The 72089-nt window shown below is 40.1% G+C and overlaps 2 protein-coding genes across 2 annotated transcripts in view; one reads left to right on the top strand and one right to left on the bottom strand.

The window, feature by feature from the left end:
- Window positions 1–31012: 31012 nt before the first annotated feature.
- Window positions 31013–62744, top strand: mospd1 (motile sperm domain containing 1). The gene is made up of 6 exons (XM_028815777.2): window positions 31013–31153; window positions 40087–40364; window positions 50547–50622; window positions 55173–55402; window positions 59860–60027; window positions 62345–62744. Exons 2-6 carry the CDS (start codon window positions 40211–40213, stop codon window positions 62374–62376), a joined length of 660 nt encoding a protein of 219 aa, XP_028671610.2. The 5' UTR covers window positions 31013–31153; window positions 40087–40210; the 3' UTR covers window positions 62377–62744.
- A 1860-nt stretch (window positions 62745–64604) lies between these two features.
- Window positions 64605–72089, bottom strand: part of LOC114661512 (protein FAM124A-like) — a 16264-nt gene continuing 8779 nt past the window's right edge. Inside the window, exon 3 of the mRNA XM_051935180.1 lies at window positions 64605–65426. Within this exon, the coding sequence (XP_051791140.1) occupies window positions 64971–65426 (456 nt within the window). The 3' untranslated portion in view covers window positions 64605–64970. The remainder of the gene's footprint in view (window positions 65427–72089) is intronic.

The raw sequence follows: 72089 nt of genomic DNA, 5'->3' as shown, positions 1-72089 counted from the left end.
GTCTCCCAGCACAGTCTCAAGGGCTTGGAGGAGATTCCAGGAGACAGGCAGTTACTCTAGGAGAGCAGGACAGGGCCGTAGAAGGTCCGTAACCAATCAGCAGGACTGGTATCTACTCCTTTGGACAAGGAGGAACAGGGTGAGCACTATCTGAAGCCCTACTGACCTTCAGCAGGCCACTGGTGTGAATGTCTCTGACCAAACAATCAGAAAACAGACTTCATGAGGGTGGCCTGAGGGCCTGACGTCCTCTAATGGGCCCTGTGCTCATTGCCCAGCACAGTGGAGCTCGATTGGCATTTGCCATAGAATACTAGAATTGGCAAGTCCACCACTGGCACCCTGTGCTTTACACAGATGAGAGCAGGTTCACCCAGAGCACATGTGACAGACATGAGAGGGTCTGGAAAAGCCGTGAAAAGTGTTATGCTGCCTGTAACATAGTTCCGCATGACTGGTTTGGTGGTGGGTCAGTGATGGTCTGGGGAGGCATATCCATGGAGGGACGCACACACCTCTACAAGGTAGACAATGGCACCTTGACTGCCATTAGGTATCGGGATGAAATCTTTGGACCCATTGTCAGACCCTAAGCTGGTGCAGTGGGCCTGGGTTCATCCTGGTGCACAACAATGTGGCGAGAGTATACAGGCAATTCCTGGAGGATGAAGGAATTGATACCATTGACTGGCCACAATGCTCGCCTGACCTAAATCCAATAGAACACCTCTGAGACATTATTGTACAATCCATTCTACGCCGCCAGGTTGCACCTCAGACTGTCGAGGAGCTCAGTGATGCCCTGGTCCAGATCTGGGAGGAGATCCCCCAGGAATCATCTGTGGTCTCATTAGGAGCATGCCCAGACGTTGTCAGGCATGTATACAAGCACATGGGGGCTATACAAACTACTGAGTACGATTTTGAGTTGCTGCAATGAAAACACATTACCCAGTCCATAACAGTATAGATATCTAACATGATTTTTTCCCATTGAGATCTGATGTGTTTTCAAAGTGTTCCTTTAATTTTTTTTGAACAGTTTATATATATTTGGTATTTGATACACAGTATTAATCCTAGAGAGGAAATTGCCTTTTTGCATGATGTTTTGAGGTCAGAGCACGCAGGGTCAGCCACTGTGTGTGTGTGTGTATATATATATATATATATATATATATATATATATATATATATATATACCATATATGTATGTAGGAAGACAGAGAGACACATGGGGATGAAGAATTTAGTACTGCTTCCTCACAGCTGTAGAATTTTCGATTTAAATCCTGTCCTGGTTGCTGTCTTTTGGGTTTTCGCTAGGTATTAAGTGTCTCTTTCACATTGTGTAGATATATTAGTTGTTTGGCAGCTTTAAACTAACTTTGTATGAGAGTGCCCTGAAACAATGGACTGGCACACAGAGTTGCTGGAAAAGCTGTCACCAACAACATTACTGTGTACACACACACAAACATATAATACAGTACAATATACTGTATATTTGAAAATAAAGCAAAATGTTTAGTTCCTTCTTTTCTCTCTGAACTAAATACTCATATTCAAATAAAATAATAAATGTCTTCAATGAAAAATAATTATATAAAGTTCAGATTTAGTTATTTATTTACCCATAAATGAACAGTAGGTGATCCATTTTTACAAAGGCTTCAGTATTCTACTGCCTGATAGTAGAAGGCATCGGTTTTTTAAAATGAACTGAACAGGCACAGAGCAGTGACTTTGAGCCAGAGCATGTCCCAGTGGACACTGGCGCAAGAAGGAATTACACATCATGGGCATTGTGCCAGTTTAGAACAGGGCATGTCTAGAATATAATTTAGTCTCTAATCAACTTAACATCAGATTTTTGACAGAAAAAGAAGACTAGTGCACCATAAAAAAACAATAACTCTGAGAAAAAAGGCAATCTGCATTCTACTACTATAGACTTTTTCAAATTTGGTGCTGAAAAGGCGTAAGTCTCTAGAATTATTCAGAACACTACTAGCACCAGACTTCAAAATAAACTTGTGAGTTCATTTTCTCCATGGTTACATCATGCATTATAATCTAACATGTTTAAGGCTAGTAATTAAACACTTTCTAAGGCATTAAAGACCTTTCCCTGATGACCTCAGTATCCTGTGCAGTTCATTTCAGTAGGAATCCAGCTCCTCTCCCTCCCAGTTTGTGAGCCTGTGAATTGAATACCAGGGTTATAACTAAAATGGATGAGTGAAACCAACCACCAGTATGCCTGAGTGCCAGAATTGAAAATGCCTCCTCTGAATATCAGAAGTCTAGGCTGTTCTGGAGTTATTTTCAAATGCAAGAGATTTTACAAAATCCTGAACTGGAAAAGCAGTAGATGATTATGTTGCCACTGACCTAGAGCAACTGGTCACTGTGAGCTTACTTAATGAGGTATTAGACACTCTGAGTGGGCATTGGACTAAAACAAGCTGGTGGTTCATTCTTTCCATGTTTTAAGTGGCTTGTTGATTCCATAGCTAGCCTCCACTGTTTTACTTTAGACTGTCTCTTTTGACCTGGAGTTTGATCCAAAATGTATGTCAGGGTCCATTAATAGCATGTTAATGAACTGGAAAGTCCATTGCATTTCAAGAATCCAACAGACAAAAAAGTAAAAACCGGTCAAATCAGTTATTAACTAATCACATGAGCTTGACAGACTGAATGATTACCTTTTTGAACTTTATGTTTTTTGTCTAGTACGTTAGCTTTTCTTTCTTAGATCTTATACTGTATACTGGATTTCATGCTTGCCTTATACCATACAAAATTGTTTATGAAACAATAAGAAAATTTAGCATTGACAAAGGATACATTTTTACTGCACCAGTACAGGGTCTTAGAAAACTGGAATGTATCCAAGAACATTGGCCTCAAGGACAAAACAAGATCTGGATGAGATGGCAATTCATCACAAGGCACCCTCACATACAAATTCACATTTACTCATACTAGACCAATTTTAGATTTGCCAACTGTTATCTGTAGTATGTGGGATGACCCATTACCAAACAGAGGGAGTTTATATACTAAAATCTTGTTTATCTCTCATAGTGTGGCCAGGTGCAGCTCCAACTCAATCATTAAATTTGCTGATGATGCCACCATCATTACCAACGGTGATTAGACAGCTTACAGTAAAGAATTTTACAAGCTAACAAAATCGTGCCAGGACAAGAGCCTCACTCTTAATATCAGCAAAGTCAGGGAACTAATCTTTGGCTTCAGGAAGGAGAAGACAGATCACAATTTCATCTAAAATAGAGGGGATGCTGTGACAAAGATGAACAGATTTTAAAATTCTTGGAGTGACAGTCACTGAGGAACAGATTTTGTCTATTGTCATGAATGCTCACCAATGCCTCTACTTCCACAGATGTGCAGATTTCTCCATCTGTTCTTCAAAACTTTTACAGTTGGACAGTACAGTCCATTCTCACTGGCTGTACCACATCCCGATATGGCAATCTCTCAACTCAGGATGATAAAACACTGGGGAGGATGGGAGGTGAAGGCAGCACAAAATATTACTAGCACCCAGATATTTTCTGTGCAGGACCTATAAAACACTTGCTGATTTAAAAAGGCAAACATGGTTATTAAAGGCCAGTTTTTCTGACTGTAACATTCTAGCAAATGGTATAAAGCCATTGGCACTCACATTTCTACCCACAAGACAGAAGGTTACTGAACAGCCAATTATTCTAACAAATGTTGTAACAAATACTGTAAAATATAAAACACTGTATATGTATACAGCATATATACTGCTCAAAAAATTAAAGGAACCCTTTTCAATCCGAGTATAGCATCAAGTCAATTAAACTTCTGGGCTATTCATCTGGTCAGTTAAATAGCAGAGGGGGTTGTTACTCAGTTTCAGCTGCTTTGGTGTTAATGAAATTAACAACAGGTGTACTAGAGGGGCAACTATGAGATGACCCCCAAAACAGGAATGGTTTAATGGGTGGAGGCCACTGACATTTTTCCCTCCTCATCTTTTCTGACTGTTTTTTCACTAGTTTTGCATTTGGCTATGGTCAGTGTCACTACTGGTAGCATGAGGCGATACTTGGACCCTACAGAGGTTGCACAGGTAGTTCAACTTCTCCAGGACGGCACATCAATATGTGCCATTGCCAGAAGGTTAACTGTGTCTCCCAGCACAGTCTCAAGGTCATGGAGGAGATTCCAGGAGACAGGCAGCTACTCTAGGAGAGCTGGACAGGGTTGTAAAAGGTCCTTAACCCATCAGCAGGATCAGTATCTGCTCCTTTGGGCAAGGAGGAACAGGATGAGCACTGCCAGAGCCCTACAAAATGACCTCCAGCAGGCCACTGGTGTGAATGTCTCTGACCAAACAATCAGAAACAGATTTCATGAGGGTGGCCTGAACGCCTGATGCCCTCTAGTGAGCCCTGTGCTCACTGCCCAGCACCGTGGAGCTCAATTGGCATTTACCATAGAATACCAGAATTGGCAGGTCCACCACTGGCGCCCTGTGCTTTTCACAGATGAGAGCAGGTTCGCCCTGAGCACATGTGGCAGATGTGAAAGGGTCTGGAGAAGCCGTGGAGAACGTTATGCTGCCTGTAACATAGTTCAGCATGACCGGTTTGGTGGTGTGTCAGTGATGATCTGGGAGGCACATCCATGGATGGACGCACAGACCTTTTCAGGCTAGACAACGGCACCTTGACTGCCATTAGGTATCGGGATGAAATCCTTGGACCCATTGTCAGACCCTATGCTGGTGCAGTGGGTCTTGGGTTTCTCCTGATGCTCAACAATGACCAGCCTCCTGTGGCGAGAGTATGCAGGCAGTTCCTGGAGGATGAAGGAATTGGTACCATTGACTCGTCCCCATGCTCACCTGACCTAAATCCAATAGAACACCTCTGGGATATTATGTTTCGGTCCATCCAACGCTGCCAGGTTGCACCTCAGAGTGTCCAGGAGCTCAGTGATGCCCTGGACCAGATCTGAGAGGAGATCCCACAGGACGCCATCCACCATCTCATTTGGAGCATGCCCTGACATTGTCAGTCATGCATGCAAGCACATCAGGGCCATACAAAATACTGAGTACGATTTTGAGTTGCTGCAATGAAATTTCAGCAAAGTGGACAAGCCTGCCACATCATTTTTTCACTTTGATTTTCGGGGTGTCTTTGAATTCAGCCCTCTGTAGGTTGATAATTTTCATTTCCATTAAATGACATGGCATCCTTTCGTTCCTAACACATTACCCAGTCCATATCAGTATAGATATCCAGCAAGAGATCTGGTGTGTTTTCAAAGTGTTCCTTTAATTTTTTTGAGCAGTATATATGTTTTATATGTATATATAGATAAATAGACAGATACTTGAAAATATGCACTGTATATACTGTATATATATTGGATTTAGAAACTATTCAGACCACTTCACTTTTTGCACACTTTATTGTGTCCATCCATCCATCCATTTTCCAACCCGATGAATCCGAACACAGGGTCACGGGGGTCTGCTGGAGCCAATCCCAGCCAACACAGGGCACAAGGCAGGAACCAATCCCGGGCAGGGTGCCAACCCACCGCAGGACACACACAAACACACCCACACACCAAGCACACACTAGGGCCAATTTAGAATTGCCAATCCACCTAACCTGCATGTCTTTGGATTGTGGGAGGAAACCGGAGTGCCCGGAGGAAACCCACGCAGACACGGGGAGAACATGCAAACTCCACGCAGGGAGGACCCGGGAAGCGAACCCGGGTCCCCAGGTCTCCCAACTGCAAGGCAGCATCAAAGAGTAAATGTTTTCAGAAAGGTTTGTAAATTAATTAAAAAATCAAATAATGAAATTTCACATTTATACAAGTATTCAGACCCTTAATTCAGTATTTTGTAGAAGTTCCTCAGGACGCAATTACAGTTTTGATTCTTCGTGGGTAAGTCTCTACAAGCTTTGCACCTTTGGATTTGGGCAGTTTATGTCATTCTTCCTTACTGATCCTCTCAAGATCCCTTAGACTGGATGCTAAGCGTCTGTGAAATTCCATCTCTAGGCTTCTCCATAGATGTTCCATAGGTTTTAAGTGTGGTCTTTGGCTTGGCCACTCAAGGACAATCAGAGGTTTGTCCCGAAGCCATTCCATTGTTGTTGTGGCAGTATGCTTTAGGTTTTTGGCATGGTGAAAGGTGAGCCATCACCCCAGTCTGAGGTTGCATGCAGTCTGGAGTAGGACCTCTCTGTATTTGGCTGCATTCTCCCTTTAATCAATTATGGCCAGTCTGCCCATCTCTGCCGCAGAGAAGTACACCCATAGCATGATGTTGTCACCACCATGTTTCACCACAGGCATGGTATTAGGCAGGTGATGGACAGTGACTGGTCTTTGCCAGACATAGTGCTTGGAGTTCTGCCCAAAGAGTTCTGTATGTATTCTCATACCAGAGAATCTCCTCCTCATGCTTTCAGAGTCCTTTAAACTGTCATATGCCTTTTACTCAAGAATGGCTTCTGTCTAGTCATTCTACCATAAACATCTGACTAATGGAGTGCTACTGAGATGGTCACCTTTCTGACAGGTTTTCCCATTTCAGCAAAGGAGTTCTGAAACTCTGTTAGAGTGGCCATTGGGTTCTTGGTTATCTCCATGACCTTCTTGCTCAGTTACTCAATTTGGCTGTATGACCTAATCTAGGAAGAGTCCTGGTTGTTCCAAACTTCTTCAACTTCACAATTATTGAGGCCATGGTGCTCCTAGAAACACTCAGAGTTTAAGAAATGTTTCTATATCCTTTACCCGATCTCTGCCTCATCACAATTTTATCACAGAGGTCTACTGAGAGTTCCTTGGACTTCATGGCTTGGTTTTTGTTCTGACATGCAATGTGAATTGTTTGATCTTCTATATGCAGGTGTTTGCCTTTTTATATAAACTCCAATGAATTCAATTTGCCACAGGAGGACTCTAGTCAAGTCTAGACACATGAAGGTTAACTAAAGCAAACACGCTGCACCTGATCACATTTTGGAGTGCCACAACAAAAGGCCTGAATACTTATATAAATTAGATTTTAAATAAAAATTAGGCTTTAATAAATTTGCAAACCTTTCTAAAAATGTTTTCACTTTGTTATTATGGTTAATTGAGTGTTGATTGATAGGCAAAAATGGCAATATTATCCATTCAAAATTAAATCTACAGCACATTAAAGTGTGGCGAAAGCAAAAGGATCTGAATACTGCATACTTTTTTTGTGTGTGCGTGTCTTTGGCTGGTGTTGTATTATTGTCACTGTTCTGTGGAAACATGCAAATATGAATTCTATAGGACTTAATGTACATGACTATCAACTCAAACTTGACTTAAGAAGGTTAATTTCTCATAAGATCTTGAGCCATTCAAGCTTTTCCCATTGTACACTATTGCTAGCCATGCAGTTATATGCTCATCAATGCTCTGAGTTTCATAATCACATTTTCATTGCACTTAGGACACCGGGGGATTTTTAAGAATTCAACCATTCATTTCCACATCTAATGCCAAAATATTATTACCACACTTTATCACCTCTAGATTAGAATGCTAAAATTCACTTTTCAGTAGTCCTCATATGCAAAATACTAAAAACACAATACTGCTGTCAGATTGCTGGCATGAATCAAGCCATATCCCTGGTTAGTTTTCATTTCCAATTGATTTATATCAATGTGCCAGACACCTGAGATCCTCTGATGCTGGCCTTCTTATAATTCTAAAAGTGCATCTCTATAATTTGGCATTTTCTTCCCCTGTTTAGAAATCACTAGCATTACCTTAGGAGGTTGAGGAGGTAGCAATTAGGTGTTATCAGAAAGTGAAGTTTTATTTGCTATTTTAAAGTCTGGTCAATGACCACTTTTTTTGTGTGTTTTCTTTTTTTCCAGTACTTGGTGGTGGCCACCTGGCCAAGCATGTTGCATTCACCTGCAATTCTGGGGAGATGAAGAAAGCCCCACAAGAGTATCCTGTTACTGGTGACACATTTATGTACTGTAGAATGCCCAGAGGATGCTGGGAAGTACTTAGATCTGGGAACTCCTAAAGGTTTATTTTTTCCAGCATCCGGCCGGCTGTAATTTTTGTTTTCCTATCCACCCAGGCTATTTGAGTATAGTGCTTGTTATGATATATCATGTTTTATGTAACCTTTTATCAATTGCTGTTCTTTAGTGTTTCATTATTCTTTGTTTATTTCTACTTTAGTTTTGTAACTCTGTTTAATTATCACTATTGTAAAGCACTTTGAGGCACCTTCATGTATGAAAGTGTGCTGTAGAAATAAATGTTGCTGCTATTCTATAGACTTCTCTTGGCGAATGCTCAGTTAACTCTGTGTCTCCTGCTTCTTGGGACTCGCCCCAGGTTGGCTCATAAAGATCCGTCAACAGTCACATTCACACCATGCTAGAAGCTCACCTTTGTGTTTTAATCAGTTATAAAGTGCATAAGAAATAATTAGTTTCTCACTGTAATTTATGCTATAATTTGCACAGATGCAGTGGCTGATCTACTATGAAACTAATGAAGCTTAAACTTCAGAGCCCCTAAAACCAGAGGAGCCCCAGAAGCCACTTTAGTCCAGAATTTTGGGCATCTACTGCTTGAAAAGAGTTCTTTTTTAAATAATAATAATAAAATAGTCTAATTCAATACAAAATAAGAGTTCAAATAAAAATACAATGGTAATTAAAGCTAGCCATAAATGAAAAAACATTCAAATTAAGGATATTTCATTTGAAATATATTTAATATACAATAATTATGCATAATTTAAAACACTATTAACATTTATGACAGAAATTAAAGTTTTTATTAAAGCATATTTCATTGCTTGCGATTATTGCAAAGGACACGTGTTGGTAACTTTAATTTATTTCTCATAGGTGTTAAAAATAAAAGATTATTTTGACTGTAACCATTTCTATGTTTTAGTTCATTTTATCATTCTATGATTCATGTACATAACATTCTCCTAATTTTCATCCCCTGTAATTTAAAAACTATAAGGCATGGGAAATTTTTATTCACACCAGTGACTTTCACATTTGAGATAATCCAGTACAGCAATTTTAATCAGAATATGAAATAAAGTGGTTAAATTTTTTTGAGGTGAATTGTCATGGAATAACCCCATTGAAGAAGATAACAGTGGTTACCCAGACCTCATTGCTGATTGTGAAGGGGCCCTCATAACAGTTCAAGCTTGTATGTGATTTTTGCTGTATTTGCATATTTAAACATAGATTTAATATGCTTTTATAGGTTTATGGGGTCATTATTCTCACATATTCAGAGTAGGGTGAAATTCTCACTCAAATTAACTAATCAACATGCAATTATGTCACCACTCTGTCTGCGATTAGTAATTATAACAACTTTACCTCATGACTTCTGTCTTTCTTACCAGAAAAAATTCAAAGCAATGTCAGCATTATTGGAGAGAATTCCAAAATGGTTTGAATGTGCAGAATGAGATTTGTTTTGTTGGGGGGTGGTAAAACAAAATTTCATTCTGATAGGACTATCAATTCAGAATGTCCAGTAAAAGTAAAGTTATATTCAATTTCATTGTTACATTTCGTTTTACGTATTGTTTAGTAGCCATTTATGACAGTTTGCAGAGTTTAAAATTACAGAAAAAAAGAAAATTTCTTCACTGATCCCCAAGGCTGAGTCTTCAGTCAGCAGCCATAACACTTGCACAGATCATTCACCTGAAGCTAAGCATGCTGTGGCCCGGACACAACACTTGATTGGGAGACCATCTATAAAAAGTGTGGATTGTGCTTACCCTGTGGTTTCAATGTAGAATCCCAATGTCCAGTGCAGTGAGTGTGCTGTAAAAATGGAGCTGTCCTTCACCTAAGAAGTAAAACTGAGGTCCTGACTATCTGTGGTCCTTAAAGATCCCTGGACATTCTTCGTAAACAGCAGAGTGTATCCCGATGTCCTGGCTAAATTGCCCACCGCAGCCTAGTCATTTTGGTCCCCTAATCACCCACTGTCTCTAACTGACCACCTCCCTCACCATTTCACCACCTAACAGCTAATATGTAGTGAGTGAAAAAATGGCTGCCATCACATCACCCAGGAGGATACTACACATTAGTGGTGGCTGAAGTGGCTTAGTCCCCACTCACTAAAGCACATTGAGTAGAGACAAAATCACTATATAAATGTAAATAATTATTATTATCTTGTTATCATCCAAATTATCAGTTCTTTCAGTAGCATCTCCTACCATTTTTATGCCAACAATATCCAACTTTATTGTTCTTTTAAGCCGAAACAATTACACAAGTTGTCTTCTTGGGTCCACTGTCTGAAGGAGGTCAATAATTGGCTCCAAGACAACTACTTAAAGTTTAATCTTTGACCCCCCCCCCCCATCCAGCCAATCTGCATCTGGCAGTTACTCAAAAATTTTGTACTATATTCACTTCTACTCATGCGTCCCTACAAAATTTAGGTGTCATATTTGATCAACCTCTGAGTTTTGATGCACGTCAGGTGTCTCACTCATTGTTGTTTTATACTTTCATTTAAGAAGTTGAGATCTGTTGTTAAGGTTGAGATGGAAATGCTTATCCATGGTTTCATCTCATCACGTCTGGTTTATTGCAATTCACCCTTTACCTGCCTAAGTAAAGCTGCTTTGTTTCGCCTTTTAAAATGTTCACACAAATGGACCTACATCTCCCCAGTTTTACACAATTTGCATAGTGGAATTTAGGATCCAGTTCAAAATTCTGATATTTACTTACAGAGCTCTGCATAGTCAAGCTCCCCAATATATCAGAAACCCCCTTCAGCACCACACCTCAGGCTGTTCTCTGAGATCTGCTCAGTTAGTCCTCCACCCACCCCAGCAGCCATCTGTTCATTAAATTGCCATCACTGAGGAGTTACAGGTCTATTGCGACCCAAACTACATTCCATTTCCACGGCTTCTTTCCTCAAAGTATTCAGATCCTAAATAAACTTACATATGGTATTACTCCTGTTCTTTGCAACATATTACTGGTAAAAAAATTGTCTATTTGTAAATACTTCATACTTGCTCAACTTGTACTATTTGATATCTACAGTATATTATTTTGTATAGTTTTTTCTGTTTATTTGAGGGGACTATTGAAGCTTGTAAAAACACAGAACAAGATGCAGAGGACAGAAAGATATGGAAGAAGATGATCTGCTGCGGCAACCCCTAACGGGAGCAGCCGAAAGAAGAAGACTGAAGTTTGTAAAGGTCTTTGTTCAAGAAGCTGTTGTATTTGTGTAGTGGTTTGCACAGTCAGGTTAATGGTGGACTGAAATTGCGTTGTCTTGAGTTGGTAATGTCTTGTATTCCATGTTTTGCACCTAACCAAACTGAATTCAGTGATGTTTCACATGCTAGCAATAAATTGATTCTGATTCTGATTCTTTTGGTTCCTTGTACCAGACTAAAGACACATGGGGATCGTGCATTTCAGGCCATTGCTCCAAGGTATGGAACAAACAGTTTTCTATTAAATTGTTCAAGTGTCAACTTAAGACGCATCTGTTCAGATAGGCATTTGGGTAGCACTGCCATCTGTGGGTGTCTTTTATATGGTCCTTGTTTTGTATGTTGCTTTGATATTTCATTTTATTCTGTTTTATTGTTCAGCGCTTCCTGACTTTTGTCTGTGACAGGTGCATTATAAATACATTTCTATTTACTTTTTTCTAAATATACACACATGCAAGTATTTCACTTGCATTGTAGATGTTATGAGGGCTTCCAAGACAAGGTTATTTTTGAGTATAAAAATTGTAGCCTGGAGAGGGCACTCTTGAGCTTTCCCCAAACTCAGACAGAAAAAAGAAAATCAAAAAGGTACAATTCTCTTATTTGTTAGTGCACTTAGAGTTCGAGTTAGCAACATGCAACATCTCGGCTGAAGGCTGCGATTGTTTGCCATTGAGTGGAAAGAGCTTGGAGGCAGAGTATATATTTTTTGATGGACTGTGTTAACCAAAACCTTTTATTATAGATTTTTACATAAAAATATATTTGTTTATGTGTCATCAGAAACTCTAGCCTATGTTTACAATGCAACTGTAGAAAATATATAAGCCTAATCATTGGAAACCTGAGGTTTACAGATGACATTATATATTTCATGATGTTTTAAACAGAAACATTTGTACTTTGCTGTGGTCTAAGATTCCAAACCATGCAGACACATTTGCTGTCAAATTGCTTCTTCAGACTATGAGTTCCATGAAGTGGAGTCCTGCTCTTTACACTTTGTGTGTATGGTTGTACAAGTAATAGTGTGATGTATGGTTAAGGCTTTCAACTTTGGGTTCCAATTCCGCTACTGATATTGTTCAATTCTGCTCTGGACTTGTAATATTTCTATTGCACTATTATATTGTACAAGGGGGCTCCGCCCCCTGCTCGCTTCGCTCACCTACCCCCAGTGTTGGGTAACCCGAAATACATTGATAAATGTATGAGATATATTGGAGTGTAAAGGTGTAGATGACGAACAAAGGAAGTATATTTATTAATCCTAATGAATGTTCACTAATAGTGGACTCATTACAGAACGCGTGCCTGCTTTGTTTCCGCAGTTTCAGACACGCGTTGTAGGCGCCTGCGTTCATTGATTTTATCCAGGCGGGCTCGTTTTTGTATCTCCGTCAGTCGAGCACTGTCGTTTTGAAACCGTGCCTGCTTTGCTTCCGCGGTTTGAGAAGCGCATTGTAGGCGTCTACGTTCATTGTATCTGTCCATGCGGGCTCGTGTTTGTAGCTCCGTTAGTCGAGCTGTTTGGTTTTGGAGCCGAGACAGTTTTGCTTCCGCGGTTTCAGACACGCGTTGTAGGCGCCGACGTCTATTGTTTTTGTCCATGCGGGCTCGTTGTTGTAGCTCCGTTAGTGGAGCTGTATAGTTTTGGAGCCGTGATCGTGACTCCATTAGTTCTCCGTTGTTTACGTTTAGTAATATGACTAATTGCACTTACTGTTAATATGGAGCGTTGTCTGTGGTTGTACTGTTAATAATGCATCACTGTAATGTGATTCACTTATGCTGTATAGTTTGGACGTGTGAGGATGACATATATTCAATACAGTTTGATTGTGGGGCGGGACGCCGAAGCTTGTTGTGTTTGTTTTGTCTGTGAGTACAGTGATCCCTCGCTATATCGCGCTTCGCCTTTTGCGGCTTCACTCCATCGCGGATTTTATATGTAAGCATATTTAAATATATATCGCGGATTTTTTGCTGGTTCGCGGATTTCTGCGGACAATGGGTCTTTTAATTTCTGGTACATGCTTCCTCAGTTGGTTTGCCCAGTTGATTTCATACAAGGAACGCTATTGGCAGATGGCTGAGAAGCTACCCAACTTACTTTTCTCTCTCTCTCTCTCTCTCTTGCGCTGACTTTTTCTGATCCTGACGTAGGGGGATTGAGCAGGGGGGCTGTTCGCACACCTAGACGATACGGACGCTCGTCTAAAAATGCTGAAAGATTATCTTCACGTTGGCTACCTTCTGTGCAGCTGCTTCGTGAAGTGACATGCAGCACGGTGCTTCACATACTTAAAAGCACGAAGGGCACGTATTGATTTTTTTATCTGTCTCTCTCTCTCTCTCTCTGCTCCTGACGGAGGGGGTGTGAGCTGCCGCCTTCAACAGCTTTGTGCCGCGGTGCTTCGCATACTTAAAAGCAAACAGCCCTATTGATTTGTTTGCTCCTTTGAAGAGGAAGATATGTTTGCATTCTTTTAATTGTGAGACTGAACTGTCATCTCTGTCTTGTCATGGAGCACAGTTTAAACTTTTGAAAAAGAGACAAATGTTTGTTTGCAGTGTTTGAATAACGTTCCTGTCTCTCTACAACCTCCTGTGTTTCTGCGCAAATCTGTGACCCAAGCATGACAATATAAAAATAACCATATAAACATATGGTTTCTACTTCGCGGATTTTCTTATTTCGCGGGTGGCTCTGGAACGCAACCCACGCGATGGAGGAGGGATTACTGTACTCATATTATTGTATTACTGTAATGTGATTCACATATGCTGTGGAGTCCGTATCTCTGGGGCTTCTGTACCATCTCGGGGGTCTGCCTGCGGTGTGTTAGACGCGTGTTGTAGGCGCACGCACCTTCCGTACTATGTCGGGTTTGACTATGCTGTGTAGTGTGGACGTTGTGTGTGCTCGTTGCTTTATTTCGTTTTTCCGTTAGTTGAGCTCTTTCGGTTTTGGTGGTGTATCAGAATTCGCTTGCGGTGGTGAGCTATGGTTCAGAAACGCGTTGTAGGCGCCTGCGCTTTCCGTACTATCTCGGGTTTGATTATGCTGTGTGTTGTGGACCTTTGTGGACTCCGTAGTATTTCCTGTTTCACTCTGGGGCAGTGGGCTGAATCCTCTTTATTGTGTGGCTGTGTGGTTACCTATGGGCACGTTGCCTCATTTCTTATTTACGTTAGTTGAGCTCCTTCATTATTGAGCTGTGACTCCTTCGTTCTCGGTGGATCAGACTTCGCTCACTGTCGGCGCCTGCGCACTATGTCTCCTGCCTCCATGGGCATGCCATGTACCTGCGTCCATATCCGGTTTACAATTCTCGGTTAGTAATATGGATTGAGGATTACTTGTGTTCTGTTCTGTGTATTGTATTATATAAACCCCTTTTTTGACACCCACTGCATGCCCATCCTACCTGGAAAGGGGTCTCTCTTTGAACTGCCTTTCCCAAGGTTTCTTCCAATTTTTTTTTTCCCTACAATGGTTTTTTGGGAGTTCTTCCTTGTCTTCTTAGAGAGTCAAGGCTGGGGTGCTATCAAAAGGCAGGGCCTGTTAAAGCCCATTGCTACACTTCTTGTGTGATTTTGGGCTATACAAAAATAAATTGTATTGTATTGTATTGTGTATTGTGTAACCATGAGCAAGACACTTGACCTGCCTGTGCTCCAATTGGAAAACCAAAAGAAATGTATCATAAATGTTGTATGTCACCTTGGATAAAGGTATTATTCAAATAATTAAATGTAATAACTAATTATATAATTTTAGTAGTATTATGCACAAAGCAGAAATCAACTTTGCACAGGATTCCAATCAATCATGAGGCCCAATTATATACTTGTCCATACTCACTCTTGCAAAAACAAATTTAGAATCTGTCTGCATGTCTTGAGATGTGGGTCCAGAGAAAAGTCCACTTGATATAAAATGAACATGCAGATTCCACAAAGACACATTGATGGAGATGAAATTTAAAACCAGTGCACTTGAACTATTCTCTGGTGGCATTAACCACTAAGAAGATGTGCGATATTAAGCAATTTATTGTAATTACGTCTTAGGCATTGTAACACATGTGTGTAGGGGACATCTTCAGGGCTCCTGGAATCCCAATGATAGCACCCCACACAGAGAGGGAGTGCTGTCCTTTATTGTCCCTTCTTTTTTGCCCGCAGTTCCAAAGCTCTGTCACAGGACAAGCAATAATCCAATTCTGCCTCTGCCCTGTAACTCCACCCCTTATGGCCCACCAATATATAACCAGATGCTCAACAAGAAGTATGGAACCAACCTTGAAAGACAACAGAACAAAAACCTCTGACTTCTCGTTTGTGCACTCATGTGCTATTTTTTAACTTCTGTTGATTTCCATTAAACAGGGTTTTCCATCTGGAACCCCAGCCCTCTGTATGCCTTACGTCTCTTCTTTTGAAGCCTCCCTAACATTTTTGCTTCCCTTTCATATAAAACATGGACTGATGAAAAATTTTGTGAAAGTGATGTATAGGGAAGTTGAAGAATTTAGATGTCTGAGACAGATTTTTCCACAAATAACCGAGGCCAAGATTAAAGAAGGCATTGTTGTTGGTCCACAAATCAGACATGTCATCAATGACAAGCAGTTTGGAGAGCTGCTAGTGGGGACAGAGGAAACTACATGAAAGTCATCCCTGGCAATTATTGAGCACTAAACTCTATCCACCTGATGAACAACCTGCTCAAGCATATAAAACCATGAAGTGCAACATGTCCTTTTCTGCATTCACACATGGGCTTCTTCCCTGCTAATCTTGGTGTAGTCAGTGATTGACATGGTGAAAGGTTTCGCCAGGACATTGAAATGATAGAAAAGAAATCCAGCAGTGCTGGCTGACTATTGGTGGACACTGAAGCGAGAAGTGTCAAATGTCGAGTACAAACTAAATATCAGCAGCCAAACATTTTGCTCTCAATCGAACTGATGCAATGTGTCACCATCATTAGGTGATTAAACGTGCTAAATTCAAGAAAACCTAATTTCTTGTTTTTCCAAATTCTTACATAATCAAGTCAATCTAAAATTATATCTATGTTCAGTTGAAGTAGTCTTTCATATTCATAAAAAAATCAGGAAAACCTTTGAAAAAAATGTGTTGTCCAGTGAATTGTTAAACTGTGACTCCTTCTACATGTTAACGTTTCCAGTTATAATTGGGAGAGACAGAAGTAAAAACAACACCAGTTCACTGAAAGCTGTTTTATTTGGATAGTCACATTATCTTATAGTTATAGTCAGCAAGAATTGCTCTGTATTCTTCAGGGCAAAGTGCTTGGTGATTCAGGGTGAAATTGTATCAATTACTACTGAGATATTGCCTTTCATGAAATAGTTGCTGTGTTTAACTATACACTGTAGTTCTTATTTTACTTTCCTTTCTTTAGTATTCCAGTTTAGAAAAACACAACTGTAATGCTGGAAATGGGGTAAAATGCTACAGACCTTTAAATGTTTCTTTCTGCAAAATGTGTCCATCAGTAAGTATCAGTTAAGCCTCATACCCTAAGTGACAGTTTTATATTGCAAACAACAAAAAACAGTTATAGTATTATGGTACACAAAATGTCCTGGCTTTGATGAAAAGGGAAAACAGAAAAGGAGAATCATCTTAAAAAGTGCTAACATTAATCTTTATTTTTAAACAAACATGAACGTTATGAATTATGTACATTGACCAATGCACAACACCTTAGGCATTTGATTAAGGCATTTTAGCAAAGAATAAGAAGTATATAATCATTCTCTACCACATTGCTAGGCAACAAAATAATCCAATTGCTAAAAAGGGGATATTACTGAACAAAACTGGCACAGAGCAGAGCAGTACTCTCTTTTTTTTTTTTGTTTAGGAGATGTTAACAGGTTCAACTTTAACGTGATAGAAGTGTAAACTGCCAAAGTAAATCGCAATAATTCTTAAACACTACAGGTCCACACTGTTCAATGTTGGAGCTGTTTTGTGCATTATGTTCCCTTTTCAAGAGGCTAAAGAATAAAAATTATCCTGGTTTATTCCTTTCAAAAATAGCTACTATGATGTTTGCTGATGACATTGTGATCTGTAGCGATAGTAGGGAGCAGGTTGAGGAGACCCTGGAGAGGTGGAGATATGCTCTAGAGAGGAGAGGAATGAAGGTCAGTAGGACCAAGACAGAATACATGTGTGTAAATGAGAGGGAGGTCAGTGGAATGGTAAGGATGCAGGGAGAAGAGCTGTAACAGTACAGAGTAACGGGTATTGTGGAAGAGAGGTGAAAAAGAGAGTGCAGGCAGGGTAGAATGGGTGGAGAAGAGTGTCAGGAGTAATTTGTGACAGACGGGTATCAGCAAGAGTGAAAGGGAAGGTCTACAGGACGGTAGTGAGACCAGCTGTGTTATATGGGTTGGAGACGGTGGCACTGACCAGAAAGCAGGAGACAGAGCCAGAGGTGGCAGAGTTAAAGATGCTAAGATTTGCACTGGGTGTGACGAGGATGGATAGGATTAGAAATGAGAACATTAGAAGGTCAGCTCAAGTTGGATGGGTGGGAGACAAAGTCAGAGAAGTGAGATTGCATTTTTTTGGTCATGTGCAGAGGAGAGATGCTGGGTATATTGGAAGAAGGATGCTAAGGATAGAGCTGCCAGGGAAGAGGAAAAGAGGAAGGCCTAAGAGAAGATTTATGGATGTGGTGAAAGAGGACATGAAGGTGATGGGTATAACAGAACAAGATGCAGAGGACAGAAAGATATGGAAGAAGACGATCTGCTGTGGCAACCCCTAACGGGAGCAGCTGAAAGAAGAAGAAGATTCCTTTCAAAAATAGCTGATTAACAGCAGCATTAATAGGCTGACATTTTGCTACTAATGAAGCCAAGAGAACTAGGAGAGAGTGAGACGTCAGGTACATTGTTCAGCACTCAGCAATATAGTTTGCCAAAACCAGTTGGTTTTCTATCAAGTACCCCTGACATACTCTATTATATTGCAAAATAATAATGCTCAAGAAAGCCCACCATCATGAATTCCAATTGCACAAAACATTATCACAGGTACATAAAACTGGAGTTGTGTGTTTGACGGTAACAATACACCCGATATTACAAGTGCGGAGGTATCGCTTCATAACACAACAGAGGAAGAAATCAGACTATGCCATCTGTCAGGATGCTGAGGTGACAGACAAACATGCCTTTCCTCTAAGGGTTTCTCTAACAAGTAAATTAAGACAAAGCCATTGGGAAACTTGAAAAGGAAAGTCAGTATGAAATGTTTCTGTATGTCTCTTGAAAGTCCAACCATTCAACTATGGAAACAACTAAAATGAAGAAAGTTAATTCATCCATAACATTTTTCAAACAGCTCTTTATATAATATATATGCCCAAGAGTTTTGCTTCCATATTGCAAAAGTCAAGTGAATACTCTGCCACCAATATAGTAAGCTGCTAAAATTAAACAGCTGAAACAAGGACAGATCCAGAGTCAAGAAGACACTATACAGGATTATTGGAACATATTTTTAAACAAAACAGGTCTCTGTCTTAACCAGGTTTGGCCAGCTATGGTAATGACAGCTCAGAAAATGCATGGGAAATTTTGGAGTGCCAACTGGTTCGTCCCATTTTTTGTCTGGAGATAGTAATTCAAACTAATGAAAACAAACAAAAAAAAGACACTTGCAATCATTACCCTTCAGCAGGGATGTTAGAAAAACAAATGATTCTAGCGGAGCTCCATCTCATGGTTGCTGTAGTCCAGGGTGGGCAATGTCAGTCCTGGAGAGACGGAGTGGCTGCAGGTTTTTGTTCCAGCCCAGTTTCTTAATGAGAAGTCAATTACTGCTGCTGATGCACTTATTGCTCAAGTGACATTTTGATGCTTCACTTTAATGGTCTTGCTTGTTAAGGTTCCCCACCCTCGATTGCTTATTTCAATCTAAACCTGCTGCATTCAGTGTTTTAATGGCTCCTTATTAGCAATAAAATGTAAAAGACAAAGCAGCCAGCAGTTCTCCATCCAGTTTGTTTTTATTTACATCTGTGTGTGTTCATCATGCACTGTTTGATTTAATAAAACATGTAATAGAAAATATGACAGACTGAAAATTATCTGTTTCAGGCTTCAAATCATTTGGATGATATCCTTGGAAAGGAAAAAATCTACAATATAAGAACCTTACAGTGTGCATACTAACAAGCCATAAAATTAAATAAAGTCTGAGACTGGCAAGGATTGGTTTCTAATTAAGCAGTTGAGTTGGAATGAAAACCTGCAGCCACTGTGGCTCTCCAGGATCGACATTGCCCACCCCTGCTCTAACCAGTCAATGATGCCTCCTTCCTGGATGCCCGAGATTTTATGGCAGCTGGACCGGAAGGGGTGGGCTTAACTGCCTTCCTCGAGTGGCTTCTTGGTGCTGTGGGGAAAGAAAGAGACAGCATCGCTAGCGGCAGTGCCCCCTCTCATCCTGGCGGGTTATGGCATATCTCAAATGAGCCTGTGAGGAGGTCCTCTGACATGCATGCGTGACACAGGTTACTTACCTTTTCCGGTTTTGTGTTTGTATGTAACCACACTCAGTTTAAACAATGACAAAAAGACTACAGCTTTGTTCAGTATAGACCCAATGTGGCATGTAGACTGATCCAAGAAAGCCGAAATAAAGTCTAACAGGAATTAATCAGTAAATAGAAAATAGGGGATTACTATCAACAGCTGACTGGAAACAGCACAAAATAAAAAAATATAGGACGCAATACAGAGTATAAAACATCAAGCTATTTAGAAAATAAAGGTTTCTTTCTGAGCCATGAACAAAAATTTCAAACATGGCTTAAGTGGTTAGGAGGATGCGCTGATACAGTGCATTGCCGCACCCACCACATTCCAAACCAATTTAGGATCCCAGATTAAGACCTAAGTGCAGCCAAGCAACGGGTGACACCTCAGCACCACATAAGTTCAGATGGAATGGAACCAGTGTTAAGTTTTTATTTTTAGGGTGGCTGGAGTGCCAACCAACCCCCAAGTTTTTCCCTACAGGTTGGAGGGCCTACATGCAGGGCTGGATGCAAATTAATGTCATACCCAGGATGGATTAAATATGTGTCAAAATACTAGAAAATAACTTGTATAATCCTGCTACATTTTGAAGCCAGTTTTTTTATTTAAAAATGGGGTTGTTTAGCAAGGCTTTGCTCACACTGAATCAACACCCAGTGGTCTGCACTCACGGTTAGGCCCTCATGGAGGAAGGGCCATTCCAGATCACAGACATCTGAGAGTGGGTTGACCAATGGTGTTTCAGCTTCAAGGGCCAGTCGATGTTGTCAAAATACATAATAAGCTTCCATCGGTCAAGGGACTAGGTCTATAAACCCAGCAGTGGTTTTTTTTTTTTACAATTTTTATCGATTTTATTTGAAACAAATAACATTCCATACAATCAAGTCAAACTTAACAAGCCAAAATTCAACCCCCGGCCAAGAACAGTGATCGTAGTTTACCCTGGATGTATCTGCACGAGCAATTTCAACTTTTCAGTTCAGCAATGTATCTTGAAGGCTAGAACCCCTTATTTCTGGCAATTTTTCTTAGTGTGAATTTTTATTTCCAGTTAGCTTGTCTCCTGTCAAGGTTATGCAGCATATGCTTTCTACCACCATTTGCTCCCTCAAAGGTAGTGTGGAAGAAATAAATTGGAAAGACATTGAAGAAAGAAATCTTTTCCTCAACTAGGACCTCTTTTAGTCAGGAACCAGGCAGGAGGAACCTTGTTCATTATGTCTTTAATTTTCTCTTCTGCAAATGCTTGAAGGGGGAGCATTCCTGTTATGGAATTTTCTACTAAGGGACAGTGCTCTGGCAAATGGTCACAGAACTACTGCAATCTTTCTTCTCTCATGGAGGACCAAGACAAAGCCTCTCACACTCCTTCATCTCTGTGTTTTTAATCTGCGAGAATACAGACACAGAGCTATATTTATAGATAACTTAATTTGCATAATAGTGCTGATTTAAATGCTTACATATTCATCTGACATTTACTCTGATTGGTTCAAAACACATGAGGTATTTTGTCAGGGAGCATAACCAGCTCACATACCCCAAAATAAAAGTCTAATTTCTACTACACTCTTGTTCTTCAATATGTCTTACATTCAGTTCTTACTCTTTTATGGAAAACTGTGTCAAGTCTTATTGGGTACGTGATAGTCAGCCAACTTCTTGAACCATTACCCAAAACGTTCTCGTTTGTTGTCATTCACTTGACCTTTATCTGGTATCCTGGTAAGTTTGAACATTTATTAACCCTTTTATACTGCTTCTAAGATATATGCTATATTTTAATGTGGAAAGCATACAAAAACACTTTATGTGCTAATGACTATGTGACCCCTAAATTTAAATTTTCTTCCACAGTAGCCACAGTAATTTAAAAAAATATATAGAGCTAATCAACATCAGGAATACGTCAAGCAGAAGACATACTGCTGAACATTAGTCTAGGGCTGATGGGAATCCTGATCTTCACCCACCATTGAAGAGGGCTGCGTAATGGCGTTAAGTTTGAAAAACCCACCAAGGATGGTTTATGGGTGCTTCTCACACTTTGTAGAAAAGAAGACAAGAGTATAATTCTCATGTTTCAAAAACCACAGAGTCCTGGTTCACAAAGTATAAGTATGTAGAAAATTGTTTTTTCAGTTGTTTGCCAGCTTCATAAAATTCAGCAAACATCTGACCGCACGGGGATTGATGTTGCTACCACGCAGACCTGAGTGTTCTTTTTGTGTTATTGTGGCTTGTTTTTTCCACTTCAAAGCTGCATAATTGTAAACTTGAGATGTTATCTGTTTCAGTTTTTGTTGTTTAAGTTAGCTATTCATGTGTTAGCTATTCATCTTGTCCTAATTTCTGGACATAAAAACTAATGTCCTAATTTCTGGATATAAAAAACAAATCTCTGTGAAATACTTAATGATTTGAAATTCCTAGCCTTTAGATCTTTTTAGCAAGAATAACAACTTTGATTTGTGTTGTGTGTATTGGGCTTTAGTTGACAGATTGTTTTGGTTTATATTGGTTTTGACCTCTGCCCTCTCTCATCTTCTGGTCCTTGAACCATACCTTTTTATTTCTGTCATCTCTCATTTGGTGTTAGAACAATCCATGGATTGTTGTTAGTTTAGTTGCCACTACTAACTCACTGTGTAACCCAGAATATGACAGTTGCCCTGCTTGTACTGTGCAATAGAAACACAAACATGATGAAAAGGGTGAAAAGCCTCCAAAATGATCCATAAACCAGACCACTGGGGAGCCTAAAGATAGCAGATAGCCTTATACCAAACTTAACAGGCAGGATTTGGCCTACACAAGCCCAAAATGGTGGATTGGCTTTTAAAGTTCAAAATTATAAATGTTTCAAATACACAAAAATGCCCTTCAAGAGACAGGAAGATCTTAATCCTCTGACTTGATATATGCAAGTAACCAAAGAATCTTAATAAATAAATTATATAAGCAAAAATCCAAAGCATAATACTCACTAGAAATGCACTCTGTGACATCAAAGAACCTCTGCTGGAACCATCACCTTCACCTGAATATAAAGGCTGAGGTTGGTCTCAGCAACAAATGAAGTTACGGCAGGTTTGCCTCCTGGGGTTCCTGCCACAAAATACGAGGAATGTAAGTTAAAGGCACACATGCACAAAACATAATTACTAAATAATATTTAAATAAAACAAGAATAACAACATTTGCATAATAACCAAAACACAATAAAAATAATAATTCAAAATTAACAGAAATGACAAAAACATATATAAGCCTGGAAATGGGTGGGATGGGTGGCAGAGCTTTCAGTGTGATAGCCCCTAAAATTTGGAATGCTCTTCCTCTTAGCCTTTGTGAGGAAAAATCTGTTATTCATTTCAAAATCCTGTTAAAAAACATATCTCTTCAATGAGTATTATTCATTTACTTGTATGTAATTTCTATTGTCTTGTTAATGTGTTTATTGAATTGTAAAGTGTCCTTGAGTGTATGGAAGGTGCTACATAAATAAAACTTATTATTATTATTATTAAATGAAAGCTAGTTGACAAATAACAGCCTGTCATCGTAACTCTGCACTTGGGATGGTGTTTAGAACACTGAAAAAGTGCCACATACAATAAATGCTATTAGTTTGTATAGACATTTATATTTCTGACATTTCCTTGGATCAGCCCACTTGTGTTTTTCTGAATCATCTGAAAATAGAAGAATTTATTAAGCAAGTGTTTAAACCAACAAAACTACAGCCACCATATTCCTCTTCAAACAGGACTAACAGACCCTAGTGTATGCTGTATCATGTAAAAGATAAGGCACATCATGGACAGAGATTCAGGGCATCTGATGGGGTTCCATCATAAATTGAAGAGGATGATGAAAAAGGTTTTCTAAATTGACAAAGGCAGCGTCATCTTTTCAGACACAAGTCCATGAACGTGACTGCTGCTCTGTGGTAGTCATGGCCGTTATAATGGTTTTTGCCTGGAATGTGTGGGGCTTCTTGCAGAAGTGGACATGTCTTCATGGCTCATAGAGTCTCAGATCCTCTGGTCTGCTGATGAAAGAGGAGAAGATGTGAATGGCAGCACCACACCTCGACATTATCTGGATTACAATCACTACACAAGCCCTGAGAATGCATCATTGACCAGTAAATGAAGTTTACATGTAAAGTTTTGAAAAAGTCCTGTTGTCATTTTACATCACAAAATGAAAAGAAAATGTAACTTTTTCATTTAACTTCACAATCTTCAGGATTTGCATAATAAACAATAAAAACTTGTTACTAGGTATCTAAAAATATTTTTCTAATATATTAACAGTCAAAATGGAAATGCAGTTTTTGCATAAAACAATAAAAAATTATGTTGAAATAAATATAGATATTTAAAAATATTTTTCTTACATATTAATGGACAAAATGGAAATAAAGTTTTTGCATAAAATAACAAACAAAATGTTCAAATAATCAACCAATAACCCACATTAAGATTTAAAGAATGTAGCTTTAAAGCATTTATCAAATTAATTTTCTATCTTTATTTAAATACAGGTTCATGAAATATGTTTTCTATTCTGATGTATTTACATCAGAATAGAAAATCACTCATAAAGTCAAAAAATACAACCCAGTCTCGACAGTGTAAACCTCTCTTGGTAAGAGTTTAATGCTGAATTTGTTTACTTGTGTAAAAGTGAAATTATGTACAGTACTTACTCATTCATAAAATTGAACTTGTCACACATGTGCGCCCAGGGGTGATCAACCTGACTCTGTTGAGGTAAGCAGCACCACCCTATGACAAGAGGGTGCACTGTCACTAAAAATGTTTACTTTGTCTTCTGCTGTTCCGACAGGCACCCGCCTTCAGCCCTGAGATGACCCCCAGCCCTTCCGGTCTGGACACAATAAAAGTGGGCCACCCTCAGAGGACAGCGGCTCATCCTGAAACCAAACGGCAAATGAGACGATGCTCCCTTTAACACAATGTGTCATCTGCTTTCTTAAGTTGGCCAATCTGGCTTTGATTTCACTACTGCTTGTGAGTGTAAAAACGCTAAATGAAACTTTTGTTTATTTTTCTGTGACTCAAACGCTAACTATTAAACCAGGGTAGCCCGGCATGTGCTCTAGCTATTCTTGCTGGTTTTCTGACCATCTTTCCACTGGTCACAAACAGCAGGGCTGATAAATCAAAAGATCCCTACAGTGTTACGTTTTTGTTTAATGATGAATAGATTGTTTGTAGTTAATTTGAAAATTTCACTAACAACAACTTTTTTCATCGTCAGTTCCAGTAACACCATAATAGCACAAATTAGAGAGGTATCAGTTTGTGTAACTGTGCAGATAATTCAGTGTTTGAAAAGCTAGTAACATGAACTCTGTTGATTGTACCATCTTTATATGGTGCCAGTTTGCATCTTGCATGTGACTGCGCATTGTTTTATAAAACTCTTTGTGAAGGTGCACCGATGAAAGAGAAAGAGGTTGGAGCCGATGAAAGGTGCAATATAAAATAATATTTATTCATTTACAGCTAAACTCCTAGTGTATCATGGCCATATAGCTACATTTATTCATGAATGTGTAATGTGCAATGGAAAGAAAAATCTACATTCTTACATAAAAAAGAATTGAATATTAGTATTTTTGTGTTTTCCTTGTTTTCCAATGTATTTTACAAACATATATTGTATATTACCTTTTAAAATGTTTTTTAAATATAATCAAATACAAATAACATAAAGCAAATCTGTAATGCTAATATATAATGATGACCTCATTAAAGACCTATATCTACCTGAGGCCTTCAGCAAGATTATTCTCAGAAATGTATTATGGCTGTCAGAAGATGTAAAGAAAAAGCAGAAATTCATTATTCTGATTTAAAAATCAGCCTCATTTATATGAGTTATGTCTTTCTTGATAGCCAGGAAATGTGTGTGTTGTCCAAGAAAATGCATGACTTGCAGATCTTAGAATGAAGAACAAATGAGTTTATTTCTGAACTGTCAGAAAGCATTCATGCCATTGATCTTTAAAGAATTTTAGTTGTGTTTGTTAAAATGGGGAAAAATAATATCTAGGGTAAAATGAAAAGAATGGTTCAGGATAAATATTGTAATCTTGTAGCCAAGGTTATCTAAATCCTTTAAGGCAATACATTTAACATCAGGAGAAAGATAAATTGGTTACTATTGGCCCCCGAAAGAATTGCTATACGCAAAAACAAATTATTATTGGGAAATACTGTCCTTACCCAACTGCTTTAAGTTGACTTTACTCAAAATGAACAGGTTTAAAGCATTATGCATCCATTTCTAATACAAGTGACATTAATCATTTGTGTGTCACATGAACAAGATTTCATTTCTTTAATCAAAGGGATTTGGTGTTGAAAACCCAAATGAAAAAGGCAGCATCCTTTCTAAAGAGACTGTAGCCATTTTTCGAGCCCTGTAATATTTTATTAATATATAAGGGTCACATAGTTGTCTCTCAATTCTAAAGCAGTATCATTTATAACTACAGTAGTAATGCTTTTAAAATAAGCTATGATTTTGACTTAAACACTTCCAGTGCCTTGTGACCAGTCCAAAGGTAAGCACAAAGGATAAATAGATATTTTGATTTGACCTGGTCTTTGTGTGCCCCGCATGAATACGCATCTAGACTACGATTCATTTCAGCTCCATGACCAATGTTCCTGAGATGGTCTCTGGATTCCTATGGCCATGAATGGAAAAAGAGGAATCTACTCTATGTATAGAAGGATGGATAATTTTAAAGGTTGAAAAATGCCATTCCTCTGTCATTAACACTGATTGGGCTTCAGTCTGTCCTGAAGAAACTGAACACAAGGAAGAAATCAGTCCTAGTATGGTGCCATTGCATCGGTGGGCACACTCATGCTCAGGGCCACACACATTCATACATACTTTTTTTTTTGCATTTCACAATTTCTTTAAAAGACTGAAATCTATGTCACATTAGTGTAAAATACATAATCTTCGAATGATAGTGTTAACAAATGTTGCTTAGGGTGGCTCTCTATTTAACCAGTCGGACTACCAGGCAGCTTACAGTGATGGTGACCGCACAATTACAATTGTTTTTTTCCTTTTTTACTTTCTCATATACAAAATATAGGGAGAGTATTATAATCGTCCAAAGATTTGATGTCGAGATTTTAATGAATCTTAATGTTTTAGACCTCCCTGACTTTCTCATATATCTGAAGTATAGGGAAAGTATTGGAGTCCTCCAAAAATTCCATATCGACATTATAGACCATTTTGGGAATTATGTCTGTGTGTCTGTCTGTGTGTTTGTGTGTGTGTGTATAGACACAATAAGTCTATCAACTTTCGGGCTATTTCCGTTAACCGGAAGTGGTACTTTACCTTTTATACATGCAGCTGCAGAGTTCGATTTATTTAACTTTACTTTTACAATAATTGTTTAATATACAGTATTATTAATTTGGTTTGTTGTTGATGGTTCTTTAATGTACATAATATAAAAATATAATCAATGTCTTGCAATTTACTCCTCAGATATCCATCCCCATATCTGAGTATACGAGAAAGTCTAGGGTAGACCACGCACGATTTTTTGTTTTTACATTGCAGCCCTATTAACAATCACCATATAAATTACATTTGGGCAGATAAAATAAACTGACTAGCATAACATAATCACAAAAATGAAATGAAATCAACATTTAATGATTCATGTTATTTGTACCCTACCTAATTTATGCAAAGAATGCAATATCACTGTCCTATCAATGAACAGCATCAGTTTAACAAGAGAGACTGTGTCTGTGGAGAACTTTTTGAGTATAGGATATAATCATCAAGTCAATGATGGTGGTGAACAACAGCGGACAGCATTTGTGGAATTTTAATGCATTTTTTGATGTAAGCCCATTAAATAAGTCTTCAGTGATGCATTTAAAGTCTATAGTTGCTCTCCTGTTGCCTGAGTATTTTTAATATTGTTGCTGGATTATTATCTGTGTTATAGCTTATATTTTTTGCCCCTTCCCTTCAATGCGTATGAGCTTTAGCTTGGTGCTTACTGCATTGTATATACAGTTGATGCAAAAAGTATTCAGACGCCTTCACTTTCTATGCACTTTATTGTGTTGTAGATTTAATTTTAGAAGGAAATTTGGCATTTTTGCTCATCAATCCATGCAAAAATAAACCATAACGACAAAATGGAAACACGCTTTCAGAGAATGAACATGTCTGTCACTTTGGAAATGTCACGCTTTAATCAGCAAGTATGTACCTTTATAAACCATATAGCACAGAGCATGTCATAAGGTACTGTACAAATCGTAAAGGACTGAATTATAAACCAACCAGTGTAAGATTTCCAATGGCACCTACCTAAAATGACTAACTCTATTTGTTTCTACTATTTGTCTGGGAATGTTCATGAGTGTGGAAGGCAAATATCATTTGTGTTGTCATTAAAACTATTTTGTATTATCAACAGTATGAAATTCAAAGAGGACTAATCCTTTTGTACCTGTATTGCCCAGGAAGTGAGACCATGGACTGGTAAAACATTTTTTCTTTGTCTTTGTCTTACATGTTCTGAATGTGCTGTACTGGAGCTGTGCAAGTACCAAGTGCCTCATGAAGGTATTTCCCATAGAAACTGTTTATTTATTACGCATTTAAATATATCATTAAGATAGATGTGCAGAAGACACAAGAGAGGGAAGTGCTGCTTCTTAGCATCTACAGATCTGGAATGTTGATGACAAGGATGACTCAGTGTGTAACCCTGAGCAAGTCCCCAAACATGGACACTTAAACAGAAATTAACACAAAAACAATTGCACTGTGGCTCTGTAAATGACAAGTTTCATCCCTCCATTCAACATGCTTTCAGAAAAATGTTTGTAAATTCATTAAAAATCCAAAATTGAAACCTCATTGATATTAAGTATTCTGACTCTTTGCTGTGGCACTTCAAATTGTGGTCAGGTACGTTCTTTTTGCTTTAATTATCCTTGAGATGTGTCTAGAAGTTGATTGGAGTTTGCTTTGGCAAACTGAATTGATGGGATATCGTTTAGAAAGGCACAAACCTGTGTACTATATATGAGGTCCCACAATTCACACTGCATGTCTGGGCAAAAACCAAGCCATGGAGTAAAAGGAACCCTCATTAGATCTGTAGATCTGGACAAGGGTACAAAACGATATCTAAAGCTTTGAGTGATAAACAGACCAAATCAATGTCTGCAAAGCTTGTAGAGACTTACCCAAAAGAAACTCAAAGCTGTAATTGCTGCCATAGGGGTTTCTATAAAGTACTGAATTAAGCAATTGAAAGCTTATATGAATGAGAAATTTAGGTGTATGATTTTTCTTAAATCTGCAATACTTTCTGAAAACATATTTTTACTTTCTCAGTATGGGTTATCGAGTGTAAGACTGATGGGCAAAAATGACAAATTATCCATTTCAAATTAAAACGGCAACACAATCAAGTGTGCAGAAAGTGAAAGGGTCTGAATAATTTTTTAATTGAACGTATACTGATTATGTCATCTTCTAAAATGTTAATTTCTTGAACCCATTTAAAGTGTTATTCACAATGTCTGTCAAAAGTTCATTTTGTTTAGTAAAAAGAGGGCAGCACAAAATCTGAAACAGCCAAGGTAATTTAGTGTGCAGGAGGAGCAATACAGCCAACTTTAAATTTTGCATTCAGTTTAATATTATACAATTATGTTGTTTTTATACCTATTTTGTGTTTTATTATATTAAAGATAATTTTTGCTTTGCGTCTTTCCCCACCATAACATTTTAGGGTCCCCTGATTTCAAAAACATCGATATCTCAATGATGGGTGTGTGTCTGTGTGTGTGTGTCACAGTTTGTTGAGGACAGTCTAGAGCCAAAACAGCTGGATGGAAAAATACCAAACTTGAAACTTTCGCCTGTTATGAGATGACAATGTGCTGATTAGTTTTTGAGCCAAGTCGTTCAAGAGAAAGAGGCACTCTAGAGAAACCCTCAAATGAATTTTTGATAATATCTCGAGAATTATGGCAAATACTGTCATTCTGCAATTAATTATGAATTATTTTTGTCAATTGCTATCATATGGCCTATTTTATGATCAGAAAGATCAGCCTCAGAGTGATAAATAATTACTGAAATGTTATAGAATAATTCTGGTAACTTGGTTCCTAGGGCGCAAAGCCTACTGATGCTCACGTCTGAATTTCTTTACCTTGTTACATATTTTTTCCCTAAAATATTTTTTTTCCTCCATGTTGAGAGGATGTAGTATATTACAAAGCCTATATAGCAATATGTATTGTATAGTATGTGAACAAACGGTATGGTCTCAAGCCTAATTAGAATAAACGTGGCGGGGGAGTGGTAATCTGCAAAGGATGGAGGGGTATGGGCGGCAAAAAGAATGCGCTTTGCCTCAGGCCACATTATTTATAATGCCGGCAATGGTTGTAGTTAATGCTTTTCTCTTGGCTGATGACACCATGGAGATGACATTAAGATGCTTTAAGTGCTAGTTTTTTAAATCAAATTTGCATTAGACACATTAATTCTATATAAACGAGAAACATGGGTTATTTTTGTCTGCTCTCTTTGTTTTATTGGTTTTAATTGTTTTGAGCTACACTTTCCTGATTCTACAAAATGGAGGCATAAGTTAATGACTGTGCACTACGCAAAGGAAAAAGTAGTTAGAGCAGCGTTCTGGCTTTTCTTGTTAGCGATTAACACCATTATACCTAGCCGACTTAAGGATGTCAACTGAACCTGGGCTCCTAACTTGCGCCAGAGTTCAGCCTCCACTAAACGGATATTGCGAAGATATATATACATTCACAAAACGCCCTGAACTACGAAGATAAACGCTTCACCCCTTGCCAGCTACATTAAGATCCGCTTTCCTACTCTTTCCAAGCACAGACTGCTGAGTGGATCAGACAAAAATGCATTTTGGCTTTATTCTGTGAAGGCTCTCGGGGGCTGGTCTGCCCTCCGGTGACGTCAACCCCGACGCTTGCGGAATTCCCTGCGCCCTCCGCTATCCCAGCATTCCTAGGCCGAACTGCAGCAGATTGACAAAGGAAAGGGGGAAAAACACAAAGAGAGAAAACAACAGGGTGGGATTTGGAAAACAATACCAGCAAAAAGGGTAAGACTGCTTCTATTCATGATAAACCATACTCATTAGGCTGCGGGATACGTTAAGGTGTGTTTTTTTGATGGGGGTGGGCAACGTAACCCCCTGCCTTATGGAGACAATTATGCAGATTTCACTACCAGAAACAGTATGTTCTTTCACTGTTATATCAGGTACGATCGATTTGTACTCGTTATTGAAAAAAAGGCCCTTTTACGTTAACGAGACCCCGTTGTTTTACTGCGCTTGACAGCGAAACGTGTCGTAATTCTGTGTCCGTTCAAGAAGCGCCGTTCAGTGACCATGGACCGATCGGTTCATTACTCAGACACCGTTCCCCCGTTAAGCTGTGGACAAATGTCAGAGTGACTGTTGAGCCGTGCTTGGCCAGGATCGCTTTGTTGTGACAGTCGCAGCAGCTGCAGCAACGAGACGCACAGTATGGACAGAGCCTTTTTCCAAGCAGATCTGAGCGCCTGCAACGATTTGATTCACTCACCACTTCAGTATGTGAAGCCGTTTTAGCAGCGTAAATTAACGGAGTCAGGAGGTGCCGGTTGTACTGCTAATTTACCGGAGCCACTCGTTACCGCGGGAGGGTGCCTTCCATATCCACTAGGAATGTAGGAAAAATAGTCCTGGATGCTTTTGAAAATCGATGGCATCACTTTTTTCGGTATATTTATTTCTTGTTACTTCCTTGAAGAATGTGTCCATATATTTGTCCTTCTGCATTTTCTTCATGGAATAAAGCAGATTTGGGTGCTCCCTGATACTTCAGTAGGGTGACGTCAGCTGCAATCGACTCTTGAACTGCCTGTAAACAGAGTCACGTGACTAGCCACGTGGAGTTTGGGGGAGGGGCGCCGGCTCAGTCTTAGTTTGACAGGCAAAGCTTCTCTTTGATTTATTGGCGGACTGAGCGGGCCTGTCACTTTGACAGCGTCACAGTTTAATCTGCAAGTATGTCTTTTTATAAACCACAGGGCACCCCATAAGGTACCGTAACAAATCGTTAAGGAGTGAATTCTAAACTAACCAGTGCAAGATTTTGCAAAGGCATCTAACTATAATAGAGTAAATCATTCTTTATTGACCAAAGACTATGACATTTGTTTCTATTGAGATATGTCTAGGAATGTTCATGACTGTTTAAGGCAATTATAACTGTCAGGTCAAGAAAACTATTTTATATTATTAACAATATGAAATTAAAAGAGTACTAATCATTTTGTTTCTGTATTGCCCAGGAACTGAGACTATGGACTGATAAAACATTTTTCTTTCTCTTTTCCTACATGTGCTGAATGTGCTGTACTGGAGCAGCTGTGTAATTACAAATGGTATCGACCCTAGAAATGTACTATATAAAAATGTTTATTATCTATTAAAATATGTTGCTGTGGTAGGTGTGCGGAAGGTACAGGAGAAGGAAGTGCTGCTTCTTGGCACCTAAAGATCTGGATTGCTGACAAGGATGTGTAGCCCTGAGGAAGCCACCAAACATGCACACATAAAACAGAAACCAACACGAAAACAATTGCACTGTGGCTTTGTAAATGAAAAGAGCCTTGGGATGGTGGACTAGTTTCAGTTTCCTTAATTCATTAACTTAACACTAACATTAACATTATTAAGTAACATTAACTGCTTACCCTGTTCAGGATCTTGGGAAACCTTTGCCTATCCACAAAGCAGTGGGCATAAGGGGCTCGCCATCTCTGGAATCATTTCTACATGGCTAATTCAGAGTTGTCATATAACATAACACATAGGGTGTTGGGATGTGGGAGGAAAATTGGTATATAGTCACAAAAATTAGGTTTTCAAGCAGATGATATTCTAATCAGGGAGTCCTTCTGGCAGAAAGTAAACACGCGGTATTATTATTATTATCTCCATTTATATTAATATTGGAGTGTGTTTTGCAGAAACAAACTTAGGTAACATCTCTTTTAATTATGTAACACACTGTCTGCACACAAATCACATACATACAAGAGAAATAGGATATTGATTTACAGTATTGTGTAAAACATAGAACTCCACTACAAGATCATGTAAAGAGATAAAAAAATCAGCATACACATTTTTTCATATTACTTTTCAATAAGATGCAGCAGTCCTCCTACTAGTATTCAACATGTCATTTAATAAAACAAATGTGTAATGTGTGCCTTAAGGGTATATAAGATTTGACTACAAGCACCACAAAGTAAAAACAATTATAAAACATTACTTGTAATGAAGTTGTGTTCAATATGAGAACCCATTTTGTGTGGCACCCTGTCCAGGGCTGTTCTCACCTTGTGCCCAGTGCTTCTAGGATGGGTACCTGAGTCCAGCAGAGAGCGTTCGGTTCAGTGTTGGGAATGCACTGTAGAAAGGTGATTAAAGTGTCACCTCAGATTGCCTGAGGACACAAAATAGCCAGAACAACGACAACAGAAGCCAGTCACAACACAAATAGTGTGATTGTATCACGTTGCACATACACTCCATGAATTCAGTTGCAGCTGAGAGTGCACTTGCTCTCTCTTTCTGGGTTACCTGAGGTGTCCTTCATGCCCCAGTCATTGTCTTTGTCTGGGGCTGTTGGATTATACTAAGTTTGGAGAGTGAAAGGTTAAGGAGGGCTGCAATTCAGAAGTCCAGCAGGCCTAGGGTTACGCTGTGGGGGATTCTGTAGTGCCAGAGTGTGATAACACTTTTTTATTGTTTCAGTACAAGAAACCAGTTGGTGTTTAACCAGGAAATTTACCTCCCCTTTTTCTGGACTCCTCTGGAAAGGAAGAACATTCTCAGGGATTTTCCTGCAAGAGCCCAGAAAATCCTTTTTGCAGACTGATATGTCATAATAGTGAAAACAAAAAGAAAGAATGCATAATAAAAAGGAAAGTGAGAAAATTAGTCATAGAAAAAAGATATATATTATACATGAAAGAATAATATTTCATAAGCAGACTGCATATGAGTGTAAATCTTACTGAATATGCAGATCACAGGGAAGTATTAAATACTGATTGAACGTCACTGAGAGAGGGGGAGGTTGGGAGCATACACTGATAGAGCACATTGCCGCACCCACCACACGACGGACCACCTCAGAATGGCTCTATAGCATTCTGCACTGTGGTAACAGTAATAATAATAATAAGTAGCAATAAAAATGGGTATCTTACTTGAAATAGCTCCCAGTAGTCTTAGATATGTTAATAGCACAGTTCTCCAAATAACATTCATTTCTGGTATGAGGTCCACCACTAACTCCACTGAACATGGTAGAACATTTTTTGATCAGTGTTGTCTGAGGTTTTGACCTTTTTATTTTTAAGAACTAACCATATTTAACATTACTTATGTCTAAGGTTGATTCCTACCTTGTGACCAGTGTGGAAAGGCTATGCAGAAGATACGCCAGCTAGGAACTGAACGTGTATCTAAGAAGTGCAAGGCAACAGTGCTGCCTCTGAGCCTCTGTGTTGCTCCACTTAAATACTGCTCTTATTGTGTATTGTGCTCTACAGTAGGGGTGCATAACAATAGGCTTCTTTTTAAAAATGTAAATACATATTTATTACACAGCATTCAGAACAATATTCCCTGCCTTTAACGTCACCTTTGATGTAGAGGAAGTGTTACCTTGGAACCCGTGACGCCACTCAACCACTTTAACCATTTATGTTTTCTCCTTATTAATAGTATTTTGTTGTGATGCTGTAGATTAGGCAAAACAAGTGAAGTGCTTTGCGCAATAAGAATATGTAGTGCAGTATGCAAACAAGTGAATAAATATGTTTGCTTTTTTGAAGTTCGTCATTTTATTGGTACACTTATGCTAATGTAAGATGAAGAACAGGTGTAAGACAGGTGACGTGTTTATGTTCAGATAATGAGAAAGATTCTAATCTTTGAAACTGTGACCTTGGATGTTTTATTTACCCATCCACTTGTTGGGCTTTATGAGAGACCTAAGATTATCCAAAAATATGTCCTGTCAAAAGGGGGCAAATAGTTTTCTTTTCTAAAGTAAATAAACCAACCTGTTTAGTAATTTAAGTGCACCGATTCCATGTTGCAACACACTTGTAATCTTTTTGCAGCTGCAGTAATTTCACCATATGCTGCTGGCACAAAGCTGGAAACCTGAGTAGAAAGAACTGTAGTTTTACTGTTTGATCATCAGAATCATCACATGCTCAGCTCAAAACCTAAAAATAATCACTATATTTTATAGACATATATAAATATATAGAATACAAGTCCCCTTCCTCTGTTTATATATTATATATAGCACATACCGTGTGTATGTGTGTGTATAATCTATAAATATATATATATATATATATATATACACTTTATATACACAATATATGTACTATATATAAACAGAAAAGGGAAGCTTGTGTTTATAATATATGTGTATGTATGTATATATAATAAACAAATCCACATTGTGTCCATTTACCGACAGTATATAAAACACGCATGCATTTATTGTTGAGACATGACCCGAGTTCCATTCTGGCCTGGTCACTCCTTAACTCTATATACTGTGACTGGTCAGAGATGCTCTGACAACCTAAATATCACATTCAGTATACATTTCACAATTCCACCTATGCTGGTATTTTTTTTTCTCTTGTAAGTAAGTCGTGTTCACCTCAACCATTAACAATTTTTAGGGCAGAATATGATATTCTTGATTAGAATTGGAAGTTGTTCTTTTAAAAGACAACAGCCAAGTTTGTCAGTCTCACAAAAAGAGAGGCTAAATCCACTTCCTGCTGTCAAAATGGAAGATGGAACTATTGCTGAAAGTAAAAAAGCAAAGAAAGTGAACTGAGTTCAGTCTGGGGCGTTCTGTCATTTATGGTGAATCACAGTGAACTCCCTGGCTTCATCTTCAGTACTTTTTGCTGGTTTTTGTTTTTTTATTACAATCAAATACAGAGCAACAGCATGAAAATATAGTAGGGAACACAACTACAACCATAACGGTGACACATCGCATTTCAACTGAAACCACCAGGTCCTGCTTGTAGAACAGCCAGTCCTCAGAAGAAAAGGTGAGAATAAAGGAAGTGCACTACAAGGATGAAAAAGGCCCACTGAAGGACTGCTTAATCGTGGAGCTGAGGAAGTCCAGTTTTCAGTTGATTTCTTGGCTTCCCTGTTACTCTGTGATGCAGGCAATTCAAGGTGAATCTCATTAACAAACTCGTTGGAGAAAGCAGTAAGTAGCTTGGTCGCCAGATTAGTGAGACAGAGTAATGTACATCAGTGAGAGTCAGGAGGTGGTTCTCTGTCCTTCTTCTATTCTGAATCACTTGACCAGGTGAGGTGGGTCTCATGGCTTCCCTTTGTACCTTCAAGTTTGCTTCTGGCCTCCTCCAGGGTGTGTCCATTGCAAGATCTCTGTGCTATCCAAAAAGAGCACAGCAAGCTCTGTGGCATCTGGTGTTTTCAAATAACTTAAAAATGGATTTCCTTGTACTCCCTAAACATTTTATTAAACGAGTGAACCACAACAATATATTAGAGAAAGAGAAATAAAGAGCACATGTGCACGATATGGCCAAAGGTATGTGGAGACTCCTCGAGATAATTACGGTCAGGTGTTTCAGCCGCACCTATTGTTAACAGGCGCAGACAATCACGCACACAGCCCTGCCATCTCCATCAACACACACCTCTATTGTGGACTGCACTTCAAAAGGCTTCCAAGTGTGTTTCTTGTATCTTTGATTGATTACAGGATTTTAAGGCCATAACTCTGGACAGGTTCTCACCAAAACGATTTTGGTTCTGAGAGATTTTGCTGACTTTGATCCTATGTACCTTTTGACATTTTTGATTTTTTGCCCTTACACGTCTCCTGGTCCTTTTAAAAGAACACCCTGTCTGTGTAACATGTGCACAGTTAAAACATTCACAAAGAGAAACTTGAAATATAAACTGAATTACAACGTTACACAAAAATAGCAGTGCTAAATATGAAACAACAAGGTTCTCAAAGGACGCATATTAACTAAAGTGCAGTAAAACTTTCAAGCAAAAAAAAAAAATACAGAAATTAATAACACATTAGACCAAAATGACAACTTCACTACTTAAACACTAAGCTTTGTTGTCCAAGGGGTTACTGTGACAGTGAAAAAGATTAACAAAGAAAAAACGAGTAGCACGTAGAAGTAAAAGCAACCACCTAAAAGAACTTCACAAAATGGTGACTTCTGACCCTATTAGTTGTTTAAAAAATAATGTTCTCTTAAAATTCGTTTAAACTACCACTGATGTTCTTGAACAGCATCAAGCATCAAAAAACACATCAGTAAGGCGGACAAAGAAAAGAAAAACAAAGACACTTTACTAGGTAGTGTGCAGTTTATGAAAGCGTTAATCATTTACTGATATACTCTAAAATGTGAAAGATGTTATGTGACAATAAGCCATATGTTTAAAAGACAGCTTTTGATCACTGTGTATACAATGTAAAAAGTTTGTATTTGCATTTAGTGTTTTATTCCATAAATTTATCAAATATTTATGTCATTTAGTATGAAAATAATTTTTGGAAAAATATTTGGGTATGTTAAAAGGTTATATTAATTAGTATGGATGTAAAAAAAAAATTGTAGCATGGTAATCTGGTTTTGTCAGTCTAGCTTTTAGGAATTATATTATTAGAACAACAGTCCTTGTTAAAAAATCCATCCCGCTATATCCTAACTACAGGGTCATGGGGGTCTGCTGGAGCCAATCCCAGCCAACACAGAGCACAAGGCAGGAAACAAACCCCAGGCAGGGCGCCAGCCCACTGCAGGGCGCCCACACACACCAAGCACAGACTAGGGACAATTTAGGATCGCCAATGTACCTAACCAGCATGTCTTTGGACTGTGAGAGGAAACCCACGTAGACACGGGGAGAACATGCAAACTCCACGCAGGGAGGACCGGGGAAGCGAACCCTGGTCTCCTAACTGCGAGGCGCCACCGTGCCACCTTGTTAAAAAAAATGCTGTTTTTAATTAATATTGAGAAATGGAGATTTGGCCCTACTCTGGATAAGCGGGTTTAGGAAATGGATGGACAGAAGGTTGGATGATCATATTTTTAGCTGGACTGCGAGTTTTGTTTTCTGTTTTGTTTGAGTATTTGGTGACAGCTCCGTTTATTAAAACCTCTCATTTTTAATTTTCCCCTGAAGTTGGCTTATTTCTTGTATTAAACATACACAGATTGGTTTGAACAGACTATGATTTAGTACTCCATGATGTTGAGTGTGATGATGTTACAATAACATAAACCACATCACACGGTTTGATCAACTGAACATTTTTATTAATACATCAGCCAATTAAACAGTCTTTGTATTCTTTTTCTGTCTGCAACAACGGTAAAGCTTTATTTAAGGAATAGCTTAAAATGAATTTTAAAATAGATGCCAGGTGTGTTACTACATGCAGTGTTTGACGTCTTTAAATGAAATGATAGCTGAATAGCTGTTGGAAAATGCCAGTTCAATTTACCAGCATATGACCCGTTTTATGAGTGGAAAATTTTACAGTCTGTTTGAGATTAAAGCACTCTAATCAGCTGCAAATTTATAATCAGTAGAATCCATGTGGATATTTACATAAGTAACTATTAGCAAGGTACAAACATATGCAACTATTTAAGATTGTGTTATTGTCAGGATCTAACATGTTTACAAGTGCATATGCTTATTATTTTTTAACATTATTTATATTAAAAATTTAAGTGTAGTTCTTGTCACAGGGCTGTGCCATATGGAAGTGATGCCATTTTTAGATAGCTGCAGCCATTTTGGGCACAACATATACAGAAACAGAAATGTTTAAAATTAACCAGGGTGAGACGCGCTTCCTCCTTATCTTTATTAGAATTCTTCCACGATTGAATAATTACTTACAGATAAAACAAAAAATTGGGGAAATGTTTTCAGTTCTGCAAAAACTAAAATTAAGTTGTAATGGTGACCTTCATTAGCTTTAAGTGCCCAGCTAAAGTTCAGTTTTAACCAGTTTCAGATTTCACTTATCTTGGAATAAAAAGAAGCAGACACAATCAGATTTGGGGAGCCTCAGTAAGCAGTAATTGGATCTCTGCAAAGAGGAGCCAGTGTGACAGCAACTTTCAAACTAGTTCTTCGTCTTTTTTGACTTTGTGATATTGTCCAGTGTCTATTTGTGATGTTTATAAATTTTATCCACTAGAGGTCATGTTGGCACTTTCTTAGTGTCTTTGTCATTAGTGCCTTAGTGTCTGCTTTCTTTCTCCATGATGGTTTCACTTTAACTTAACAAAAAGGTGGCAGTGAAAACTTAAGATTGTAGCACAATATGATTAGAGATAAGAGGACATGCTACTTTATGTGAGAGCATCCTCATCGGTCTTGAAGCTGTTGGCATCCTGAAGAGTGCTTACAGCTCTGGGAACCCGCATTCAGTTCGTGAAGCAGTCCCTGTCTGTTTGCCGTTTGTACGTTTTTGCTGTACTGTATGTGTTTTCCTCGGGTAATCCATTTCTGCTCCCATGTCTCAGTGCTGTGCATGTTGATTTGAATCACAAATTTGAAATGGCACACTATGACTGAATATTGTTGTGTGAGTGACTGTGGCCTGTGATGGACCAGCGTCCCATTCAGCCTAGGTTCCTGCAATGCACCTAAAGCTGCTCAGAAAATCTTGTAGTATATTTAACTAAGCAGAATGAAAATATAAATGGAGGTGGATGGACAAACAGTGTGCCACTATGTTGAAAAATGTGAAACTATCCTATGATGCACACATATGCTGTAAGACCTTTGGGAAGTCTGCCACTGTGATCGTTAGAAGATGCTGTTCCTGTATGTGGTTTTAAACTTATCGATGAGCTTTATGTCTCCCGGAATTCATTTTTTTTCTCTTTCTTTCCTAGGACCCTGAAGATGCAGTTACGGCCTTAAGGTGGAAGTATAAAACTGGAGGGGCACTAGGGGGCGCCGGGAACACTTGAGAAAGTGTGTGAGAGAGAAAGCACCGAAGAGAGGAGAGCAGTGCCAATGCAGCAACAGAAACGACATCCTGAACTGGTGGAAGGAAACCTTCCGGTGTTCGTGTTCCCCACAGAGCTCATTTTTTATGCTGATGACCAGGCGTCTCACAAGCAAGTGCTGACTCTCTACAACCCCTATGAATTTGCCTTAAAATTCAAAGGTACCTACAGTAGCTGCAGTAAACCTGTGTGTTTCTCCTTCCTCATATGGGCTGTATGGTGACACAGTGGGTAGCATTGCCACCTCATGGATCCAGCATCCTGGGCTCGAACCCCAGCTGCTGTGTTTGTGTGAACTTTGCACATACTCCTGTTGTTTGCATGTGAGTTTTCCTTTCACATGTGCAGGTCAGATTAATGGGTGACTCCGAATTGGCCTTGTGTGGTCGTGTGTGTGTGAGTGAGCCCCTTCAAGGACTGAAGCTCTGTCCAGGGCTATGTCCTGCCTTGAGCCCAGTACTGCTGGAACTGGCTCTCTCCCTTATCATCCTGCAAGCCTGAACCGGATTAAGTGGGCATGGTTATGTTATGTTAATGTTAATATTAACAAAGTATGTTTTGGTTTTCTACATGGCTTGACCACAGCAGCATGGAAGGACCAAAAATGTTTTTGAGTTCTGGGACGGTAGGGAGGTAATCTCTTAATTCTCCAGAATGATATTCACTCCAGCTCTCAAGATCCATTAGCCATCTGAAAGGCCCTCTATTATAGCTACCTCCATTTCAGCAGCCACAATTCTAAACCCTTCAGGCTATGAGTCATAGTAGTGTTCACTTCCTATTCTTTAGTAACTTTAGTTTGTCAGTATCTTTAAACTGTAAAACACAACACTGTTAGTTCGGTCCCATATCCAGACTTGCTATCTTGCGCAAGATCCTTCACCTGACAGACAGCATACCACCTATCCATATTACTAACCGAGAATGGTAAACCGGATGGCATGGACGCAGGTACACGGCGATGGGACCATGAGACGTACTGCGCAGGCGCGTACAGCTCAACTAACGGAGATAGCAAATAAAACAACCGCCATATTGTGAGTGGCACTACTGCGGAGTGAAGTTAGGAATAATGTGCTGTTTGGGATTGTACAAACCGCTGAATGCTTTACACCAAATTCAAACACAATACAGCTCAACGATACACACATGAGCCCACCTGGATAAGATCAATGAACGCAGGCGCCTACAATGCGCGTCTGAAACTGCGGAAGCAAAGCAGGCACGGGTTAAGACAATACGGGGTCCGCAAAGGTCCATAAAGATTGTACAGAATATATATGAGCACACTGATCAAAAAAAAATCAATTGTGTAAAAGCACATAGTACACAAAAAATCATGTGCTCTCAGCGCATAGAAAGCGTATAAGGACAATACGGAGAATAGAGACCCAAAGGCATTGGAGAGAAAAAAAGGCAGATAAGAGATTATGAAAGCAGTGGAATTCGAAAGGCTCAAACAAACGATGGCGCGATACACATGCAGACAAAGGTACAGAATATGAAAGCAGTAAAATTCGAAAGTATTGTAGCGTCCCACCCATGTTGGGGGCTTTTTGGTTTTAAGTGCGTCCACTATTAATGAACATTCATTAGGATTAATGAATATCATTTGCTGTCATTGTCATTCACTTAACTTCCCTGAAGAAACAACTGGCAATACAACTAATGAGTTTACACGTTGTTGTCAAAGGGGTCAAATTAGACTGCCTCCTTTAGATGAATATCCTGAATATCTACGGATGTTTCTAACTAACAATGTACCCGAAAGTAAAAACATTATGGACTGCATTAGATCCTACAATAGTTCATTTGCTTTTGCATCTACCGGGGTAAATATCAGGCCACCAGTTGGCAATGGCCCATACTGCTTTCGCGTATGTGGACAAATATTACATCGGATTGGAACAGTGCACCTTGAGCCAAATCACGAACGCAAATATGCACAGATCTATGTGTTAGATCCAGATGACACAATCTATCAACGATTTTACTACAAATGTTGTGTATAAAGAAATATTCCAATAGATCCTTCTAATGTGCCATGCTATGGGTTCTTTACTTCCTTTGTTCGTCATCTACACCTTTACACTCCAATATATCTCATACATTCATCAATGTATTTCGGGTTACCCAACCCCGGGGGTAGGTGAGCGAAGCGAGCAGGGGGTGGAGCCCCCTTGTAAAATAATAAAAAGCAACTTGAGGTTGTGGGCGGCACAGTGATAGCGCTGCTGCCTGGCAGTAACCAGGGTTCATGTCCCGGGTCCTCCCTGTGTGGAGTCTGCAAGTTCTCCCTGTGTCTGTGTAGGTTTCCGCACACAGTCCAAAGACATGCAGATTAGGTGAACTGGCGATCCTAAATTGGCCCTAATATGTAATTGGGGTGTGTATGTTCACCCCGGGGGGGCTGGGTGGTCTTGTGACCTTGGAACACCCTGCAGATTTTGTTTTGTTTTTTCTGTCCTCCCTGGCCATTGGACCTTACTTTATCCTTTGTTACTTAGCGTTGCCTAATCTTATTTTTATTTTTTCTTTCTTCATCTTGTAAAGCGCTTTGAGCTACATCATTTGTATGAAAACGCACTATATAAGTAAATGTTGTTGTTGGACTGGCACCCTGTCCAGAGTTTGTTCCTGCCTTGTGCCCTATGGTAGCTGGTCTAGGCTCCAGCAACACCCCCCACCACTCCACAACAAAGCAGGTTAGAGATTGACTGACTGATTAACCTTGAGGTTGTGCTCATTATAAAAAAAAGACCCGACAGCAAATACCTCTGACTGTTTGTTCTTGGTTCTTACAAAGTGCAGGTCTCCTTGGCCTTCATTGCTGAGGCATAACATCACCATCTGTTGCGTGCCTCCCTCGTGCTTTCGGCGGTGACATGGCTGTTTATGTCAAGGCTTTAATGGCTGGAGGAATGTGCTCTGTCACTCGTTTTCTTTCTGTTTTTTTTTTTATACCCACTTAGTAAAAAAGCAAATCTTGCATTTTGTTATCCACAACTGAAGGATATATGCTCTAAAACTGCTGTCATAAGGCAAAGATAAAATGTAGTTATGCAAATAATAAGATCGGTTAATTGAGACCTTGAGTTGGTTTTCTACTTTTTGAGATCTGCTTCTGTTCCGCTTCATACCACTTTGTTTTCCAGCTGCTGGAAGAAAAATATTGTCTGCCATTTCAGTCTGAGCTGCAGCTGACACAAACACACACGTTGGCCCTGCAGAGTTGAAACTGTTCCCAGACAGCTGCCAGATGTTTGTTTGTTTTGCGTTTTTTTCTCTTCATAAGTAGCATTAATTAAAAAATTATACTACATTGGGGATAAAAATAAAAAACATTCTCACAGACAGGAATTTGGGCCATTTGTAACATTGGTCAGAAATAAGCGAGTATGAGACCTGAAAGAAAAGGCTTTTGGACTTGGATAGAAAGCAGAGTGTGTGAGTGAGTGTGTGTGTCTTGTTGTTGGGTTTGTCACAAGTAGAGCTCCTTGGGTGGCTTCAGATATGAAAGAAAATGGTAAAGTGCTGCCTACAGTATTGTATATTAGTTTAGGTTTTCACTTGAATTCAGCATTTCTCATAAGGCTGGCACAGAGTTGCTTTGTTTTTCATTTTTGAACACAGTTATGTAATGCTTTCTGTTCCTCATCTACTAGTCCAAGCTGGGCTGCATATGAGGAAACATGAATAGGCAACACTGTTTTTAAAAAATATTGGGCACGTTTAAATTGCAATCAACCTCACATTTGATATTTTATCTTAAAAAAAATTGTGCAGTAAAGGTCCCAGGTGGTGATCTACAAGTCAAGAGTGGGCGGTAGGTGTTCCTGTAAGGCCTAACTGATGAGTATGGCCTTTTTTTGTTTCTCTAATCCTGCATTTGAAATGATGTTTTTCTTTAGCTGGTCAAGGCAGACTAGTATAGTGCTTTTGAGATCACACATTATTCATTTTAGATGAGGTCACTGATTTGGAATAAGGATAGTCTATCTTTTTAAACTAACACCAACATAAATTCACACATCGCCATTCACAGAGGCACCGTGATTAGTTAGCACTGCCCCATGGCTCAAGAGGTTCAAAAGGTGTGATTTGTGAGCCCCGTCACTGTAGTGGATGTCTTGTCTTCAGCATCCCAACATTGTCTTGTTAGGTTGATTAGTGTCTCCAAATAGTCCGATACAAATGAGTATGGGTGTGTGGCAAGTGTGCAGTGTAGTGAACTGGGGCTCCATGCTGGGTTGCTTTGTGCCTTGTCGTCTCTGACCCCTTGGTATTGAATTAGACAGATCAAGTACAGAAAATAAATGGAGGGGCTTTATCAGTCTCACCTCTGTCTAATCATCATAGTACTACTGCTTTGCTGTAGCTTTTTAGAAAGAAAATAAAAGATAATTTATTGAACTAACAAATTATTTTCAGGTTCTTTTAATAACTAAATTGTACTTACTTTGAAATATGTACATTGCAGTAAAAGAGTTAGGGTGCAACAAACACACATTGGTATAAAAAAAGATAAAGTTAAGATACTTTGACCTTAAATAATACTAAAAACCACACCCAGCAAAAAACCCATTATATTTTACTTCTTCATTTTAATCCTGCAACAGGAATTAAAAAGAGACATTGGCAGGGGGCCATCACACTAATTTTAGAATAACATTAAAGAATCCCTGCCTGATCTCTGCGCAGTTCCACTCAAGGAAAATTAGATTTTTTATCAGTTTCTGTGTAATGTGGCATATCATTTTCTCATTGAGTTATGGAGTATGCATTTGGATTCTCTCACTTGAGCAAAATTTGTCAGTGCCCTTACAATGTAGTACTGGAAATCACAGTGAGTTTATATCATAATAGTCGAGTCCTATTCAATGTTATTCCGAACACTGCTGTACAAGGATTAGGAATGGCCATAAATCTGACATTATCTGCTGGGTACGCAAATATTTTTGCCCAAAAAAGGTCTTCATTTAGGACAGTCCCAAAACACATGTCCTATTGAGGCTAGAGCTGGATGGCATTGATCTCAATTAGTGTTAAAAGCCTTAATGAATTTTAAATCATTTAAACCAGGAAAGATGTGTCTGATGTACAAATTTAAGATGAATTATGGTTTGTTTGGCACAGAGTGATGAATGTGATAAATAATCCAATTCCATTCTTTCCTTGAGATATTTAAATAGAGAAGTCTCTATCCTAGCCCTGACTAAGACCGCCTAGTGCTGGGCACCTTGAGATTAAAGGATAACTTCAATATTTTTTCAAGATTTCTTTTGCAGTCATATGAAGTAATTTGACATGGGAAACTATGTTCTTAAGGGAAGCATTTTCAAATGTTATTATGTAAAGGACGTGCATGTGCTGTAAACCTCAGAGGACACCCTTGAGTAGCCCAAAACCTAATAAAAGGCCAGATGTTGAATGAAACCTAAATAATAATGGGTTTCATTAAGGTCAGGTACGATCTCACAAAGAAAAGAAACCAAACGCTCTGATCAGCTGAAAGTTTGGCTCACTCTAACTTAATTGATGCTAGCAGTTGGAGCCCTCCAGATCATTGACCCTAAACTATTGCTTTGTCTTTAATTGCCTTGTCCTCCACTATAGCCCAGGCCAGATAAGTTTTTACCTGTTCTTCATACCTAACTTGAAACTCTCCTGACTGTGCAAAGAGAGGTTCTTCTAAAGGAGACTCTAAGATCACTTCCGAGGTGATGCCCAGTTGTCCACCAAGTGGTTCTAAGTCATCATTGGCCCTTGAGATGATTGCAGCTATCTTCATAGAGGGTCAAATACCCCTCTGTTTGTGGCCAGAGCACAACTACACCTTCAGGTTGCAGTTTCTCTAAGTGAAAGTCCCACAGTTTAATAATGCTCTGTCTCATTTTATTTGTTAATTGCCGTTTTCTTGCCATCATCACTGGAGTTTACAACTTTCTAGGGTGTAGAGGTTTTAGTAACACAGTGTGTTCCAACCCTGCTTTAAGACAGACAGAGAGTTTTGAATAATCAACAGAAGTTGGAACATCTGTGTGAATTGTTTGCTTCGAATTGCAAGGCTTAATTTGCTTTAATTGCTACAGAATTTCTGTAGGTTGTAACCTATTAGTTGTTCCTTTAAGAAGGCCATTTGTAATGTTTTAGTTTTTGCTAACCTAAGCTTTAAATGTAATCTTCTCACAGTTTACTGCTTAGCATTTCACCATGTTAGGTCATTCATTGCAGTTCAGCTTATTACATTTGAAGAAAACTGGCAAAACTGAGGTGTTGTAAAACTTTTGACCAATAGTGTATATAAAATGTTTCTTTAAGAAACAAAGAGCAAGTATGTCTGATTAGGTACTGGCCGACACTCTCAGCATATACAGCAGTCACAATACTAAAGAAACAAGCCGTTCATCAAAGCCCCAATGGGAAAGATGGAAGGCTGCTGTGGAGGGAGACAGGCAATGAGGTGAAGAACACATCTGCATTTCTTTTAAAGTAGCTGAAATAAGAGAGATTCACTGTTTTACAATATACATGCACTGTCAAAACAAAGATTGATACTCAATGCTTTTTCCCTCCACATTGCCTAAAATGCTTCACTTAAGGACACACTTTTCCATGGCAAGTTAACCTATACCACTACTGACTTGAACAATACCAAGGTTATCCTTTGATAGGTATGGTCTGGACTGCGGTGGACTGGCGCCCTGCCTGGGGTTTATTTCCTGCCTTATGCCCTGTGTTGGCTGGGATTGGTTCCAGCAGACCCCCGTGACCTTGTAGTTAGGAAATAGCGGGTTGGATAGTGGATGGATAGGTATGGTCTGGAAGTACTACTTATACTTTCATTACCAACTAAGATGTTTTCAAGTGTGGACACTGATGGAGGATTAGGGAAGTTAAAAGGTTCTTTTTAACAAAGTGTGTTGAGGAAATTCCATATTTACAACATGTCGAACAAAGGATGCAAACACTGATTTGTGTTAAAATGTCAAAGAAGACACATAAGTGCAGCAACAGTACTGCAACACCTTCTAGCTTGCACTGAATGTCCAACGTTTATGAACATGGCCACCTCTGACTTTGCAACGACCAAAAAAACCATGAACAGCAAATTTGACAAAGCAGGACGTAACAGTATTGTCCAACCTGCTTAATCCAGGACCCATTCTGGCTTTGTCGCGTGCAAAGCAGCAGATGTCTCTGGAGGGGATACCAGTCGATTACAGGACTGGTTCACACACAACCATGGGTCCAGTAGATTTGTCATGCATGTCTATGAGAGTGTTATAGGAAAATCCTCACGGACACAAAGAGAACTTGTGAAGTCCACAGAGGACAACTGGGTGAGGGATTTGAACTTGAGATCCTGGATACAGGAGACACCATCACACCACCCTGATGCCCACTAAATGGGAAGACAAGGGAAAAAGAATACAATAACTGAATATGTTGAATTGGGCGTTCATTGCAAAATTGGCCAAGTGAGAACAACCTGTTCACTAGAACACCGAACCAACAACATGCTACAAAATATCAAAAATATTTTTCTTAAGAAGAAACTTAATAAGAGATGAAAAATTACAAAATAATAAACACCTTTAAACCAGCTTGGTCCTTACTAAACATGCATTTTGTCTCTGTCCAGGGTTAGCTGCTGTTCTTCTTCCAGACACTGTCCACCATATCTTCTGCTCTCCTTATTTTGCACACTATAATATTTATGTACCTTTTGTAGGAAGCCGCCTTCCCTGTCCCTTTCAAGGTCATTTCTGAACTGATAATGGAATGGGGTCAGCTGCCACTCCCCAGATGGTCACGTATGGAGCTTCCTGATCATTCACCTCTTCCTGCTAATTAGCCCTTCATCCTTGCTAGATACCAGTCACCACCCTCCCATGCCCTGACAGAGATCTCCCACGCTATGGGTGTTTACTAATTACCAATTGGCTTACTAAAGAATAATAAAGTGGTCAGAAACCTGTCCGGATTGGGGCTATCGCCATGTTGGAACCCCTTGATCCCATAGACATCGATGTTTACTGCCAAGTGATAGGCTGTTCAACTGACCACTCTCTTTGTGGCTAGATAAGCACCCAAAATATTAGTCCCCTACAAAAAGGACATGCTACCCAATATTAAAAATATCATAAAGCCTTGAAGCCTGGCAGTTTAGATACAAAAGTTTCTGGCTATTATCACACATTTTTCCACAAATATGCAGTGGTTAACCCTCAGATGTTAGGTGAATGATGCAGAGACTGTTTTTTAAACGCCAACTATGGGTCTTCTGGCTAAGCCTTCTCCAGGTCTGAGAGTGATGGAGTAGATTCAGTTATCTGGTGACCTCCAGCTCGTGCTGTAAGCTCTCAGTCAAACTCTAAAGCTTTGACCACCCAGAACAATCACTTCAATTTTAGCCCACAGTGGTGTTAATCGTACTTTTGTAGCTTGAGGTAGGATTTCATTCGTGGAAATTAAGGGAGAGTGCATTTAAAACTGACACCAGGAAGCACTTCTCTTTACGCAAAGTGTTGTGGGACTCTGGAACAAACTACCGAGACATGGAATTGAAGCAGAAACCTTGAGAAACTTTAAGAAGATACTGGGGAAGCTTAGCTATTAGCTAAAGAAACAGGCTTGATGGACTTATATTTTGCTCAGTTTTGTTCTAACTTATCAGATTTTCTTACGGTTTGATGCTGAGAAGTCCATGCTTCAGAGTTAGCAAGTTACTTGTGATGTGTGCCAGGCTAAGATTATGCTAGTTATATTTTCTAAGTAGGCCAAAAGCTTAAAAACCAATTGTTTTTCCAATATAAATTAAATATTGATCAGAAAGTCTCTGATGGATTTTAGATCTTGCGCATCATCACCATGCAGACCAGCTTTGTTGAGTTCCTGTGGGCAGCTTCTTGCGTGTTAGCTGGGGTCTATCACAGCTCTCTTCATCTGTGACTTCTTCTTATCTAGCTGTTCGGTTTAGGAGGGCAGAAGCAGGGTGCTGCCAGACCCCTTCCACGTCTTGATTTACTAAGACCATGCTCCACAGGAGTCTTTTGAAAATCTCTCCATGTCTTGCTTTCCATAGCTTTACCTTGGAGTTTCTTTGGTTTTCCTGACACCTTGGATATACGTACAACCTAACTGTAATACCTTACAGAGACAACTATATTTAATCTAAAATCATGTTAACTTGCCTCTATTGTATACAAATGGACTCCATTCTTTGTATCATCTTGTTAAAGCAACAAAATTCCTCCAGTAGAATGCAAAAGACGGATAAACCTGTACAGAAAACAAATTTCCAACTAAGGTAGTTGTACAAGCTACTGGATCCTGGAGTGTACTTTTTCTCATATGGTTTCTGCTTGTTATCTTAATTTTTATCATAACATCCCCAAACTCACCTAATGTGATTCAGGGTCATGACAGGCCAGAGCCAAAGCCAGCAGTACAAAGCAGAAAAGAGCCAAATCCATTCATAGTCATCCATGCTGACAGTCACACAGGGGCCAATAAATCTACCTAGCACATCTTTGTAGATATTGGAGGAAAATCCAAAAGATTCAGAGAGAATGTGCAAACTCCATGTGGATGACGAATCTATGAAGCGGCAGTGCTGACCACTGCACTACTATCCTGCCTAGCTAGCCAAATAAATAAAGACTAAATAACAGGTTCTATTTTATGTTTCTCACCTGACACTAGATTTGTCAAACTTATGGACTTAGTAAGAAGTAGATGATTGTTCCTAAGCAGAACCACAGACTTGAAAGAGTCAGCTTAGTCCCCTTTCACATATCAATTTGAAAGTATTCTATCTAAGCCTGTGGATTATACATCCAGTCTGCAGTATAAATGTCCATGAGGTGCATATTTCTTGTATGCATTGTACAAATACAATGCACTTTCTTTATCATAAACTGCTTAGCACCAGTAAATGAACTTGTTTTTAAAGATCTCTTCACAAAGTGGGCAGCCCAGTGGTTAGTGCTGCTGCCCTACAGCCTGCCAAATCATCTTCGTGCTCTGCTTGAGTTTTTTTCCAGGTACTGCTGTTTACTGCCACATATTCACAAGGTAGCTTAACTGGTGACTCTAAATTAACCCAGTCTGAATATGTGCCCTGCAGTGGAATGGTACCCTGTTCAAGTTGGTTACTTTCTTGCCCCTGATGCTGCAGAGTTGAAGGTGTTGGCAGAAAAATGCAACTCCGGCTTCAGAACGTGTTAAATTCCATGGTCCATTTCTCAGGAGATGCAGCCACTGCTCACAAGTATTTTACCACTGGGTTTAATAAATGAGAGTTCTAATGTCAAATGCTTCCCTCTTTCTGTTTTCAGTCTTGTGCACAGCGCCTAGTAAATATGCAGTGGTCGATGCTACGGGTGCAGTTAAACCACAGTGCTGCGTTGATATGTAAGTATAAACCTGCTGGCCAGAATATCATACCACCAGCCCCACTCCCCTGACTAGTAGGGAGCACCATGAGTGGGCATACAAGAAATGCTTATCAGTTTTAAACTCAAGTTTGTGTGTGGGGTGGGGGGTTAGGAAATGAAATGGCTGCAGCCTTAAAAGAAGTGCTTAGTCATATGTCATTAGGTTAAGAACATGCTGACCAGGGCAGGATGCGGCTCTGTAAGTGGCCCTCTGATGGCTCCTGAGAGTTGAGTTTGCTTACTGGCCTGCTCACCATCGGTGTGGACTTTCAATGGGTACTCCTCTTTCTTCTCCTACCCTTTAAGACATTTGTATTAAATGAACTGGTAAGTCTAAGTTGGCCCACTAATGTCTCTCTAATGGACCTTTGTGCCATCCTCTGCTGGTTCCTGCTTTGCACCCAGTGTTGCTTGTTTTGGGTTAAAGTGCTCTATGAAGCTGTAGTGTGTTAACAAAAAAAGGATGCATGAAATGACTTGCACAATAGTATTCTGGGCATTTATTGGGTTTGTTATTAGTTATAGCACATTAAGAATAGTCTGCTCAAAGCTTAATAAGTTACTGAAACAGATAGCTTTTAAAAAATTAATCTCTTCTTTTGCCAGTCAGGGGAGCATACCGCCAGGTCGTCATTTTGGGTCACACTCACTCACACTGGGCCCGTTTAGAGTCACCAGACAGCCTAACAAAAAGAAGAATAGGCAGGGTGTTCTCTGAAAAGGCAAAATAGTGGTGACCTTGACTGGGGATACAGACAATCACAGGAAACCCTAATCCCAAAGGACATCCCCTCATCAGAGCTGTCCATGCCAAGGTGTCTGGTTGATTTGAATCCGTTTGTGTGTATGGGAACACTGAGGTGCTGAGTTGAGACAGCAGGAGTGAACATGACTTAGCCTAAAAGGCCAAAGGTGTGGAATATTATTGGGGAATCTTGATTCACAGGACCCTTTATTGCTCTGGAAAGGAGGGGACAGAATCTCTGATGTGGCTGGCTGGGATGGTAGTCCATAAGTAATACAAAGGAGTGCAGATTGTTAGCTTATTGATGAGGAATCAGTCTTCTGCCTCGGTGCTGGAGTAGAAAGAGACTCTGGTCAAGAGCTCAACCTGAGGCTCAAGAGGGGCGGACAGTATGCATGCATTCCTGCGTGTGGAAATGTGAACTGATCTTTGAGGACTTGTTAGATCCTGTTATACCCATTTTATAAATTTGTAGGAAGCTTTGGATTGTGCACCATTTGCATGATTATGGTGTGAAGTGTAGTTTTGGTAATTTTGGGATGCAGTTCAGTCCCTGCATTTGCAGAGTGAGAATTTGGTCCCATTCTTTGGCAGTTACCGCTGGATGCACCCTCTGTCCAATCGTATTTGTGATTTACAGGAATTGGACATTAAGGCACAAAGAGTATTCAGTCTGGGGAACTGAACATCTCTGGTGTTTACAGATGATGTCATACTTTTGGTCTTAACTAGACTGTCATCTCTGGCATGGACCAGAGCAATTCACAGTGAAATAGGAAATGGCCGGATTGAGACTGGACACCGGCGTATTTGAGGTCACACTTCTGTCTGAGAAGAGTGGCTTGGTGTCTTCCTCTGAAAGAAATGCGGCTGCCTAGAATGAAAAAGTCCAAGTGGCTCAGTTCATGGAGGAGGAATATGGAATACTGGGAAAGCCAGTTCTCGGAGGTAGTGAACTCTGACCTAAATTACTGCAGTCTGCTTCCACATAAACCGGACCAAGAGACTTGGGTGATAACAACAATGAAAAAAAATGTGTCCTTTAAGTTGTATATAAAACACTGTGTTTTTTTTCTGTGTCTTTTTATGTGCAGAGGATGCATTATTCAAAATTACGTAAAACTCTTCAGAACCAAAACAAAAAACCAAAAACTAAAATAGAACTACTTTCTATGGAGCCTTGTTACCTGCTCTAATTAAAAATTGTATTATCTTGCTAAAGAATTGCATTATTTTTCAAAAGCATTGTGTTAAATTTCAATAATTATTGCATTGCTCCATTAAAAAGTGTTGCATTTTACAAAAAAGTTGTTTTAATTCACTACTATGGCTGACCTCTTTTGCAAAAGGATTGCTGCTGGTGTCACTGTGCATGTGTGTGCTTTTGTCTTCAAGTGACAGGTATTGAGGGACACATTGAGCACACGCGTAAGCACTAGACATGAAGCAATCTGAAGTTACAAGTTTACATGTAGTTTCTGTCAGGTTGTTTAGTGCGAATGTTTTAATGTAGGCAGGCAGGACGGTGGCATGGAGCTTGTGTCTCGGAGTTTGTACATTCTTTTCATGTATGCGCTGGTTGGTTGGCTCAAGTGACTGTTCCTAACTATTGAAAATTAAATGTTTCACAAAATGTGGAGTATATATTTAGTTGTGGAATAAATTATAGACCTGTCCAGTTTGGGGTCACAGGGAGCCAGTGATCATTTCAGCAGCATTGGTTGCAAGGCAGGAAACAACCCTGGTGGACAAAACGGCAGTCCATCACAGGGCATAATCACACACCACCAAAGACAAAAGTGATTCACAAAGGGTGCTGCCGGAAATCCAGGAACAGAAACCAAGAAATAAAGGATAGTTCAGGATAGTTTGTATCCAGTTATCTTCTACAGCTAATATTTTAAAACAGGGTGACTGGGCAGCACAGTGGCTGGGATTCCTCACATCTTCAGAGGCTCATCAACGTTTGATTTTCAGAGAGCAAAATTTCCTACTCACTCTCTCTCTCTGTCACTAGAAGACAAAAGCACACCCGCACTCAAGGATACCGGGGCCAAGCAGACAAAAGCTGTGCAAAATAACCAAACTTTTTCTTTTTGTGTGTGTGTGGTGGAAATAATGTGTGTGGTGGAAATAATCCTCTGTAATGTTCAGGAGTTTAAAGGTTTCACATTCTGACAGTGCATGGGAAGGTTTTTCCTAGAGTTCGCCAGTCTTTTCCCGCATCCCAAAAATGTGCCGTTTAACTTTAGTGGAACTCTAAATGGAGCGAGTAGGAATGAATGTGGCTATGTCCACCCTGTTCAGGTCTGTGCAGGCTCAGGGACAGACCAACAGGGAAGAGCCAAGCTTACCTTGTTTATCTTCTACCCTGTTCAGCACTGTGTCAGGATCGGGCCTGGCCTCGGCCCCAAGCCCCTGCTTTTGCCTGCTATTTGGCTTTCGCCCCTCCTGTCTGCATCTGTTGCTATCCAATACTAATTAATTAAGAGCCCCATGATGGGAGGGACAGCGGATGGTGGCATTGCTCTACCGTTGTGTACTTTATACCTTCGCAACAACTACCATGTTGAGCTGTCCTTGAGCCCCGATTTTTAGTGTCTAGCACTTTGAATCTCACACTTGATCTGTTTTTAGGTTGTGCTCTTTATGTTCGGCAAAAAAAACCCAAAAAACTTTGGTAATAAATGACTGTTGTTTTACTTCTTTTGTGATATATTTGTTGAATTCATTTCCTCCTGCTGTGTACATCAACCAAAATGTACGCTTCCAGCCATGTGTTATGGGGTGGTGCATCACCCTACAAACCCACAACTGGGCTTTTCCTCTAAAGATAAGACCATTGAGGTGTTCTGTGGTTTCTTGCTCCATAAAGCATGGCTGGCAGCAGAAATGTTGGTCGGTGTTCCGACTTTAATAGTTGCGTCTTGACAAAAGTAGACTTGTGGCTGTTCTAAAGGAACAAAGTGCTCAAAGCTGGATCAGCACCACCATCATCCAGGTACCCTCTTTAATTTATTCATGACTGCTACCTAATTAGTGTTGCCTAGCAACAGAGACGGAGGAGAGGAATTGGTCAAGCAAAGGGGTGGAGCCTAGGCTGGTTCTGGGTGGCAACAGGAAAGATAAGGCCTTTCTAAAGGACGTTACTCATCTTCACCTTTTTACAGCGGTTGTTGAGTTTTTTTGTTCATGTGCAGTTTTATGGAAAGCTGTGCCAGTCTCCACTAGGTGAGTGTCCTCTCTCTGTCCATCTGTCCTGATGTCGATCTGGATGTTTTTAGTGCTGTGCTCGGTCCATCAGGACTTTCAGTAGATTTTCTCAACCACACTTCGGCCATTAGTTACTTGGCTGGACTCTTTTTTTTTTTTTTTTTTCAACAGGCATTCATATACCTTTCTCTAATCATGGCAAATGTTACATTAACTTGGAGGTCTTAGCAGGAAGTGCTTAGTTGTCAAGTGTAATTGGTATATGTCTGTGACCTCCTTCACCCCTATGTGGCACCGAGAGCACTGAGGTCATCTGGATAACTTCTCCTTGTAGTTCCAAGATCTCAGCTGAAGTCTTTGGAGTGACTTGCCTTTTCACATCAGGTCTTCGTCCTCTATCGACGTTTTTAAAAGTTGGCTTAAGACCTGCTTGTTTTCTTCTGGTGGGATGGTGGGTAAAGAGAAGTGATCTTTTCTGAACTATAGACCTGTAGCCTGGTACGATGTCTGATATTCCACTGTACCATCTTGGTACTACATTTGCAGTGACGGTTTTTTTTGTCTTCTAGAGTGATCCGGCACCGTGATGTGCGAGCCTGCCACTACGGCGTGATGGACAAGTTCCGTCTCCAAGTGTCAGAACAGAGTCAAAGGAAGGCTCTTGGAAAGAAGGAGGTGATTGCCACCTTGTTACCCTCAGCTCAGGAACAGCAACAGCAGAAACAGCAGGATGAGGAAAAGAGAATGAAGGAACAGCTAGTGGAAAGTGTCTTCTTCGAGCAGACCTCCCTCCAGCAAGGTAAGCATCTAGATAGACATAGATAGGTACTTTACTAAACCCAAAGGGAAATTCACATAACAACAATATTAAAGAGTGATAACAATGCAGGTATAACAGACAATAACTTTGTATAATGTTAACATTTACCCCCGCCGAGTGGAATTGAAGAGTCGCATAGTGTGGGGGAGGAACAATCTCCTCAGTCTGTCAGTGGAGCAGGACTACTGCATGGTCATGGGAGCAGGGGACAACTAAAAGACGAATTATTTATTTTTAACACGGTTAACAGAAATGCTCCAGAGAGCAGAGACATGATACTTCATTATTTAAGCAGCAGAAGAAAATTGTTGCCAGGGCTGGTAAAAGCTGAAATGCTCAAGATTTATATTGACTAGGAAAAAAAGTTAATTGAACCTTTTAAAGACTAAATTAGAGAACTCAAAACTCTTTACCTGTATATCACAATCTCTTTCTTTCTTTGTTTTTTTGTACAACTTTGGTTTTAAGCAACACACTTTGAAATTTGGTACACTGGTACATATGACCATAAGTCAGTTTTTTCCAAGAACTTTTAGTCTTGTCCCACGGCTTGGAGTCGAAGTAAATGGTCGGAAATGCTACACCATGATCTAAGGACAGTGAAACAGCACTACCCAGATTATGATGATTAATATGATTGCTTTTCAACCAAGAAATCAGGTTTGATTCCCACCCATCGCATTCATCTTGTTCTGTAATCAAGCATTTGTCTTGCCATTTGTGTCACGGCTCTAAGCCCCCTTCGGTGTGGATGTACTGTATTGCTTCTGTAGTACTGTATTTTCAGGTTCTTCACACCAGAAGGAAAAACCAAGAAGGCTGCATACATAGCTGCAATGCAGATCTAACAATTGTTATGTAGCAAATACAACAAGTTTAAGGCTAATCAGCTTTGGTAATCTGTAATTTTCTAATTGCATTTTACCCTTCCCACCTTTCTCACTTAGGCAATGTTGGGTAATTCATCAATTTTTACATAATGCTCTTTGTGACAGCACAGTGCCGCAGTGGTCAGCAGTGCAGCATCTCACCTACAAGACGTGCGGCTCGATTCCCAGCTGGCCACTGGGTGTGTGGATCTGTGTGACTTTTCTGCAGGTTCAGGGATTTCTTTCCAGTCTGTCTTAACTCTCATGTTAGATGAATCGATACGATCCCACCCTGTGTCTGTCCAGGGCTGTTGAAATATCTTCTGGTGGTTGCATGTGATGGAGTAATTGTAAATAGAGATTCGGAAAATGAACAGATGGATAATGCTGTTTGCAATGTAGTGCTGAAATTATTAGAAATTGGAGAGTTGTTTTTATTTTTCCTTATGCAATAATCAATTTTCTGAAATTGTCGGATATGCAGCAATTGTTAAAAACAAAAGCGAATTTGACATGAGTGAACATGGAGTATCAACTTAACACACAGACTTGATTTTTGGCCAGTGGACAATTACGGAGTTTAGTACGTACGTAGTAAGGCATTGGTAGAGGAAAGCACAGCAGTTACTTGGTCATGTGATTAAATCACATGACATACATTTGGACTGTTGCTTGGCGGAACCAAATGCCCATCTGCACTTATGTCAAGCCTGCATTCTGTAAAAGAACAGATGAGTAATAGGTTTCTCAAAATGAGTGAGGGCAAGACTTCTTTCCAATCAGTTTTAAATCCTTGTAATCAAAATATGATTCTGGGGTAGTCTGCTTAACAAAACAAATTAAAACAGGAAGTAAAATGTGTAGGAATCACATTTGATTAAAGACCACACAGTAAGTATTGCTAAAACGGCTCTCTTTCATTTAACAAACACAGTCCTGCCTGGACACTTTTTAATCCATACAAACAAAAGAAGAGCTGCTGCAAACATTTTTTCAAGCCTACTTGAAAGTCACATTTTTTTATATTTACCCCAAAAGATAATTGTTCAGACTAAATTTGGATTGAAGGAACAAGAGCTTCCACTGGAACAAAGAAACATTGCATCGAGTCCCTCCAACTTGAACTCATTTTAAGGAGTAATAGCAGTAGCAGTGTTGTTACTGTCACCACCAACATGTCACTACTCACTGAAACCTTGATAAACTGGGATATCTAGAAATGCAGGACTAAGTTTGAATTAGTAGACAAAACAAATCCGCTTACCTGATGAACCCTTGCTCCTGTTCCTATGCTCCCATCACCTCAAATCTTGGGGGGGGGGGGGGCACCTAAGGAAAAACTCCAACAATCTCCAGTCATTAAACAGAGAGAGCTTGATTAACACTCAATACAAGAGGGTTTTATACTGTAAATGCATTAGTTCCTGTTTGTTTTTTGCACATCAGACTTTATTTTGTGATGTAAGTTGAGCCCAGGTCCTCTGTTACTGCTCTTTAGTAAGACGTAAATCATGGGCATGTCTAGCAATCATCCATCCTTCTTAATCCAGTTCACTGCTGAGAGGGCCGCAGGCCTTTGGTGACTCTTAGTGAGGGCTCTTCATGAAGCGAGGTGGACAATGGATGTATGGATTATCACCGAGTTAAAACATTACAGTATACTGGTATGACGGGAGCACGGCAGGATTTACACATGCTGGGCTACGTTTACTGGTCACTTTAAAGTGTGTCCAGTTATGGAAAGTTTGAGTTTATTTATTGCTTGCTGTGGCCCCCAAGAACCTGACCAGGACTAAGCAGATTTAAAAATGAGAAGGACTGCACCATTCAGCAGGCCGTCTTTAAACATCTGTGGCTGTAGTCATCGCAACAGTCTGCAAAAGGATCCAAGAGCGACAGAGTCTTTCATAAATCTACCAAAGTATAAAGGTACTTTCAGGACAATTCCACCCAATGGTATTTCTTTTTATTAATATGATTTTTGTTCATTTATTTATCATTTGAGTCCATTTAGCGTATTTAAATTTGTTCCTTTTCACTTTACTGTAACAAAAGTATTTTATTTTCTAAAAATCACCATGGACTGCATGAGAGGTGCTACATAAATACATTTTCTTCATTCACGCATTGTTATCAAGTCTTTGGGTTTATTTGAACTTACACGCTGGCAGATATTTTCACAATTGGTGGTGTGTGTAGCTCTCTGCGCCAGTCCTCTGTGAAGAGTGCCAAGTAAAAATTAAAATGTCTTTTATTTTGCTTTTTTTTGCAGTACTATAATACAAATCAACAGAAATACCAACCACTGTACACAGAATAGGACGTTGTATGAACATGACATTTAGGTGTAACAGATTTCTAACACTCAAGGACATATTACATATGGAAAATAAAACAAAAGAGCAAGATGTATCAACTCATAATATATAAAGAAGGATTATTAAAGAAATCATGAAAAATGGTGTAATTTTTTTTACTAAATGATAAATGATTAAAGCATATTTTTAACTAACAATTTATCCATCGAGACACTTTCTGCATGGAGTTTGTAATTTCTCAGTTAAGAGCAGAGTTTGGGTTATTTATCGTAGAAGTCTAATCTTGCCACCTACCTTATCTTTTATAAAACAAATTGTGATGGCTCTTTGGAAAGGTTAAAGGTGATTGACTTATTGATAAGCAGTGTGGGTAAAGCACTGACCACTGTGAGATGCAGCCCAGATCACTGCAGCTGCCTGTGCTCCAATTGTGAAAAATACACATTGACAAATGGTTATGTTATATATGAGGAGGAAAATGATAGATCAATACGAAAGACACTATAATACATAAATAGTTTTGAAAGGTGCTATATAATACAAATAGATAGCTATGAAAGGTGCTATATAATACAGATAGAGATATGAAAGGCACTATAGCTAGATAATGAAGGGGACAATATAAAATTCAGATAGATATGAAAGGCACTATATAATGGGTAGATGCTTTTCAAAAAAACACTTCCATTCTGTAACAGCTTGAAAATTGGCTTTCATTAAAAGACAAAAGACCAGCTGCCATGGGCAGCGTTTGTGTGGTGGACCCCGGAGTTCCACTAGATGGCACACTTTCCTAACTCACGTGTGTCTTATCACATTGTTGAATTCCAGCCTACTGGGCAAAAGATTTAAAAAAAAAAAAAAAAACAGGAAATGTGTGCTTAGACTGCCTGATCGTTTTTTTAATACCTAAGTTATCACTATCCAGGTTATAAGTTTAGAAAACAGCCAACACAACAGCCCACTGAATGCGAGACCTCCCTGCGCTGTGACCTGTGAATGATTTCCTGAAGGTCCAGTGAGCAAACTGATCACATTTAGAAGCTCAGGTGTTTGCTCGCTGCATTTCCAAGTGTGGTGATCCTTAGAGGACTCGTCCATCTGTATTTATTCTTACTGATGTGCCTGTGTTTTCCTTTTTACATCTCCAAATAAATGCAGTAAGTAGTCTTGTAGATGCTCAGTGGTCAGTTGCTCAACAGCCTTCTTGTCTGTTACTTCCATAAAGCAACTTCTTCTTTCTTTGCAGTATCAGAGAGCCGCTCTCAGTCTTCTGGGCCCAGCCTGCTCACCGTCTTCCTGGGTGCCGTGTGTGTAGCTGTTCTCATGCTGCCAACGCTGGGTGACCTCGAGTCAGTAGTACCTGTCTACCTCCATTTAAGTGTTAATAAGAACCTAGTAGCTGCGTATGTTTTAGGTAAGTTTGAAAAAGACGTCTTGAAATCTTGAACACAACTGGTCATTCAGTGGAAATGGTACACTTTTATTTCATTCTTACCAGAGTGAAAAATCCTTTGTACCAAATGTGTGAGGGCATTAGATGGTCAATGGACTTAACTCTAGCTCCAGGGCACACTATGAAGAAAGATAGGAAGGGGCACAAATGGTGGTTGGGGTAGCTGACAGGCACAAAAAAAATGGATATGAAGTTGGGACTTCACTAGGAGTCTTTTGCTAGAAATGGACGTGGGTACCAGGGAGTTCCTTCATTAATGTACTGGAGAAGAAGTTGAAGGACAGCATAGCAGCGCAGAAGCAAAAGGCCTGAATTGTGAACACAGAAGAATTCGAAGAGGTTTCTGGGGGTCAGGCAGTAGGGGGATCAATGGGTGGTAGCATGCCAGAGTGGAGATTTCAATGAATGTGGTGGATGCAACTTTCTTTAGTGTGGGGTCTGCTGGAGGGGAGTCCATAAGTGATACAGTATTATGGAGGATTGTTGGCACCCAATTAAAACAAGCTTTGCCAAAAGAGACTGTAGACGAGGGCTGGATGATGCTGCAGTCAGTGCATTGGAGTTGTTTGCAATAGAAGTGACATGCAGAGAATGAATGGGGGTGTAGATTTGGTGAGTGTGGTAAGGGAATGGCGAGTGTGGGTAAGATAATCTTGGAACAAACCGCTTCTAAACCTTTTACCAAATCTGTAATGGTTCTCTTTTTTGTTAAATCTTTGAATAACCAAATGCATAATGAAACAAAAATGACCATTCCTATTGTATATGTATGTCTGTAGCATTTGTTGGTAGGATATGGGCATTTTAGATAGATCAGCTGTGCGAGGTGGTGTATGGTGGACAGAAACAGGAAGATGAAGCGGTCTCGGCTGTGGATTTATTTCTGAGTGTCTACTGCACTGGCACAGCTGCCATTCTTACGGAGATGGCAAGGGAGAGTATAGGAGACACGTTGCTGGACTTTCAAGCAAGAAGTTCTACCACTCAATGAAAGAGAGATCTCTTCACGTGGTAGCTGATCTGGCTTCTAAGCTACTGAAGAAGTCTCTCATGCAATGTTGTCTGTGGCTTTGCATTGTGCACCCTCCTTTTGGTTAACACACTCAGCTAAGAACTTCATTTAGGGTGTCACCGCCCCACCACTGACAACAAGGATCACACAGAGTTTGCCAGAAATACAAGCAGCACGTTCTACCGCTCGGCTACACGGATATTTCCATTTAGGGACGATTGTTGCCATGAGCAGGAGTAACTCCCGAAGCAAATTCTTCAGCAAAGACGGAAGTTAGAAAGGCGGCAATGAGAACGAACAGGTGGACGTGCAAATTTTCACTGAGGGGAAAAAATGCAAGTTTTGAGAAACGTCTGACGTGGAGCTGATGGGTCTGACGGCAAGGAGATGCAGGCTGAATGATTTGGGCGCACAAAATGAAAGGTAGAGAATGACTGGTGATGGGTTATATTATGGTGGTGTTTCTGGGAAGTGACCAAGACAGATTGAGAATAGTTCAAAGAAAGTGGAAGAGAAGAACTGAGGGAAAAAATGTCAGAAGAAACTTGTTGGTAGTGACAAATTGTGCCATTTAATACTGAGTAACATAACACGCATCGCTCTTACATTAGTTCAGGGTTGTAGGGCCAGTTGTGGCCACAAGGTAGGAGCCAAGCCTAGATGGGGATGCCAGCCAATCCCCCCCCCCCCCCCCCCGGGCTCAGACACATGCCCCCTGAATAACAACACACATCATTCTCAAACCAGTTCACAGTTACAGTTTTTGAGGATTGAGCACTGGAGGGTCTCATGGTAGGATTAGGAGCTAACCCTGGATGGCACCCAATCACGGTCATATCTTTCATGAAAATAAGGTGCTGTAATTCATCCTACCAGCAACTGGTGATGCTGCGTGGCAGAGCCCTTTAACATGCAAAGAGCTCACAGTGGCATAAATACATTAGGAGCTGAATAATGCAACCTTCTCTCAAGTAGTCTGAAAGTGGAGGTGCCGTTTACTTGTCTTCCCCACCCTCGACTTGATCTGTACTTAAGAGGATCGTTTAGTGCTGTCAACTCCTTCAGAAGTTGGAAGTGTTGGGGCAAAACTACAGACAGAGGGCAAGGAGACAAACTAAGCCACGGGCACAGACCATCTGATCCCCCTATTGAACCAATCCAATTCCTTACCTCCTTCTCTTTCTGTCTTACACTTCAAACGTGGAGGTAACTCGGCTGTTGTCTTCCTCACCAGTGAGGCCTTTTCTTTTTGTCTTTGTCATACAGGTCTTCTTACTATGGTTATTCTCCGGACATGAAGGACCCTGAAGTCCCAAGAAACTTGTGATGCAGCTCATGAAAGCCCACTGTGGAAATCTTGATAAGCTGACGGGGGTGTGGGCTGGGGGGGGGGGGGTGGGTCGGTTTACCCCACATGGAAAAGTTATTCCTTATTCAACCATGTCTGTTACAGCTAAATGCAAAACCAAGCAAGAAAAAGTGAAATGAACGTTACAGATGTGAGGCGATGTACGGATCTGCCTCAAAGGACTTGAAGCACAGTGTCTCCCAGAGGCCATCCGCTTGGGACAAAGCTGGAGGCGGGATGGGTGGTGACGACGGCACACAGGAGGGTTTTGTATAGAAATACAGAAATGTTTTATTAAAAGTGTCATTTGAATTTAAACACTGGGCCATCTCCATTCTGTTTTCCTGCTGTTTTGATGCTCAAACAGATATAGCGCCTTTTGGTGTTGCCCATTACATAGTATCATGCATGTGAAGCATCAGCGGACAGACAAATCTCATGCAACATGTTATATAATACAAACGGCACATTGAAAATGGCTGACAAAGGAGTGTCGATTGGCTCATGCTTAATTCTAGATACAGCGCCTCACGGAGCTGCTGTTTGCCTCCACCAAGTTTTGAAGTGAATTCATCACAAAGGAAAAGTATCTCCATACACTTAACACTTTTCCTCTTCCGATTTATATCATTCGCCACAAATTGGAATCAGTGTCTTGTGAAATCCCCAACCCAGTCACTGCCAGTGTGGACTTGGCACCTTCTTCCTCTATTTGCATGGGTATTCCACCAAGTACTGTGTGCCTTAGATTGGCTGGTGATTCCAAACTGGAACCATGTAAGTGTGGACGGGGGTGCATGTGAGTGATGGAAGACACATGGCCCAGGGTAATTCCTGCTAGGGCACCAGTGCCCAGGACCCTAAATTGGATTAAATGGCATTAAGAATGTTAATTATTTATGGAGAGACCCTCTTGAAGTGAAAGTGCCTTATAATAAGGTAAGTGGCAGTTCTCCAAAGCCTCCTTTGAGGAAGCAAAGTTAATTGGGGGAGACCCTAAACTGTGACATGACATTTAGGGGCTCCTCCAGAATTGATAAGGGGATGTACTGAGGGCGAGACAGCCCATGGCATAATGGGGCACCCATACAGCTGTAATTAAATGTCAGAAAACATGCATGACAATCACCCATTTCAACCTTCTTTAACCTAAGCTGTACTCAATTCAATGTGGTTGCCTTATGAAACTTGGAGGTCTCTTTACTGGTCAAGTATTTGCATTGTCCGAGTTGTTAGGCTCCAGTTTTAATATCCTAACACAGAGTTTCCTTTACAAATTAGAAAATTCTTTACAAGCAACCTGCCCAACTTTCACTGACCTCTGTCCCTGCAGGTATAATGGGTCAGTATGAACTAAGGTCCAGAGTGCATCTCTAGAGAATATGAAGAAATTTCAGGGAATGTACTCCTTGATGAGCCCAGAGAACAATGGGAAATGGTCCTTTTATTTCAAATTTCACCACTGGAATTGAATTCAGCCACTCATAGAATACACTCGGGTTCAATCAGCACCAGGTACTTCATAATTCAACTCCAAGTGTTCATCCTTCACATAAAACTGTCCTAAAATGTACCCAGGGCGAGATCCAGCCTAGCACTAGGTGACATTTTAGGAGATGCAGATGAAGAACTCTCTGATTGTCTTGGAGTTAAAACCATTTCTAACTCCTTAACCACTACATTAATATCAGATGGCATAAAAGTGTGCCATGAAAGGTCTGATGTGATGTCCTATTCCACATCATTTGTGTGATGACTGGATGAATCTCAATCCATCTTCTATAACTCAGAAAAGTGATACTCTATATGATCTCAAATTGGGAAAAAAATCTAATTCTCTTTGTGAAAACCTGTTTAGAATTTTTTCAAAACTTCATTTAATTTAAAGTAAACATTCCAGGCCTGCTATACACCTCTTAATCCTATTTGCTGTTACATCCACTATGAAGAATCATTTTAGATGGGCCTCTAACCCTATGGCAAGGCTTCCTTAGACTGACTGGGGTGGTCAATGGCAGAGTTACTGTGGCTACATGAGCCAAACAATATAGTAAAACACTTGGTGACCCCGCTGCATTGTGGTATTTTGTAGTGACGTTTAATTCTTGTATCTGACTGTCCCACTCGTCCAGCACATCTGAACATTACTGAACACTCCATGCACATGTCACGCTGCTTTTAAAATGAGATCAGATTTAATTCAATTAAAGGAAACTGGCAGCACTGTGGTTGTATAAAAACTCAGTGTTGGAAATTTAAAAAATGTCACCTTGAAGCCCAAATGCCAGACAAACTTTACCCCCAAATCAAGTCACACACTGCATATGTTACTGGATGTTCTAGACTGACGTAACTTTCCCCTCTGAATGAACAAGTCAAAATGGCAGCCTGGTCTTTATTAGTGTGCATCTTGTTCTCCTCCCAGCGTACGTACGTGCGTACTGATACGTACTGTCTATTTCTTGTAATTTTTTCATAATTAGAAGAAAAAAAACAACATCACTTACAAAAACTTGTATCATGATGGGGCCTGACAGTTGGCCATTAAATGTAAAACTCCTCTGAGTCAGTAGACTCCTCTCTCTCTCTGGTGGCTTCAGGGAAACTTTTTGCAGAAGAGGATGAACATAAAGTCCTCCCTTTGCTTGTAGTTTGTGTGTCAGTCACATCAACGGCCAAAGCAGCTTGACGTAGACATGACTGGGAAATTCTGGTGCTGCCAATTATCTGGAACTTTTCAACAGACGTGACTGAAAAATTGAGGGAATTGGCACCATGATGGTAGGACGATGGAGTACTCAGGGTGAGCCGACTTGTCCCTCCTCTTGCATCTCTGACTCTGCCACCAACTGAACTGGATCTGCGATATCCCAGGAGGCTCTGAGGCAGAAAAGAGGACACCCTGAGTATCTCAGACGAGGAAGGAGAGCTTTGTAATTCTTCTTGGAGAGTCTTGACTTCTTGAGTACTATGGCTTACTGACGTGGATTGATGCCTCACCTACAGAATAAACACACAGACTGCTTGTTAGTACTTTCTACATCCCATAATATGCGATTAAAAATGTCACTACGTCTATATAGGTTATGGGCTTGGGGAAACAGATGACAAAGGAGTACACATCCATCTTCATGGCTATGGAAGATTGCTTGGTCCCAGCATCTTACATACTCCATTATGTAAGTGTCTTTACTGGGCACACAAAGTCAGGCCTCGAAAGGACTTTGAACTCCAATTGAGGACCACTCACCTTCACATACACCCTAAGGGCCAAGAGAAAACCCACCACTAACAAAGATCATGGTAGGAATTGGAGCCTGGTCTCTAGAGCAATACCAACCCTACTTACTAGCAATGTTAAAACAAACACAAAATAGTATTCAATAAACACACAAAACACCATAAGACTCCAAATGGTGATCAACAGTATATTGTATTAAATTAAGATACGGAAGACAGTAAAACAACATGGGAAACCCCATAGAAGTCACAGAAAGAAAACCACAATCATTAAGAAATGGCCACCCAGTCCATCCCGGGACATTTCACAATGTAGTATCCATGATTTGGGTGGGAAATGATGATGGCCTTTTAAGAAGATGCGAGACAATGAAAGAAGAGACACACAGAAGCAGTGTGTTCACATGGAGAGAGCAGGACATTAGACACCAGATGGATTTCATAGTATTTAAAGTTTCACTGTAAGCCCTGCCATTAAACAAATACATGTGGGTTGGAACCATTGGTTTTAAAATGTTCTGGGCTCCACTATCACTACTTTGTACCATAAATCCATCTAGCAATCCATTTTTCATATCTATTGTCCAAGTCAGAATTACAGGGTTGGAGTCCATGCCATAGGCATCAGGTGCAAAGCAGAAAACAACTCAGGGCATTAGAGGGCACACTCACCCACAGCCTCTCATATTGGGCTAATCTGGTGTTGGCAGTTTCCTAACATTAGATTAGATAAACGATTAATCCTCAGAAGAAATTTAGATACATACAGTAGCAGAAACATTAAAAAGCTACAGACTCAAGGTAAAGAATACAATTTATCAGTACATAGATAGACCGACAGACAGATAGACAGATCGATAGATAGAGTAGTGAAGTTAAAAGATTAACTTAAGAAGAGTATTAGCATTTAGTTTGAGATGTCGGGAGAAAGCATTGAATTGTCTGATAGCTGCAGACAGAAGAGACCCCCAGAGGTGCTTCTTAGTGTGGAATGATCCTGTAGCTAAAAGTGCTCCAAGTCAGTGCCTCCTAGAGAAGATTGAAAGTTATTTTTGACAACACAGACATCTCGCCATGCATGGCAAGGTATACATCACATTATTAAACAAAACAATACCAATGCAGCTACCAGTAACAACAGTCCCTCACTGGCAGAGCAGCTCAACCTCTTCTTTGGACGACATGAGGAGGAAAGACCAGAGACGGTCACAACCACCATTCCAGCAGCAGATACCAACAGCCAGGTACTCGCTACACAGTCTGCTGCGGTCATACACACATTCTGGAATATCAATGTAGAGAAAGCGGCTGGCTCAGATGGTGTCCCAGGTCGGGTTCTCAGAGTGTTAGCGGGGGTATTTACAACTGTCTTCAATCGATCTCTATCACAGTGCATTGTCTGCACCTACCTGAAGACATCCACCATAATACCAGTTCCAAAGGAGACTGCAGTAACCTGCCTCAATGAGCACAGGCCAGTACCATTAACACCAGTAACCATGAAGTGCCTGGAAAGACTGGTCCTCAAGTACATCAAGGCTACTCTCCCTTCCACTCTAGATCCTCACCAATATGCATACAGATTCAATAGGTCAACAGATGACACCATCTCTGCTGTCCTCCACACTACTGCTCCACCTGGAACAGCAGGGAACATATGCACAACTGCTATTTGTGGATTACAGCTTTTCGTTGAATACCATCATACCCAGCAGACTGTTTCCCAAGATGTCTATCCTAGGACTCCAACATAACATCTGGCTGTGGGACAAAGGATTTTAACAAACTGACCATAGTTAGTCAGGATGGGCCCACCACCACTCCACTTTGTAACTCAGCACAGGACCACCGCAAGGCTGTGTGCTGAGCCCTCTCTTTTACTCTGTGTATACATATGACTGCATACCAGCCCACAACACCAAAGCCATCATTAAATTGGCAGATGATACAATAATACTGGGGCTGATCACTGATGGAGAAGAGTCTGACTACAGGGAGGAGGTTCAAAACACTGACAGAATGGAGCACAGAGAATAACTTGATACTTAACACCATAAAAAACTAAATAACTCATCATTGATGTCAGGAAGAAGCAGGGTGACCGTCGGCCAGTGTATATAAACACTGACAGAGTGAAGAGTGTCTCTAGTTTTAGGTTCTTGGGTACCTACATCTCAGATGATCTTACAAGGAAAATAAACACAAAATCACAGGTTAAAAAAGCACAACAGTGACTTTACTTCCTGAGAAATCTCAGGAAAGTTGATCTATTGCAAAAGCTTCTGGTGTCTTTCTATCTTTGTTCCATTGAGAGGGTCCTGACTCATGGGATCCTCGTATGGTAAGGCAACAGCTCAGCAGCTGACAAAAGAATATCTGCAGAGAATCATGAAAACAGCCGAGAAAATCATCAACACACCTTTGGCTATCTTGGAAGACACCTACATCTCTCGATATCTACGAACGACACCCAGCATCATAAAGGACTTGTGTCATCCAGCACACAAACTGTTTGATACACTGTAGGTCCGTTAGAGCACTGACCACATGACTGATGAAACATTTTTACCCCAAATCAATTACTACACTAAATTCTGTACTGAAATCACACCCCTTATAGACATAATTATGCAATATCACATTCACCATTTATTTATTTTAATATTTTTTGTTGCATACAACGACAATTGTGTAATGTGTGACTTGTATATCTGAGAATATTAGATGTGTGGCTTTTAGAAGTATATTTTGAGCACCGTGCACCTGAATCTCATTATATGTGTTATGCTGATCTTAAGATGTATCAGAGGGGCATCCAGATCACCTTCCCATTGAATTGCGCTTGGGCTGGCTGGTGCAGGAGACAGCACAAGGAGTTGCTGAGCTTGAGCCAATCGTGAGAGAGGGGGCTGGAGGATTTGCTCTAAAAAGCTGCATAGTGCAAAACGCCCCAGATTAGAGTGGGGGTCTGACACGTGCGGGCGAAATTCCTGTAAGATACCGCTCTCATTCCATCTTAGTAGTGCATTCTGGAGAGGGCTGAATCGAGGCAGGTGGTGTGAATGAATAGATAAAAGGGCAAGAATAGCTTAGCACAGGGCTTATTTAAAAGACAGCTTAGAGGGGGCGAGCACAGGGACCGAGTGAGTGCAGAACCCATTCATTTCCTACTATAGCAATATTTTTACTTGGGCTTAGTTTTAGTTAGCTCATTTGTTATGATTCAGAATTCTTAATCACTCTTTTAACTGCTTAAAGTTTTACTTGTTACCCGTTTTCTTAACCAGCCATCAGTAAACAATGAGGTGCAAATGACAAAGGAATCACCAACCCTCCAGCTAATGTGCTTTCATTTAAACCAGTGTATGTGAATCAGAGTGTATTTGTGTTAATGAAATGTTTTGAAAAAAATGAGAGAGGAGGGAAGGACCAAGAGGTTCATATCTGTTCTAGACCCCAAAACGTATGGATGATGTTCTCAGAAAATGGAAAATCTAAAGTGTGATGAAGATTTCTGTTGGAAGGATGAAAGCACTAACAAGCCATGTAATTAAATACCAAGGTTCATTATCTGCCAGGCCTGGCGTCAAATTACGAAACGGGTTGGAATGAAAACCTGCACATGCAAGAAGTGGCAATAATAAATGCTGTCTTCAATTCAATGTACATGAAGTGGGTCCTAAGGCTACCTATCCTTCAACTTGCTGTAATGATTAGTGTCTCAAAATGAAGTGAGAATTAAGATCATCCAATGTCTGTTTTTCCTTTCCTTACCCCAGGAGAATCCCATAAATCAGAATTACTTGTCAGTCCTATTACAAGAGCTACAGACTAAATCATTTTTAGAGAGAGTGGGAAACAAAGTAAAGAAAACAGAAACCCCAGAGGCCTGTAAAAAATAACAGATTTCTCCTTTGTCTCAATCAGCTGATCGTCCAAGACTGGCGACAGAAAGCAATCTCGTTTAGGCGTGGAAGACTGCAGGCTACACCATGAGGGACAGAGTGACAGAAAATGTGCAGAATCTGCTACTGTGGGGCAGAACTAAAGGAATGACAAGACTGGAACAAATGAGACAAACAACCAAAACATCAAGATAATGTTCAGCGAGTCTTAACTGATGCCTAGAATAAGGCCGTCTCTAAGAATAAATTGCTGCCTCTCCACAATGGCTACCATTTTAAGCACAACACTGGTTGAAGCTACAATTATTATAATAAGATGGCTCAGTTTTTTTCCATCATAAATGCATGCTAAAACAAAATTTGTTAATTGTGCTAAACAAAAAAAATGAAAAAGCTAATGCTCTTGGAACTCCTTTTCTTGGAAGACACTCTCTGGGGTAAATGGAAATATTCAGTGTTACATAAAGTGCTCAGCCATGCTCGAGTAAAAGTAGGGTTGCCTTTCTGGAAAATGGCTCAAGTAAAATATAACTACACAAGTAGAAGTTTTAAAGGATTTGATATTGAGCGTACTTAAGTGTCAAAAACACTAGTAAATGTAGGATTGTTCCCCAGACACACACCCAATGAGAGTTAAGCCTGATAGGGGGCACGTTTATTTACCCAATGAACGATTCACGGCTCCTACTCTGTTCAATGCTTGTATGAACAGGGTGTTAGGAAGAGTCATGAGGTCCAGTGGCTTTGGGCATCTGCTGAAGAAAAATTCACTGACCTTGACATTGCCAATGATGTGGGGATTTTCATGGAGTCAATGATGGCTCTGATCGGGGCGCTCGAGAGACTGAGTGTCTGGGCTTGTGAGTGTCCTGGATAAAAACCAAGATCCAGACCTTTAATGAACTCTTGGGCACAGCCATCGGCAGTGTGTCCATCTGCGGAGAGAGTGTTGACCTTGTAGAGAGGTTTATTTACCTCGTCAGCAACACACATATCTCTGGTGACTCTTCCTATGAAGTCAGCAGATGGATTGGGAGAGCAACTGGGGGGGGGGGGTTTGGGGTGTCATGAGGTCGCTGGAAAGGGGTGTGTGGCGCTCCTGATATCTATGCAAAAGGAGGAAGGTCCAAGTCTTTAGAGTCCAAATGCTTTGTTTTGCTATATGGTTAGAAGACATGGACGCTATCCAGTGACCTGAGACAAACACTGGACTGCTTCAGTACTGTGTCTCTTCTGAGAATCCTTGGCTACTGCTGGGTTGACTATGTCGAACAAGTGGTTGCTCACAGAGTCCCGAATAAGGCACATTACCTGCATTGTGAGGGAGAGTCAGTTACGGTGCTATGGCCAAGTGGTGCGATTCAAGATCCAAGCAGCTGAACCAGGCCAATGGGGACACCCACGTAACCCCTGACTGTAGTAGATAGATGGTCATTTCCGGAGGGTGGGATTGGACTGCGTGTCTGCCTGGGGTGGTTGACAAACTGGGATCCTGAGCGATTTCGTCGTGTGGTGGAAGTGGCAACGCACTGTACCGATGGATGCTCCCCAACCTGACCTGATTCACAGCCGCACTCAAAGGAACAGTTACTGAAAGTAGCCACGGCTATTCCTGCTCTGTCACTCCTCCATTGTCCCCAATCAGTCTTCAAGTCATGTACCGTGCCTTTCTCCACAATCCCCTCTTATCTTCTGCAAGGCTCTATTTATCCAATGCTCCAGGAGTCAGTCTGCCTTCTTGAACCTTTGTGGGCTTGTAAAGAGAAAACACAACAAATATTCCAGAGATTCGTGGAACGCAGAGGTCAGTATGACATTTTGCTGTCAATCACCCATCAGTCTTCTGGGTAATATGCTATCTAATACAATATATACTTGTATATAGTCAAACAATGTTCTTACAAACCTAAAATAATTCAGGCTACCTTCTTTTTGTGTGCGAGTCGTATTTCAATCAAGTAACTTCCACTAGAAGCAGTGGCTTTCAGTGTAAGCGGACACCGTAATAATTGTATCCAAATGCACTAGGCAGGGTGCTAATAGGAAAGCTATGCAGGACCCCCCCCCATCCCAACTTTAAGAAGCAGCTAATCCATTCCTGGAAATCCTATCAGCGCCATCATAAATCTTAGATCTCAGCCTTCCACACTGAAACACTGCATCTGTGTTGCTTCTGTGGGCTGAAAACACCAAGCTAGTGTGGACGATACGTGGAGAGAAGAAAGAAGAAAAAAAAAAAAAAAATGTCTACATATTATTTAAATGAAAAAGTAGTGGTGTGGATGGGGGCCTTTGGTTATGGCCAGAATCGTTCTTCTAAAAACAGCTCCTTTGTGTTACTCGTAACATGGCCTTGTGCAACCTATCAGCTAAAAGTCTTTTCCATTACAGGGAGGCAGGAGCCAAACCTGACCAGGGCGATAAATAATTCTTTGCATTCTGTGGACTTAACAAAAACCAAACTGAAAATCTAAAATCAGAGCACAAAATAACTTCCTTGTATTTCAGTTCACGCTAA

Source organism: Erpetoichthys calabaricus, chromosome 12, assembly GCF_900747795.2.
Source record: "Erpetoichthys calabaricus chromosome 12, fErpCal1.3, whole genome shotgun sequence".
NCBI lineage: Eukaryota > Metazoa > Chordata > Cladistia > Polypteriformes > Polypteridae > Erpetoichthys > Erpetoichthys calabaricus.
Note: the sequence above shows the minus strand (reverse complement) of the source record. Positions and strands in the feature narration are given on the sequence as shown.

What these genes read in the sequence shown, in the direction of transcription:
- mospd1 (XM_028815777.2), top strand. Translation starts at nt 40,211, where the DNA reads ATGCAGCAACAGAAACGACATCCTGAACTGGTGGAAGGAAACCTTCCG. An exon ending in CCACAGTGCTGCGTTGATAT is followed by an intron (nt 50,623 to 55,172) that starts GTAAGTATAAAC and finishes TTTGTCTTCTAG; the next exon opens with AGTGATCCGGCACCGTGATG. An exon ending in AGTAGCTGCGTATGTTTTAG is followed by an intron (nt 60,028 to 62,344) that starts GTAAGTTTGAAA and finishes TTTGTCATACAG; the next exon opens with GTCTTCTTACTATGGTTATT.